The sequence below is a fragment of the Topomyia yanbarensis genome, unplaced genomic scaffold, assembly GCF_030247195.1.
Source record: "Topomyia yanbarensis strain Yona2022 unplaced genomic scaffold, ASM3024719v1 HiC_scaffold_90, whole genome shotgun sequence".
NCBI lineage: Eukaryota > Metazoa > Arthropoda > Insecta > Diptera > Culicidae > Topomyia > Topomyia yanbarensis.
The window spans coordinates 43,708-115,796 of NW_026684158.1; positions in this window are offsets into that span (position 1 = coordinate 43,708).

The window sequence follows — 72,089 nt, forward strand, 5'->3', positions numbered from 1 at the left end:
CACCTTTGCATACAAGGGCAGTTCAGTAATGTGATTAATCGGTAATTAGTTGCAAAAATTCCGCTTAACACAATTTTTATAGATGGGGCATACTACTCCCTACATCCTATACTTCGGTAAAATCTCCTCCTTCCAGATCTTCAAAAGCACCCAGTGGAGTGCTCTAGTCAATTCTTGTACTCTGTGTTTGAGTAGCTCACTTGACAGTTGATCATTGCCAGCGGTTCAACCGTCCTATTTTTTCATGAATCATAGGTAGATCCGGAATCTGTCGTCGACTGCGCGCGTGTACAAGCTGATTCTTGTCGTCTACTGCTTCGCTATTTAGGTGTTCGTCATAATATACTTATCAATTGTGAGATTTCTGCACAAATAATGTATACACCTCATAAGGTGTGCACACTATCCTGTGCGATAACCGGTTTATACAATGCCCCCGGCCTATCAGGATGATTATGTCACCGATGACGAGTTTAACATTCCGCCATAGGCAGCTATCATAGACATGCTTCAGCTGCGCATAAAATGCATCTTTCTCGGCTTCGTGAGGTCAATGCACATTGATAATGCTCTAGTCGAAGAAATGGCCTTTGATCCACACTACACATATCCTTTCGCTGATCGTCTGCCACTTGATCACGCGTTGGCGCATTTTGCCCAGCTCTTGTGCCGTCGCTCGATCCCCGCATATCCACACCTTCTGCCTTATCTATCAAAGCACCTCCAATGCTACGGTTTCGAAGTTGCGAGTTTTCAGCTCATGCTTTTGTTAGTAAAGTGGTGTTTTTTGAGCCACTAGTTGAACTTGACCTAACCTGTCTCGTAGTCCGCCACCCAACATAACTGACACCTGCGACAGGTATTTAGTTCTGCTACGGTAGGGTTATAGCGCCCATGCCCGCTCACACCATCCCATTTCGCTATTACTGCAGAACACAGTAGTACCCAGTCGATCGCGGCCTACAGATTAAATGTCATCAATAGACCCGCCAACATTTTTGAAAAATCTAAGATTTTCGTCAAAACCCCCTCCAAACCAAATTTCTGGCTACGCCACTGGCAAATGCCATAGTTCTCAATGACGGATCTACAACATTCATACGTGGAATACATAGAACATGCATCGACATAACAATAGTTTCAGCCGAAATCGCAAATAAACTTCGATGGAAGGTAGAGAAGGACACGCACGGGAGCGACCATTTTCCAATTATAATCACAGAAAATGATGGACCACTTGTGACAACTAGGAGACGGAGGTGGAAATTCGGCGAAGCTGACTGGCAAGCATATACTGATTACGTTGAAAAGAACATATGTCCAGAAGCAACCCTATCGATGGAACAATTAGGTGACATTATGGTGGCGGTAGCAATGATAAGTATACCAAAAACTTCGATGAAACCAGGTAAAAAAGTCGTTCACTGGTGGAGTAGCACGGTTAGCGACTCCGTCAAAAAGAGAAGAAAGGCCCTGAGAAAACTCAGAAAAACCTCACCAACCGACCCCCACATAGAAGAACGGACACAAAACTTCCGTGATGCCCGTAACGAATGTCGCCAAGTCATCCGCGAACCTAAACGAACTAGCTAGGAGAAGTTTCTTGACGGGATCGATAGTAGAACATCAGTACCAGAAATGTGGAGGAGGGTCGAAGAACTGGCTGGCAAAAGACGCCACAACGGTTTTACTCTACAACATAACAACGGATTAAGAACCGACGATCCTTTCGAAACAGCGAATATCCTCGGCGAATACTTCGCGCAATTATCGGATACGGGAGGTTACACGGATAAGTTCAAACGGATCAAAGCAATCGATGAAAATCAACCTATTCAGTTCAATGACGAACCCCTAGACCAACTAGCGGACTACAACACGGACTTCTCAATGGCCGAGCTTCTATATGCTATTGCCAAATCAAACGGAAAATCGGTGGGCCCGACGAAATCGGATATCCAATGATAAGAAATCTCCCAGTATCAGGAAAAGAGGCACTGTTGAAATTAATTAACAAAATATGGGCAGAAGGAGTATACCCAGATCAATGGATAAAGAGCATTGTCGTACCCATTCCCAAGCCGGGAAAAAGTGGGGACACACCAATGGGATACAGGCCAATCAGCCTAACCAGCTGTTTGGGAAAAGTTGTCGAAAAAATGGTTAATCGAAGGCTCACCGCAATACTGGAAGAAAATGACCTACTTGATCAGAGGCAATTCGCCTTCAGAAAAGGACGAGGAACTGGCTCCTACCTAACGGCCCTTGGGGATATCATCGACCGTGCTCTAGAAGCAGGAGAACATACAGACCTAGCAGTAATGGACATTTCCAAGGCATACAATAAAGTTTGGCGGTATAACATCATGAGGCAGCTGAAGATATGGGGATTGAGTGGAAGGCTTTGCAAATTTGTCCAAGGTTTTCTAAATGAAAGATCGTTCCAAGTGGCAGTCGGGGGGTCACTTTCGTCAATTTATAAAGAAGAAAACGGAGTACCTCAGGGGTCAGTACTTGCAGTCACACTTTTCCTCATCGGTATCAACGACGTATTTCGACAGCTTCCTAAAGGAATATACATTCTAGTGTATGCAGACGATATCGTCCTGTTGGCCACAGGCTCGAGCGCCCACAGGACCAAAATAAAATTACAAACAGTAATGAGGAGGGTAACGGAATGGGCAGACAAAATCGGCTTTAGTATGGCTCCAGAGAAAAATATCACAACCCATATATGCAAACATCGACACCAACCATGGCGGCAAAAAATTACAGTAGAGGGCGTGGAGGTACCGTTCAAAAGACGGCGAAAATCATCGGTGCTACCATCGACCGTGAACACTCTTTCCGACTTCACTTTGCAAAGGTGAAAGCTGAGGTGCAATCCAGAAGCCGTCTTATCAAAGTCATCAGTAGCAGGCACACAAACGGAAATAGTCACTCACTTTTACAAATAGGAAACAGCGTGGTGAGCAGTAAGCTGCTATATGGTATAGAAATCACGGCAAGAGGCTTTGACAATATGATCGCAACCCTTGGACCCACGTACAACAAAATGGTGAGAAATTGTTCCGGCCTTTTGCCCAGTACTCCTGCACTTAGCAGTTGCATTGAAGCGGGGGTTTTACCTTTCGACGCTCTCGTAGCCCTAACAACAATCCGTAAAACGGTAAGTTTCTTAGAAAAACAGAAGGTAACTACGATCCTACGACGACAGCCACCGAAAAAATTATCCAAGCTTTCCCATCAATCACCCATCCTTCTGTTACCCCACTCCACACCATTTGGGATCGGCGATGGAATCGCGAAGGACCATTAACCGATTGGTCAATTAAAAAGACGATTAAAGCAGGTGATCCGTCTCATAAAGTTAGTGCGATCTTCAACGAAGCTCTGAACACAAAATATAAAAATCATATGGTGATCTACACCGACGGGTCAAAATGTGATAGTTCAGTGGGATTTTCAGTTCAAACGAAGAAACATTCTACAAACTACCCAGTATCTGTTCCATTTTTTCAGCTGAAGCATTAGCTATCCACACGGCTATAACGCGACAAACGACAAACCCGAACAAACCGACAGTGATCTTCACTGACTCCGCCAGTGTGCTCTCTGCCTTGGAAAAGGGGTCCTCAAAACACCCATGTATCCAGGCGATAGAAAACGCAAGCAATAACAATATAAAGTTCTGTTGGGTTCCAGGTCATTGTGGGATTAAAGGTAACCAAGAAGCCGTAGAAGTATAATGCTTACCAATGACGTTCCGGGAGCGGACATCAAGCACAACATCGCGAAACAACTGCGAAACGAAATAGAGAACAATGGACGACCGAACGAACTTTATTCTTCGGAAGATAAAGGGAAACTTAAAGCAATGGCGTGATCGCAAATCGAGAAGAGAACAACAAGTTTTATCACGACTCAGAACTGGGCACACGATGCTGACTCACAAAGGGTTATATCAGGGAAGTAACCGGACCGACTGTCAAACCTGCAACGAACCGCTCACAGCAGAACACTTCATTATCAGCTGCCCCGACTACAACGACTTAAGAGAGACATACCAAATAGGTAGATCAATTCGAGATGCACTGAGCAACGACCCCGTGAATGAAGAGCAGCTAATATGCTTCCTGAAGGACGCAGGACTGTTCAAACAAATTTGATAAAAATAAGTAACAATTTGAAATGTAAATCAAAATCCAGGAGTGATGAATGAATTCACTATTTAAAATCACTCCTTAATAAACCAAACAATCAATCAATCAAGAGGAACACATCTCGGCTGAACAGCACGTTCAGGCTGATGGCTATGCGGGTGTCTAGCGCGTACCGAACTATCTCGTCAGAGGCAGCCTACGCGATAGCTGGAACGATTCCCATAAACCTTCTACTCAAAGAAGATAGCAAGTGTTATGGGAATCGAGGCACGAGAGGAATCCGTAAACGAGCCCGATCTGACATCTTAATCAAGTGGCAGCATCAGTGGGACGTTAACATGACCAATATTGCCGAAAGAATGTGTGCGGACAAAGAAAAATGGGACGCGGTGAACAGAACTGTCGTTCAGATCATGTCAGCGTTGCAGCGAAACTGGCGAGAGGAGCTAATTGGCTCACGAAACAAACACCAGCACCAAAAGAAATTTCGTTACCGGGGAATTCTCAGTCGGCGTGGGATAATATCCAAGTTGATCTCGATAAAGCTGGGAGCCAAATGGCTCAAATAAAAAGGTATTGGTGTCGGGAGAAATTCCTCCGTCGGGGAACTATCGGTCGGAGTACGGTGAGTTCACCATCGGGAACTATCCAAGTAGATTGTGATTAGGCCAGGAGCTGAATGACTCACGGAAACATGAGCTAAATGGCACAAGGAATCAACAACTAAACGGCTCACGGGAACGAGGGCTAATGGCGACGAAATAGATGGAGACAAGAAGTAAGAGAAGAATTGAGAGTTAAATCAAAGCTCATAGGTCGAGCCATTCCATGAACCAAGTGAGGCTCCGAGATAGAGCAGAAGAAAGACGATCGACGAAAGCACAACGAACCCCCCCCCCCCCCTACGAAGTAATTCTTTGACGTAGTTCCGTGGGGAAGAAGGGCGTAAAAAAGTAAGGAGTGTTTTTAATGGTTACAGTGCCAATACACTACATGTCAGCTTTTTAAACCTTGCTATAAAAAAGGATACGCATACATTTGCAAAACTCGTCGAACTGAGTCGGATGGTACAAGAGTTGAAAAGTCGATTTTCAGAGTGATTGCATAGCCAATACGGAAATTCAAAACTTTTTTGAAGAAAGACGACACTAGCGTACAATTTCGTTTATTTAAATATTAATCAAGGATGATTTTTGCTCATCCTGTAATATATCCTATCCGTAAAAAAACCTGAGTGTACAGCTGCTCTGACCAAAACGTCGTACATAGCGTAAATTATGTACTGCAGTTCTAAAACTGCACAGCACAACGCAATAATACAGTCAGTCATATAATTCAGATAATAATATGTTGACAGTTTTGTCAACAATTAATTACGGCTATTCCAACGTTCCAAAAGCACCGTAGGCATATTTAGTCATTAGATCAATAGCGAAGTCGTAAACCGATCTCACCAACATCACATATTGGAACTGTAAACCTCGTGGAACTATGTATACATTCGTATAAGACCATAAAACCATAACACAAACAATTCAGCGAAATAGCAAATCTCTGATTCAGTGACACTTCAATCCGCTGCAACGAAACGAGCGTGAAAACATCAACACAAACCGAATGGTCATGCGTTATGCTGTGAAGGCAAGCATAAATAACTTGATTTTCGCTACGCTGGCACGAAACCAGTCACCTCTGGCTAACTGTGTCGGATTCCGTACAGTTATAGTTCTGAAACTGAAGTGTACCAATTTATGTTTGATTCGATTCTGCATCTCGACCGCGTCATTCCCGCGTCCCTGTGCCTTCGGTTTGGTGATGGATTCGGAGGCTTTTTGACAGAGGACACGATTGGATGGGGGGAGAAGGTCCGTTTTATTTACGAATGGACTGGTTCGTTTTTCGAAGCGTTCGAATTTTTCGTACTGACTCTGAATGTTTGCTGAATCATGCACGCGTTCCGCGAAGGACCTTTTTTCGGTGGGTGTAAACTCGCATGTAGGACTAATTTGTAATTCGGCCTGTACACCAATTTGTGCCAGGAATAAATTAAACTGCCTGCCGAAATGACGGGCAGTGCGATTTGAGCCTAAGTGGGGGGTCTATGTTAGCCCATGTGGGGCCGAGATTAGTTAAATGAATATCACATTAGGCTAATTGCTACTCCCGCGAGGAGCAGTGATAATCAAGCTCAATTAGTGGATGGCATTTGTGGGGAATATCATATTTGCGAAGTTTTTCATGAAGATCAATAATTGATATGTTATGCCTCGAAAGCATTGCACAAAATACTCAATAAAATGTTTAGGCACAGTTAATCCGCTAAATAGTTCATTGCCGAAGTTTGCAACCGTTTCCTTAACGACAATCCAGTTAGTGAAACTCTATCCGCTGCGCTGCTATGGAATGTAAGACGTCTAACTTTAGCATTGGCACAGAGCTAATTAATCGCAGATAAATCGCCAGAATGAATCCTCGGTATTGCGACTGGGCTATTACATTGTGTATCGTACTGTTCCCGTCTCCTGCGCAATTTTCCTTGTTTTGTTCGATTGTCGTTCTTCTCTATATTGATTCCGTCGAACGATTCGGTCCACGGTATTGAATCGTCACTATCCATGATTTCCCCGCCGAAACTCGCCCTACACTGGATCGCAATCAATATGAATCTCCGGAATGTCTTAATTGAAAAAGTTGTCGCTTTGTTATAATTCTTTTCCTCGTTTTCAATTTTCTCTTCCTTCCGCATTGTCGTCACTTCCTGTCTTACCACCACCCACACCCCGGTAGGATATCACTTGCTCTGATTGTGCCTTGTTTGCGCTAACATTTCTCCCACCGAGAGGAATTCAGCCCTCGATCGTATAGGAGGAAGAGAAAAAACTCAGCCCAACAAAGTTATCCACTAGAGCAAGCTCCTTTCCTTGTTCGGTGCCAAACCATCATTGCCACAGTTTTACACGTAACCGACACAATTTATCCCCGGAGAAAGTTGTGGGTGGTTCGATGGTTGGCGGAAACTGACGCGGGGCGGCGGACGAGTATTTTTCGCCTTGTCACTTGCCGGGTTGTTTTTCATCCGAAACAAGCGTGTCATTATCAAATCGAACGTCAATGCGTAGTGGTGTGATGTGTGGTGGAGAAATGCTGCGTGGAAAGAATTGGAGGGAAGTTTGATGAACGTGGTAGTTCTGAGTATCGAATCTTATATGCGACTTGGAAGTTTTTAAGTAGATTAATGAACTTTCTCACTAAAAGAAAGAACCTAAATTTATGTTTGTGTTGAATGTGTAGAGACGTTGAACTGGCGAATTCGTCAAAGTTGTTGCAAATTCTATAGCAAGTAACTTTGCTAAGGGCACTTATGAAGTGACTAAGCGATTTTCATGCTGAAGGATCTCTGTCCGATTTCCACGATTGATATTTGAGCGACTGAAAATAAAAGTCGGAAGGACAGAACATGCTTCGTAAAACCCGCTTCAAATATGTTATTTTATTTAAACCGGATTTAAACTTCTAGCATAAAAATCGGACTGAGACATTTCTCTCGAAGAGTCGGAGCCAAAATCCTTCAGTATAAAAAATATATCCGAATCTTGCAAAGTAATTTTTGTTAGCCGACTTTTAATCTTGAACATCACTATTAACGGATGCTCCAGTGAACGATTTATTTATTTTTAACCGTTTTTAAGCTGGAGGTTCATTCTTGCCGAATTTTACGGGTGAATATTTTTAAGCAATTCTTATGCTGAAGAATCTTCGTTCGATTTTTACACTTGAAGTTTATTATGAATGTCTTCTTGACTGTCGAGCTTCTATTACGAGAAGTTTTTCGGCTAATCAATCATAAATTAGACAGCGGAAACAACAATATTGCTTTTACTTCCAACGTTTCAATGGATTTATTCCACATTTATCAAGGATTAAAAGAAAACATAAAGTTTTTAATCCTTGATAAAGGTGGAATAAATCCATTGAAACGTTGGAAGTAAATGCAATATTGTTGTTTCCGCTGTCTAATTTATGACTGATTAGCCGAAAAACTCCTCATAACTTGAAATTTATTTCCGATTTTTATATTTTAATATATTTGAAATGGGTTATACGAAGCATATTCTATCCTTGCGACTTTTATTTTCGGTCGCTCACTTATAATCGATATTTGGATTTTTTACCTTCGGTTACCTTCGGTCGCACAAATTAAAATTCAAGATTCTTTAAAAAATACATGTTTCGGCCGAGTTAAAATAATCTATCGTACCCACAAAATGGAAACTCGCAGCACCATCGATGTCTCATTTTATAATTTTCACAATTACGGCTTGAATTGCACGATTGTTCTAATAGTTCAATAAACTGTACTGCCATTATTACTCCAATAAAATATGTAAACAAAATTCCATTCTTGAAGGATGTCTTCAACTAATTTATTTGTAACTCAAGCGATTCCTTCGAATTTAAGAAATTCTGGACAGCTCTAAAATTTCAAAGAGATCTTACGAAATATAAAAAAGTACCCAAAAAAGTTCTAATAAATTAAGAGAAATGCTACTAAATCCGGAGAATGTATCCGAAATTCACAGATATCCTACAATATTCAGGGAAGTCTTGTTGTTTTAATTTTTTTTCTCAAATTTGAGATATTTCCTATGAACTACGACTGGACTCTTCTTAGCACCGCAATGAACTTCATCAGCAGATATCTACACTAGTATCCTTTTACTCCATCTCTCGTTACAGATATTTTATCTGTGACGGGAACTAGGATCTTCTCCCTCGGCACGATAGCTATATTACAGTGATTATACCACAGAAACTTGAGATTCGATTATTTTCTTTTTAGTGAAGCTACATTGTGATCAAATTTAGTACTTAAACTGACGACCTTTAGGGCCAAGTTCTCCCTGGAGGTTCCCACACTGGGCTTCGGTGAAGAGCGAGTGCTGGTTCTTTGATCTCTGAGTCTCATGACTATTAATCATTAGATCGAGTGTTTTGGCGGACAGCTGATATGGATATTTCTACTTTCGAATGGGAATGCTGGTTTAGCTGGTCGAGGACTCATTTGATCTTAGGCATAATGATCGATTCATTCGATTCGGCTCAATGGACTGTGATCTATGAGAGATGATCAAACTGAAGACGCGTTTTTTTAATTCTTAACTCACTCGAACTGTTGCTCTGGCTCGTCAAGATGGCGAGTAACACTAGCGTGCCATCGGGTACAACACGTTCGTGCCATTTGCCGTTACTTGAACGAAGCATAATTTCCTTGCCATCGCCAAGACCACATCTACAAACTCACGCTGCGCTGCCGGGACGCCCGTTATACAGTACTACGGAAGCCCCCGAGCGCTCCGACGCAGTCGCGCTGCCAACCAGGGACCCGCTTAGTCGTCTCAGTGCTGCGGTCGGAGGTCGTGAGGGGGTCTTCCGAACTCCTTTCTCAGGCGAGTATTTTGCTTTACATGATAGTTCGCTTTCTGAAAACCTCTTGGTTCATAGCATGCCGTTGCAAACAACACTTGATTTCCTGTCCGTCTACTACCAGACCGTTCGTGGAATGAGAACAAAAACACAGGCTTTCTTGCTTGCGCTCACTTCCTGCGACTACGACATTATCGTTCTCACCGAAACCTGGTTACGTGATGATATAGTAAACACCGAGCTAACGACGAACTACGCAATCTACCGATGCGATCGCAACTCTTCTACCAGTCATCTACGTCGCGGAGGTGGTGTTCTCATAGCGATAAAGAAACATCTAACTGGGACTATACTAAAAATGCCTGGATGTGAATGTTTGGAGCAAATTGTCGTACGCGTTTCACTGCCAGGTCGATCGTTTTATATTTGTTGCATTTATCTAAGGCCGAACAGTGATCCTGACTTGTACAACGTTCACTCTTCTGCTGTCCAAAGCATCCTGGACGAATGTAATAGGCGCGACAATGTACTTGTTGTAGGTGATTACAATCTTCCTAATCTTCGGTGGATTTTTGATGACGATTATAAGTGCTACCTTCCTAAAAATGCAACCAAGGAACAAGAGACGGCCATCACAGAAACTTTGGTCGCTGGTGGCTTGTATCAAATCTGCTCTGTTAGCAACGTGAATGGACGGACCCTCGATTTAGCTTTCGTTAATGACATGGACGTGTTCGAACTGATTGAGCCTCCAACATCTATACTGAAGATTGACCCTGACCATAAACCCTTCGTTTTAAGATTTGATATGCGTTCTGATGACGGTGAAGCTTTTGATGCAATTAACGACGACTTCAACTTTGAGTTTACTCGATTCAACTTCGATTAAGTCTCAATGGCCATTGGTGCACTCAATTGGCGTAAGATGCTGGTTGGAAATGACTTAGATCAGGCAGTTGTGGCGTTCTATGATGCCATATATGAGATTCTTCGCCGTAATGTTCCTAAAAACGTGTCAGCAGAAAAGCAGAATATAAATTGCCGTGGTGGAACGCTGAGCTTGGTCGCCTACGCAACGTACTCCGGAAACAACGAAAGCGATATTTACATCATATGACCGACGATAACGAAACTTTTCTTCGTCAAACTGAACTGCAATATGAAACAGCCCGGAACAGTGCATTCGGTGAATATCTGCACCAAGTTCAGCGCAGCCTTCGAAATAATTCTTCGACATTCTGGACATTTATAAACAGCAGAAAACGTTCCGTGGGTGTACCAGAAAATGTCTATCTTCGATACAAAAATTCACAGTCCGCTGCCGAGTCGGCGAAGCTTTTTGCAGATCACTTCCGAGATGCATTTACCAGCCCTCCTGTCTATCCATCGCAACAGTACCTTGAAACATTGCCAACGCATAATATCAACCTCTTCCTAACGTAAATGATTCTGATGTAGCGAGCGCTCTGTCCAGCGTTGGTCCTTTGAAAGGACCTGGTCCGGATTGCCTGCCTCCTGTGTTTATAAAGCATTGTGTCCGAGCACTTTCTGCACCAATAAGTATTATTTTTCAGCGTTCAATCTCGGAAAATATTTTCCCAATGGCATGGAAAGAAGCTGCTATAGTTCCTATTCATAAGGCTGGAGATAGGCACAATGTTGAAAACTACAGAGAAATCTCGCTGCTGAACTGCCTAGCTAAAATTCTGGAAAAGTTTGTGTACAATGCGATGTACGCTGCTTCTTCCAACATAATCGACGCTTCTTCGAACTTGATGACGTACACGAGCTTTCTAGTTCCAGCTGTAGAGAAGCGTCAACAAGTGGACGCTATATATTTTGATTTCGCAAAAGCATTCGACAAGGTGCCCCACAACATTGCTGTTTTGAAGCTGGAGCGACTAGGCTTTCCTGAGTGGGTAACCAGACAGGCACGTAGCCAGAGGGGGGGCTAAAGCCCCCCCCCGAAAATTTTCAAAAATAAATTTAAGAAACAACATGTTTTTCGGCGACTCTTAAAAAAATTGTATCTTGTTTGGTTTCAACAAATTAATGCGAGAATTGTAAGGAAGATTGCTATTTCGAACCACCGAAGACAGCGGTCAGGATATCTACTCAGTATGCTGAGTGTGATAAAACAGTTCCCTTCATATTGTGTGACTCGTCGGAAGACAAACGAAACTGTTACTTTAATTCTTGCTGTGGGGATCTGTCGAATGATTGAGTCGCAGAAGCAAGAAGTAGTGCTCCAGCCAAATACGGAGGCTATTGACTTCAGGTCTTTTCGCATAAGATCGATCTTATGCGAAAAGACCTGAAGTCAATAGCCTCCGTATTTGGCTGGAGCAACATTAATGATGTGAAATATTTGCTGAAGGTGATTATGGAGGTTATGCTTACGAACATCGCCTTTAACGAGTTTAACCATGTCAGGCGTTCAGTGCTGATGTCATTTAACAAATTAGCCCAGGCGAAACCAGTCATTTTGCATAACAACTTGTAACATGTGGTTGATCCTCATATATATGGACGATGTGAAAATCAATGCTCGGCTACAAGATCTGATACCACTTACTTGTACCGTGGCTATTAAAAGATTCCTGCCACATTTGGAAAAAATGGTATTCATTATAAAGGACACATCTAGGAAGTATATTAAATGGTGTTTTTGTGGTGAAAATCTAGGTGAACAGACATATTTCCTCCAACCTGACCCTGCACGTAAAAACTGAATGCGATAGTATTATTTTACACATTATATCTTTGCATATACATAGTCTCCAAAACCATTTCCTGAAAAACAAACATTTGCCAAATTTTGGCTGCTGTTCGGATAATATTGACGGCAAAAACTGCGTCTAGTATCTCAAAATCAACGGTCGGCACCATCATTGAGGAAGTCGACACTCGTGACCCGTCAGAAATTCGCGAACATGGACATGGCAGTAACCACTATGATGATAAGGAAGTGTACGAGATAGAAATGAACACCACCGCGACACTGTTGGTTAGGAAAAATATTTCTCAGCCTAGTAAATAGTTCTCCACATGCAATCGCTAGTTGTTCGCACGAGATCTGTAGGACAACCATTTACGTTTTATCACTTTCATTGTTCACATCATGGAAATATATTGAAGACACAAGGCTTCATTTAGCTAATGCATTGAAACGAATAAAATAAACGAAATATATAATAAAATTGCAGAAGTTTTATAGAAAAGTGATCTCAAAAACTGTCCCAAAATGAGAACTTTATCGCTAGTGGTTGTGTCTAACAAAACTCAGATATTATGTTATATATTAGCCAGAATAAAGTTAGTTAAAGCATAAGCAGATTGAATTTCTGTAATAGGTTAGTGCACTGTACGCTTAGTAGAAACATCAGGCATCTCACTCAAGCGTGCTAGACAAAAACATTTCCGTTAGTTGATGACAATATAGTCGAGAAGACAGTTTTTGTTTTCGCGTCATTTTAATGCAATAGTATTTCTGTTGACACTCAATTTAATTTAATGCTGAGAATGCGGTCCGTATTTAAACATTATTAGTCCGCAAAGTAGTGATATTTTAAACAATCGAACAATAAGCAAGAAAAATGCCAAAAAATAAACAAGCCAAAAAGTGGTAAAACAGCGGTTTTTCTGAGGTGTTCATCAACCCAAGAATTGTATACCGTCGTATATTACTAATGTTGTTCACATACAGAAACGTACATAGTAGCGGTAAGACTATCTGTTGTGATTTTATCCTTACTTTTCAACGGATGTCAATAGATGCTAAACCACATATTAGTCAATCAATCATAATAAACTTAATGTTGTAAGCAGCAGCATTTCTGTCTCTTTCGATGGTTTCCAATTAATGTCCATGTAAGTCTAAAAACGACGTGACGATACAGTGAACAAACATCAGTAGCCTATCACGGAGAGCGACTAAAATGTTGTAACTAGTTGAGTCTACAGTCAATAAATTGGGATTAATGTTTCGATTTCATGTTTTCGTTTTATTTGTGTTCGTTATGGAATAAAATGAGAGAGATGAGCAGAGATCACGAAGAAAAAGAGAGAAAAAATAATAAATAAATTGAAATCGACCCAAGAGCAGCTGTTCTATATTTTCTGGGCACTCAACTACAGAACAACAGAAATCATCAAAGAAAGTTGGCCTTACACCTACGTTACTCTTCGACAGAGGTGAAGTAAGTGCGATGTATACCCGTCCATATGTCGGAATAAAGAGATGCTGAAATTATTGAGCTTGTTCATATTTATAATATTTCTTTTTTTTCAATCTAAAATTTTATTTGAAACGGCTCAATGCGTTAGCACAACTGATCCGTGGGTCTTTTAATTTTTTTTACAATAAGTAAAAATAAAAAAATTCTAAGAATGTCGGTCTGCCAGATCTTGTTGACGCAGTTTGCTGCTGCGTGTTGAGATCTTTTTCTTTGGCGGTGAGGCCGCTTGGTGGTCATTCAGTCTGCCTTCTCTCGCGTTATCGTTCCCGTCCATGTCGTCATCGGTACTGCTTTCTTCGTGTTCACGATCAGAGGTTCTTATTTGTTTCTTGTTCTTATGGGTCGCTGTTGTATATCCGTCTTCATCGGTATTTGCTTCTTTATTGGCGATGCTAGTTGTTGGTTTGGGAGCGGTTGTCGTGGTCGTTGTACCTGCATTATTGGGTAATTGGATCGTTGTTTTAGGTTTATCTGAAGGTATCGGTGGCTGCTTGTTAGAGTTGGCTGTAGTAGATGAGTTTTGACTAGTTGCTTCGGCGCATGTTTTTCCGTAGTAGGCTGTATAGTTACAGAATTGGCATGTTGGGGTCTGCCCGGGATATGTAATTAGCGTTGTTTGCTTATAGGTCACGCCATCCTTCGGTGATTTGCATTCGATAGTCATGTAAGAAGGTATTGGTTTAGTCACTCGCATTCTCACAATACGAACGCCATTGGGAATGCCGGAGAAAAAATTTCTCCAGGTGTCATTCGTAATAGATTCTACTTCTCCATATTGCGACATGATTTGTTTGATGAAATCCTCCTTCGTGCGCGGGGCCAAATCATGGATACGCACGTCCACCATGTCGTTTTCCATATGCACGGGGATCTTGATTCTGGTGTTATTAAATTCGACCTCGTGTTGCATGTTGTTCTTTGCAATAAAGTTTTCGGCCTGTGCTAAGCTTCTAAACGTGATCAAAACACAGTTTTTACGTGATGTAGCTGAATGTAGATAACTTCAGCGAGATTAAGCTCCATTTTCACTTTAACTAATTGTTCCACTTCCTTAACTGTTCGTGTTATCCCGTAGCACAGGCACTTTTGCTTCATTTGGCAAACTCATTTTACTCCGCAGCCGGGGGCAACGATACAATTTGTATGTGCACTGATATAGAACAATAGCTAGCTTGATTCACTGGTGCCTGTAGCCTGCTATAGCGTAGCAATTTTTTTTGCTTCTGCTTTTTGCGACATCAGAAGGTAGACCTTCTAGTTCTTTTGGTATTACATTTAACAAATTTCACGTACCGTGAAGTCCCCAGTTACCGTGCGTTTAGGTGGATTTGACGTGACTTAAAATTCTGTTTTTTTTATCAAAATGAAAACCGCCCTCATAGTCACCGTAAAAATACCTATCTAAATACGTCACAATTTAGAAATAATATAAAACTATTACCAACAAAACGAGAATAAGTAGTTGAGGACATCTGTTTGGCACCAGTGCACGTTATATGATCAACTTACGGTGTATTTAAAATTTTGATTCAACTTTAGTTGGAATGTTTCAATAAAACGATGAAACGAAAGGATTTGGGATCTGGATCTCTCCGATGGATTTAGGGAGCTAGTTCTTTAAATTTCGTGATTTTGAAACTGCACGGTGAACGACACATGCACGGCGACTGGCGATTTGAAGGAAAATTAGAAGATATTAGTAATCAGTGTTTTCATTCGATTTGTAGACAATTTTCTTTAATCAATTAAATTGTGGGCAGTTTCCTTCAGTTGATTTAATCATTTAAATTTATATTTTGATCCTATTGATTACCAAAAATCCTTCCTAACTGGGGTTCTAATCTATCCGACCAAGGCTAGTCTTGAAAATAGTTTTATTTAAATAGAATATATCAAAAAATTGTGATAGCATGATGCCTTGGAACTGGTAATACTCGCAGAACACCAGACAAAGAAAATAGAAGTTGAACCGTCTCTGCGCATCTACAAATCGCTTGCTAAATCAGAAGATTTTGTACGAATTTCGACATTCTCTTCGTTCGAACATTTTATGGATATTTTTCTACTCATTTCGGTTTAGCATCTTCTACGCCTTTTAAAGGTGTAGCTTGGAACACCTAGTGTTTTCCAGCACCGTCAAGCATTGTCATATTCGGTTAGCGCATAAATACTGTGAACTCTAGAATATACTTTGTTGTAACGAGAGTAAGTACTATAACCTTTCTTGTGACAATGAACATATTTTTAGGATTGTCTTTGATTTGGAATTGATTTCATTATGAACTTTTCAAAATTTAATTTAGTTTCTAGTGACTATATCAAATTGTCAGAATTAAAAGCTTTATGCAAATTTTTTAAGCCCCTCCCGAAACAAAATCCTGGCTACGGGCCTGTAACCAGATGGCTGCATTCTTACCTCTCACAACGATCTGCCTTCGTTAGAATTGGCACTACATGCTCAAGCGCATTCGTAACGCCATCCGGTGTGCCTCAAGGAAGTCACCTAGGGCCACTAATCACTGATGTGCTCCAAGACGATATAGCCAATATAGAAGAATGGTGTTTGCTGAACGGTATGCAGATCAACATTGATAAATGGTCGGTGTTAAGTCAGACCGGACTAAGTAACAAAATATTGATTTCGAGAGAAACGAGCTTAAAGTTTGAATCGCAGCATCCTTTACATTATGATTGGAAATTAATTTTTGCCGTAATTCTTGTTTATTGTTACATATTTCAAATCTGGCAAAAGTCGAATGTAGCTGACGAAATTCTGTATCCATTGCTATAATTATCTCATTTTTTATGTTTTGCGACTTAGTCCGGTCTGACTTAACACCGACCAAATGTAAGATGATGTTTCGGACGCTCGGCAAATATAAGGCGTTGCGAATATACTCTTCAAGCCTGTGTCATCGAACGGGTGGATTCTATCCGTGACCTGGGAGTGTTATTCGACAGAAAACTTCGTTTCGCCGACCACATCACTGCAACAACGGCGAAGGCTTTTGCAACATTGGGTTTACTAAAACGGAACGCTGTCGATTTTGTGGATTCCTACGCACTGAAATCTTTATACTGCGCACTGGTCCGAAGCACCTTGGAGTATGCTGTACAAGTATGGACGCCATACAACGCCGTGCAAAGTATCCGACTGGAGCGCGTTCAGAGAAGTTTTGTACGATTTGCTTTCAGAAAATTGCCCTTATCCATCTCCGCCGTATAATAATAGATGCATTTTGCTAGATTTGCCAACGCTGGAGTCTCGCCGCACGTTCTTGCAAAGAATGTTCATTTTCGATATGTTATCGAACAATATTGACTGTCCCGACATTCTTTCAAGGATTCATTTATTTGTTCCCCCTCGTGATATAAGGAATCGTCCGCTTCTGTGGATTCCCAGGCACGACACAGCATATGGCCAGAACAATCCGCTAAACAGATGTTGTAGCAGATTCAACGAAACTGTTTTAGTTTATGACTTCCATACCACTAAATCTAATTATAAGTTAGCAATTAGAAATTTTTAACATTGACACTAGCAATGGCATTAGGTGTAATCTGTACGATATATATCGAAGATGTAATAAATAATAAATAAATATATTTGTGTTCTTCTTCCATCAATCTTTGTTTGACATATTTTTCCTTTTATTGCTATATCTTAAATCAGATTCATACTAACACTACACAATAAATTGCATATTCTCTCATATACACTCTCAATCTCTTCCATTCTAAACATACAAACTCTCGTGGCCTTCGCAATAACACAAGTCTGATTACAAACGCGTACATGTAATAGTAATCATACATATATACATACGCTCGCAATCTTGACAACATTAAAACTCCCCAGAAATTAAGTGAATTTTTTAGCACTAAGCATTAACCCACCGCTCACGCGATTATGAATAAGTCCCGTCCGGAAGTCTCCACCCTCGATCCTAGGAGTCTAGCCTCATGTCTTTGGTTGGACCAATAAAAAATGACGCTCATATACATTAGACAATACGTTCCATAGCGACATGACCGGGAAGTCTAGTGATATGGGAAATTCACCTCTTTTTTAGCATCTGTACCATACACTAAAAATTAAGCATCAGATTTACAGTCTGCGCACGATCATTCAAGAATACACGCGAATATGCGAATGGCAGCATGATTATAAAATTGAATTTATACACGCAAAGTCACATGCACGCGACAAACAGGTTAACATACAAATGTTTGAGCTCTTCGCGATCATCCACGTAACCTGCACCCGCGATCTCAGCACTTATAAGTTTCCAAACGCGGGCTTAAATCTAAAAATTTCCGCACACTCGTGATCCTAAAAATTTCCGTACTCGAACCTAAAAAATCATGAATCGGTCACCTCCGGAAGTCTCTATCCTCAGTAACTGCAGTCTAGGTTCATGCCTTAAATCGATTAAATTAAAAAAAGGATCTCTCATCTCATCTCTCATATCTACTGAACAATATGACCGGGAACTCTAGCGATATGGGGTAACTCACTCCCTGTCAGAATGTGAACTGTACGCTTACAACTAAATATCAGAATGACGGTCCGCGTGATTATCCAAGAACGCACGCGAATATGTGAATTGCCACATGGTTAAAATCGAATTTATGCACGCGAATTCACACGAGCACAGGCGACAAACACGTTAACATACAAACGCTTAAGCCCTTAGCGATCAACCACGCACATCTACGCCCGCGATCACGCAAACTGGATAACACCCCGATAATAAGGTGAACGTTTTAGTACTTACGAAGTTTCAAACGCGGTCTCAAACGCGAACCTACAAATGTTCGTGTTTGCGCGATCATGAATCGGTTACGTCCCGAAACCATTATTCCGTGGTGACATGTTTATGTTTATGTTTATTACCTTCATCAACAGACCCCTTGGTCCCAATGGTGGTTGCTTAAACTAATTACAGTTTAAAATTGCCAATATTTTTGCTTTTATCGCATTCCGCGTCTGGTTGAAGTCAAAGGCTGTCGCCACACTGTTAAAAATTCGCTGGAGTCCGGTAATAGCGCTCTGGCAACCATAGTTGGTTTTCCTGAACGGCGCACAGTGGCCGGAGGCTGGCCAAAACCTCATAAATTTATTTTTGAAAAATTGATATTTTATATTTTTCCTAAATTTCTTATGCATTGAATAGTAATTTTATGATCATTGGATAAGAACACGATTTTTAACACGAGTTTAAACGTACCAAAGTCTGGATTTTTTAATGGTTTTCATTTCCGAAACCACCAATGCTCTGTTCACTTCAAATGCATGTTGTTCTTTTGATTTTGGTCCGATTTTAGCACAACTAGTTTCATTGTGTAGAGGAACGAAAGAACTTGGTTAGTGAGTAAAATTCATTTGGTAAATTTGCTTGGAACTATAACTTTTTAGTTTAAATATGTTTAAGGTGGTCAGATCAAAAATACTTTGTTCACTAATGTATTCTGTACAAATTTCGGAATCAGTTCGGAACGGTCACACAGTATACATTCTATGTGAAATTACCTCTACTATTCGAATATCATGGTCTCGATCTGCGCCTAGGTGCGCAAAAAGTTTTAAGCAGATTTTGAAGCTTTGTTGCTGATATGGAGACGCATGGTGTTTTGTGTAAAATAGTTAGACAATCTACAGTAAACCAACACGTTCAACAATGGTTTTTAAGTAGTGTTCTTCATTTTTTATGATATTGTTGACATTGGTGAACAGTAACGGAAAATCTATCATGAAAACGGGATCATAGTTATAAGAAAGGTTCAATGACACTGTATGGAAAAATGCATTTAATATTTTACGACTTTTGACATCAAAAATGAGCTCAGCACCTCAAAATTAACTTAAATTGTGATTTTCAGCCAAATTAGGTAACATTTGAGGTTTTGTCCGACTTTGGTTTGAAGAGCTGCCTCTGTGCGGCGCACAGTGGGGCGAAACTGAAAAAGGACGGTCAAAAGTCTTTCCTGAGATTCACAGATGTTTTCATACTTTGATTTCTTCAGGAAAGTTTCCTAGGACTATATTCTACATCTTTTAGGATAAGCACCTTAATTTTTCTTAAGGTGAGGGCCTCAATTAAAAAAAAAAATTTGGCTCGAAAACCAAAACATTTTTTTTAGCCCGGAATCTTGTAGAGCAATTTATTTTGAACAACTTTGATGAACATATCTGCCATCTATATATTTTTCCTTAAGAGATATGTACGTTGCACCTTAAAATCAGTTTTTCAACTTTCCCTTCTACAACTTAATTTTTTCTACATTCGTATATTCTAGAAAGTTTTAGATATCGTCGAAATACATAACTTTTCTGAAGACTCCAATGATGTATGACATGTGTATCGGGATATAAATCCATTTTTCTTTAAAAAATTCTCTTTTTCATAATAAAATTTTTCAAAATTGTGAAACTTTGCGAACCAAAACTTAGCATGATTAGATTCGCCATGTTGTGTAGTATATGTAAGCGAAGTATAAGAATCCGGACTTTTAGAGTTTTTTAGTTTTCCTAAATTTTTATACTGTATAATGTATGGATATTTCGCAGTATCTATAGAACGGGCGTTAGTAAATCAACACGTCATAATACAGAATACTAAACTCGATGCAAAATATATCTTCTATTATCAACAATCAACATGTTAAAGCAATGAAAGTGTTTGAAGCACTAATTATACATTAGAAGAACGCCCAAATTGCTTTTTACGCGAGTACATTACACGCTTAACAGCAATCCAATTATTGATGGCATTAGTAATATGAATATTTTATTGTGAATTATTGAAAATAAAAGAAAACACACGTTGAAGTAAATATCATTCTGAATCACTCTCAGAGCTTGCGTTTTGTGGATTTTTGAGTAACTGGATTTTCTGGAACGAAGAATGAGAGTGATAATACCAAAATTATATAATCTTTCCAAAATTAATAGTTTTAGTCATCTTCTTCTATATATATAAAAGTCAATGTTTGTATGTATGTGATTTATGGACTCCCAAAAATCTTAACAGATTTCCCAAAAAATTTATACGTAGTAGACATTTGTTATGGAGCGTGTTTATGTGCTATTGGTTGAGGATTATCTGCCTGCCACATGGCGCTTCGGAACAAATTGTGTTTTACTTCTATTTCGTTGAAAGTCGCAGCAACGCGCGGTGGGTATTGGCTAGTTCAATATAAAATACTTCTAATATATAATTAGTGCTTCATACACTTTCATTGCTTTTACATGTTGATTGTTGTCAATAGAAGATACATTTTGCATTGAGTTTAGTATTCTGTGTTATGACGTGTTGATTTATTAACGCCCGTTCTATAGATATTGCGAAATATTCATACATTATACATTATAAACATGTAGGAAAACTAAAAACCCGAAAAGTCCGGATTCTTATACTTCGCTTTCATATACTACATAACATGGCGAATCTATTCGTGCTGAGTTTTGGTTCACAAAGTTTCACAATTTTGAAAAATTTTGTTATGAAAAAGAGAATATTTTAAAGAAAAATTGATTTATATCCCGATACAGATGTCATACATCATTGGAGTCTTCAGAAAAGTTATGTATTTCGACGATATCTAAAACTTTCTAGAATATACGAATGTAGAAAAAATTAAGTTGTAGAAGGGAAAGTTGAAAAACTGATTTTAAGGTGCAACGTACATATCTCTTAAGGAAAAATATATAGATGGCAGATATGTTCATCAAAGTTGTTCAAAATAAATTGCTCTACAAGATTCCGCGCAAAAAAAAAATTGGTTGTCGAGCCAAAAAAATTTTTTTAAGTGACACTTGCACCTTATGAAAAATTAAGGAGCTTATCCTAGAAGATGTAGAATGTAGTCCTAGGAAACTTTCCTGAAGACATCAATGTACGAAAACATCTGTGAAACTCAGGAAAGACTTTTGACCGTCTTTTTTCAGTTTCGCCCCATTGTGCGGCGTTGCGTTGCGTTGTGACCATGATTTTGGCGGATTGCACACTGACTTGATCATGTTTGACTGCTGATTATCTAATAAGAGTTGCTTAGGAAGTGGTAAGTAGGAATTCATACCAATCCGATCCATATTAAAACCTCAACAGCATGATAGCCATCATTGCCGGCCGCCCCCATCTTCATCATTCACGGGGAAGGATAAAGGATAAGGTAGACAGGAAGCATTTATGCTCCACCTACTTAACGGAAGGTAGACGACTCATCAGACTCAGTTGGTCGTTTGGAAGGATATAAGGTCTAGGATTCGCTCCAAGCAAGCGATGCGTTCAGTTGGTTTTCGAGTACACTATCACTCGAAAAAGAAAAGATCTTATTTAGTTTTTGATTGTTTTTAAACTCTGGGTAGCCGGCTACCGAGAGTTTCCTGTTTTCTAACAAAAGCAATTTGAACTCCACACAGCCTACCGTGTCAGTATTGCCTAGGAAAGCTAATCTTATCGGCGTAATGGGCCGGATCACTATTTATTGCGACAGCATTCAAAAAAAAAATCGCTATTCTTTTTCTAACCGAAACTACGGAGTGACACGTTGTAGAGAAAAAGTTATGAGAGATGTTATAAATCAAAAAAAGTGCTTCATATTTTCCAAATTGTTTGCGAAATACACGTATACGAACGATAATATCAAACATTGACGGGAAATACAAAGGGTCGTTAACCTGACGCACGGGCTTGTTAGCAATAACGGAACTCGAAATTAGATTCATAAAAACAGAAACCGCGCATTTTCAGTACGTAATGACCCTTGATCATCGATACTAGTCAGATTGAAGTCTTATTGGGGCTGATTTCCGAACAACTATTTATTGAGAAAAAATATTAATCGAAGGTTGTATACAAACCGAACTTACAAAAGAAAACCAAGAAATAATTTTGAGCTGCCCAAAATAACCATTAGCTGTTCCGAAAGATTCACTCTGTAAAACGGATACACTAGCAGTTTCACGCGCACGTTGTTTGTCCCCCTTCCTTGTCAGCATACAACCACAGATCCTAGACGATCTTCACTAATGCCACTCCCGCTCGAAACCAACCAGGCTCCAATCCGTGATTGTAAGGCAATCCACTCTGGCGGAGATTAAGTCTGAGACGAACAGGGCTCGAGAGTAGTCCCTCCGAATGCTGAGTGTATCGAGGTGTGTTAGCTGGCAACGGTTTTCATAGCTCGGTAGCTGAAACCTGTTTCGCCATGGGAGATGCCGAAGGGTGAAGCGCATGAACGGGCGTTGGACAGCCTCGATTCTCTCAATCCCGTTCTGGTAGTACGGATTCTACCGGATCTGGTAGTAAGCGATTTAAGACAGTATACGTCTCTGAAGTTTTTCGCTATTCGGAAGATGAACCCAAGCTGTCGTGATGCCTTATCCACGATGTATCAAGTATGTGGTTTGAACGTTAGTGTCGAATCCATGATGACTCCGAGATCCTCGATGTGAGAGTGTATTGGAATGCTCGAGCCTAAGAAATGGTAGTTAAACTGAGTCGGATGGCGTTTCCGCGTGAACGTAACGATTGATCATTTGCTCGGGTTTGAATCCATTCTGTTTAGATCACACCACGTACTAAAGCTGTCCAGTTCACTCTGAAGAAGCTCGGCATCGGTTGTATTCCGTATTTGTCGAAACATTTTCATGTCGTCGGCGAAGAAAAGCCGGGATCCTTGTAATGTGATATTGACGTCATTAAAGTAGAGGAAGAATGTTACTGGACCGAGATGGCTTCCTTGTGGTATACCGGATGTAGCGAAGAATGATGCAGATAGACAGTCCTTAATGCTGATTTGGAGTTGCCTTCCATCGAGGTAGGAACGAAACCAGCGCAGAAGTTGTTCATGAATATCGAGTTTGTCCAGCTTCGTTATTGCGATATCATGGTTGATTTTGTCGAAGGCCGCAGATAGATCCATATAAATAGCATCGGTTTGCAATGCGTCAACGAATCCATCCTTTACATATGTTGTGAACGAGAGCAGGTTTGTCGTTGTCGATCGTTTAGGCATAAACCATGTTGGTCATCTGCAATGTAAAGAAAATAGGGTCTAAAACAACCAGCTCGAATAGTTTTGATACGGCATTTAATCACGAGATTCCCCGATAATTGTCAATGTTCGATTTGTTTCCTTTTTTATGAACTGGAAGCATGTGCGCTGCTTTCCAACAGGAAGGGAATGTTCCAGTAATGAGTGATAGCTCGAAGTTTCGCTGAAATGGTTCAAGAAGCCCGCTGATGCACTTTTTGACAAAAATCGAGGGAACGCCATCTGGACCCGGGGAACAAGATGCTTTCAGTTTGGCATTTGCGGCAAGAATGGCAGCATTATCGACACAAATTCGGTTGATGGTTCGTCCTAGAGAAGGAGTTAAATTGGCGGCGGCTGTGACTTGTTGTGGTGGAAGGTGCTCGTTGGAAAAAACGCTTGAAAATTTGTCGGAGAACAATTGGCAATTTTCCTTAGTGTCGGTGCCCAAAACTTCATTAAATAACATACAAGATGGTAAACCGGATTCTTTTCGCTGCTCGTTAACATACTTCCAGAACGACTTGGGCTTGGATTTCAGTTGACGCTCGTCGTTTCGCTGGTGTCTAAAAAAGGCGCGTCTGCTTTGCTGTTTGTATTCGTGGTTGAGTTGAAAGTAGTGATTTCGTAATGCAAGTGTCTTATGCTTCGAGAATTTTTCAAATGCAGCTCTTTTGGCAGATTTTAATCGTCTAAGGACGGTTGATTGCCAGTGAGGGTGTTGATTGGTACTAATTGTTCGTTTTCGCACATAGCGGTCGATAAGGTAGTTAAGACTACTAGAAAACGACATCGCTGCTTCGTACGCGTCGTCTTTGTTAAGATTTTCGTCCCAGCTTAAATCCAACAGCGTGCTAACGATGATGTCGTAGTCAGCGTTTTAAAAATCGTAGACGATAGAGCTTGAGACGTCTTCAAAATTCACTCCTAGGTTTCCAGCGAATGCAAGATGTAGTGGGGGATGATGACGCACCTGCTTGACTAACGGTGTCGGTGCAGTGCAGCAGTACGGAGCGTAGTCCCGGGCACTTACAAAGCAGAGGTCCAATGCACGTCCCTTTTTGGTTGGTGACATTATTAAATTGCCGAAGAGTTGCGTTGTTGTAGTTGTCCAAAATACAACTGGCATTGTTAATAAGAACCAGAAAGCCATTACTTGTCTGGCGCCAAGACAAGCCAGGTAAGTTGAAGTCGCCCAGTATAACAATATCATCAGACGGGGCGGCGATCGAGGCGATAAAAGAAACGAAGGAAAGAAGTACATCGATCAGGCTGGAATCACGAATACTGTCAGGTGGAAAATACACAACACACAGGAACAGATTGCGATCGGCAAGTTTCACTGATATCCTTGCTCGGAGCTCGCCCACCGGTCATCACTTGATCACTCGAGCTTTTATAGCATGGCGAACCATGACATAACCGAGTTCTCCGATGATATGGCAGAACTCACTTTCTGTCTAGATATTTCCTGCTGTATTTCTTTTGCAGAACGTAGGACTTTTGGAATAAATTGAAGAATCTTTTTTCCAGGATTCCCAAATCCCGGGATTGAGAAAACTAATATCCCGGAATTTCGGCAGTTCCGGAAAACCGAAAATCTCGGGATTCCCGGAATGGAAGCTCTACCCACTACTGCCATTATTGGTACACCACAACACTAGGTACTTGCTACTTGTGTCCGCCGTGTTAACAAACGACAAGCCAAAAATTCATCTCGTTTGACAGGCTGTCAGTTAAAACAGTGTACATGAAACTCGATTCACCAACGAGTCTCTCAACAAGCGCTCACATAACTCATTCTCTTAACGACTCTTGAAAGCTGCACAACAGTTGCCCGGCAACCGACGAGATCCTCAATGGTACGAAACAGAATCAAAACAAAAGCATAAATCTACACTTCGTGTAAGGCCGAACATAATTATGCTACACACAGTTTGAAAAGAGAATTGAAAAATGCTATTCTCAGCAGAAACAAGAGAGCTTCTCCGAGCGTGGATACCGTGCATCGCGTCTCATTTTGATATGCTATGTTATGCCATGTTCGCGTCGGCGTTTTGTGGCCAGACATAAGCATAACAACAAACAACAAAACCCATTCTCCCATTCTGTAAGAAGCATGGTGGTGACAACGCTACTTTTGCTAGGCGACAAATTTGCTGATCTGATACGCTTTCCACCAGCACCGAATTCGACTGAGAGAGTGCTTTCGGGTTTAGCTGGCAGTTGGAGAATAGGAGAGACCGCGCTCTCGTTGCATTGCTCAGCGCATAGTTTCAGCATACTTTCATAGAATTCCACGCGGTCGCATGGTTTTCCCCGTTGGTATGAGGTTCGGTTTCGCTGCTGAAACACAACGAGCGGCAGGGCGCGCGAGATGTGTAATACGATGAGCTTCCTTTCCCGTGTCAGCTGCTCTCCCTGCCCGGCGGCGGCAGCGACTCGGCGACCACGGTTTCTTTCGCCGACGTCGAACCACTCCAGTTTGTGTGGTTCCTCCCAAGTTTCGTCTGGTTATAGCTTTCCTCTGCCGCTGAGACTGACGAGGGGCTAGAATATTTCCCGCACGGCTGGCATGGTTCAGTCTCGTATCGGTTCTAGTGCGCGACGGAAGTGGGACTTGTGTCCGCGTCGGTTTCAAACGGTTGAGGGCTCGTGTTGCTCTCGTGCGCGTAAGCTCCCGGTCGTAAATATTATTGTTCATGGACTAACTCGCTGGTAGCTGGTTCGTTGGGTGAAGTGGAACGATTTTATGGCTGGCTGTCGAATCAATCGAAAACAGTGGAACGCTGTGCGTCTTTGCCAAGGATTAAATAACTTGATGTGCTATTCATAGAGCGGAGCAGTGCTGATTGAGTGGAAGGTTTCGAACTGTATTGACCCATATTATGTACATGTTGCTATAGTTAGGTGAACGAGCGAAGCCAGTGACGACATCGGTAATAATAGCGAATGGTGATGCATTTGTTAGCTTCCAGTGAGTTGAACCTGTGCAAACCTTTTTCAATGAAGTAGGTAAGCATCGGTCGGTAGTAGGGGAGTGGAGTGAGATAGAGAATGAGCGTGTTTAGAATGGTTGTTGTGCGGTTTGCAAACATAATACAATCTGAAGGGCGTAAATGGGAAAATGATACCGTATCGGCGATGGTATCTTTAAATGCGAACGGACAGTAAACAAATCGGAAAAGCGTAAACGAATTGAATTGGAACAGCCTCGTGCTACGATTATCGGCTATTGTTGATACAGTGGTTTACCGCACATGGAATGGTTCTAAGAGTATCGTTAGCATCGGTGATATAATTCATTTTAGCAAGGTATTCTAATTAAATAAATGTGAACGTGATTTGGAATGATTTGTTTGGATTCAACTTATCATTTCTGGTAATCATCATACATTCATATATTCATTGTTATGTGTGAATTTAGAACCATTAAAAATCTATTTATAACTATTTATTGTCGTAAAACTTCCACGAAATGAGAACTCATACCGAAATAAAACTGTGTTAAAGCAATGTTGATTTATAGGTATCGGTTGAACCCATTATAGAGTTACTAATATTATTTAATGATGAGGATGCAAATAAATTTTAAATAATATTCGCTATATTTATTTTTTATATACTTTACTATTTTTAAATTAAATGGAACAAATCTATTCAAAATAACTTTGAAAATTGAATAAAATAGGTTAAGCGATAATTTTCGTTTGGATCATGTTTCCCAAATTAAATTTAACAATACATTTTTTGAGCATAAACCTCCAGTTTGAACACCAATAAATAAGATTAAACACCAATAATTAATCAATCTTTCTTGGTTTTAACATGTTTTTGCCTTTCTCATATAGAAAGGTTATGCAATCACTCTGAAAAACGTCAACCTAATCCCGGCCCGGAGGGCCGGGTGTCATATCCCATTCGACTCAGTTCGTCGAGATCGGAAAAAGTCTGTATGTGTGTATGTATGTGTGTGTGTATGTGTGTGTATGTGTGTGTGTGTGTATGTGTGTGTGTATGTATGTGCGTATGTGTCAAATAATGTCACTCATTTTTCTCAGAGATGGCTGGACCGATTTGCCCAAACTTAGTCTCAAATGAAAGGTGCAACCTTCCCATCGGCTGCTATTGAATTTTGGATCGATCGGAATTCTGGTTCCGGAATTACGGGTTTCAGAGTACGGCCACACAGAAATTTCTCATATAAACTATAGGAAAAATTAAAAATAGAATTTTTATTTTTGATGTTAAATGTGTTCAAGGTGCATGAAACGTCGAGATTTGATGCAAACTCGAAAAAAAAATTTGACTACGATTCACTTTTTTGGATTTTGGCACATTTTTGCCTTTCTCGTATAGAAAGGTTATGCAATCACTCTGAAAAACGTCAACCTAATCCCGGCCCGGAGGGCCGGGTGTCATATCCCATTCGAATCAGTTCGTCGAGATCGGAAAAAGTCTGTATGTGTGTGTATGTATGTATGTGTGTGTATGTGTGTGTGTATGTGTGTGTATGTGTGTGTGTGTATGTATGTGCGTATGTGTCAAATAATGTCACTCATTTTTCTCAGAGATGGCTGGACCGATTTGCCCAAACTTAGTCTCAAATGAAAGGTGCAACCTTCCCATCGGCTGCTATTGAATTTTGGATCGATCGGAATTCTGGTTCCGGAATTACGGGTTTCAGAGTACGGCCACACAGAAATTTCTCATATAAACTATAGGAAAAATTAAAAATAGAATTTTTATTTTTGATGCTAAATGTGTTCAAGGTGCATGAAACGTCGAGATTTGATGCAAACTCGAAAAAAAAATTTGACTACGATTCACTTTTTTGGATTTTGGCACATTTTTGCCTTTCTCATATAGAAAGGTTATGCAATCACTCTGAAAAACGTCAACCTAATCCCGGCCTAATTTTTTTTTCGACTCGTTTAGGGTTTCTGGATTTTAACAGAGGCGTAGTTGATGGTTTACGGAGAGGGGTTACACCCCCCCCCCCTCTACTGTTCGCGCCCCTCCTTTAAAAATCTCCTTAAATCACCCCTCAGACCACCACCCCATCCAGCCCTCATACCCCTCCCTTTCAACCCCGTCATCTTTAAACCACCACTGTATCACAAAGCATAATAATTTAAGCTGGGGAGTCGTTCGTTCATGGGACTTTCGCCCTCTTCACATACCCAGCCCCGCATGACAAAATGAGTTAGCAAGCAGATAACATTGATCTAATGCTGATTAGGCTAATGGAGTATGATATTTTTTTGTTTCAAGTGTTTCACCGTCGACACGTAGCTCATCAAGTTCGTGGCTGGCATGCCATTGTGTATAAGTGCAAAGTGTACTAAGAATGTAATGGACATTTCCACAATTATGTTGAACATAAAAAGCCTCCGTGCCATAGTTTAGAGAAATGAGAAAGGCACAATTGCACCGCTAGGTGGATTAAAACAGGTTTTTTATTGTTGGATCAAATTATAAATTATGCATAATTCGAAAATTGTGAATAATTCAAAGCATGAGCATAAGGATGGCCGCGATGACCGTACAATTCCTAGTTGATACTGCGCGATTGGCAAGAACGAACAAAATTGCGAAAATTCGGAAGAAGCGGGATGTTAGTTTAACCCTTCCATGCCCAACTTTTTTCTCGTGCATGTAGGATTTCAAAACTATTTTTCTTAAAAGCAAGTGGGTATGGTCAAGAAACATGAAAAGACTTTTTTCATGAAGATATGTGCTTCCCTCGCAGTGCTAGAAGCTGCTCAATTTTTACATTCCATTGCTCAATACAATTCTCCAAGAATATTAACAATAGTCTAATTGTGTAGATATATTATATTATCATTATATCGTTATATTACAATATAACGAAGATACATGAAAAATTCATATTCCGTCGTCAACGTGAACTGCTCTTGGCAGCACTGTTGCATCCAAATCCAATCAGACTGATTGCAATAACTTCAGTTCTAGAGCTGATCATTGGAACTGTTAGTACTCAAATGAAAGGCAATAGTCACATTTATTATCCTTACTTGTTTTTGTTAGCAAATCTTGCCTCAATCAAAATTATAGCTGTTTAAAAACGTTGTTGTCCACAATCAACATGGACATAAATAGGTTAACAAATGCCTTTATGAAAACCATGTATACCTCTGCATCACTACATTTGTCACGGGAAGGAGTTTTTGTTAGTGAGATGGGTTAGTGAGAGTTACACAAATCTGGATTTACCTTGATAAGTGATACGATTTATGCAACTTTCAAAAGTGTTATCTTGTGTTTCTTGCTTCTTGCTGGGCAGCCGGCTACCGAAATTTTGTGATAGATGTATCGTTTGGTTAATTAATTCAATAATACTCGATTTGTAAAAAATGCAACTTTAACTCCAGGCAGCCGACTGCCGACAGTATTACATAAATCTACTTGCATCGACTTGAATGAACGAGTGTTTTATTCCTTGTTTCTTTGTTCCAGCGAAACACGACATTACAAGAACAATACAATATAATGAAAAGCGATTATCTTTACTGACTCGAAACATGTGTCGAAATATGTGTAATATGGACCCGGGGTTATTAAACCGTAGTGGTAATTCAGTCTACCTCCATTTCTCAGAAAATCGCAAGACTGTCGCTATTTTAGAACATTAATTTTGACAGCTGAATCTAATTCTTTGGGTTTTTAGAAAGGAGATACACAGTAGACTGGTTCAATTTTTGACTTTTAGCTCCACCAGGCTCTACTGATTCCTTTCATGGCCCTTAGTAATTGTGCCAATTTTGGTACCGATCGGTTGTGTCTACGGATCCTCCAAAAATTTAAAAGTTTATATGGAAATTAGTATGAAAAATCGGTGAAAATTGAAAATAAATTTTTAAAAAAATCACCGCATCAATCAATTCGTGAGAACACTATATATTTATAAAGGTATTCTACTACTGAGTACATTCGTGGAATATTGTAAGTTTGTGAAAATTCGCTGAGAAAAGTTATTAACCCATTATTGCCCAACCTACTATATATAGTAGGTGCTAAGAATAACTCCTATTACTCAATCAATAACGCAGAACAGGCATTATCAATGAGTTAATATTGTTCATATACTCTTGCAGAATACGTTTAAAGAAGTTAGAGTGGTTAAACCGGTGTTTATGTTTTGTTTTTATTAAATTTTCCCTTAAGGGGTTACACATTTTTGTCAGGATTAAAAAAATCGAATTTTTGAAAATTAGATATTCTGAAGCTATATACGCTGAGGAAAATTTTCTCAAAATTTCATGAAGATCGGAATACTACAACTTGAGTTACATCTATTCATAGATCGCTACCCATTGTCCACTCGTAGGCGGTGCGTAGTGTTTGATACGCTAGACTGTTGACTCGCTGCACCGACAGTAAAACCCGATTATCTCGGAGTTGTATTTTATTGAAAAGTTCATTCGCGGCGATCACGATATCTCAGAAACCAATTAATCGATCAATCTGAAATTTTCACTGGTTGTTCCTTATTATATCAGCTACTTTGAGTACAAAAATAATTTCACTGGGATAACCACATTATTTTTTTTCGACCGGAAAACACATTTTATGATGCGCGTGAAAAATAAGTTGGGTAATAATGGGTTAACTAAAGAAGCTTCATGACTTCAAAACAAGTGAATTTTATTATTAATCATAGCAACCCTGTTTGAATAGGAGCCATCCTTATACAAGTGTAAACTAGGCTTACCACACACCGCTCCCGTATGGCAGATGTAGCTATTCAAACAGGGTTGCTATGATTAATAATAAAATCCATTTATTTTGAAGTCATGCTGCTTCTTTAGTTAATAACTTTTCTCAGCGAGTTTTCACAAACTTACAATGTTCCACGAATGTGTTCAGTAGATGAATATCTTTAGAAATATATAGTGTTCTCAGAATTGATTGAGGAGGTGATTTTTTAAGAATTTATTTTTTATTTTAACCGATTTCCCATACAAATTTCCATATAAACTTTTAAATTTTTGAAGGGACACAACCAATCGGTATCAAAATTTGCACAACTGCTAAGGGCCATAAAAGGAATCAGTAGAGCCTGGTGGAGCTAAAAGTCAAAAATTGAACCAGTCTAATACACAATGCATCATTTTTTATGCCATCCTCAAAATAAAACTCATTACAACGCTCAGTGGTTTTTATCGCCAAAAACGCGCGAAAAATTATTAACGGGAAAACGGTAAAGCGTACAGCAATGATGTCTTCTATAATGTTTATGTCGATCCAAGACCTTCATTTTGATGATATATTTATACTGATTAAGTCCCCTTGGAGTGAGATATTTGCCATAATTTTTTTCAAAGTAGGAAAAATAGAATGAAGTCTTCCGAAATTTTAAAGAGCTTGTTTTTGTGAACATCTTTATTGAAGACTAAAAATCTCTATTTATAGTACACTTGAATTTATTGGCCGCTGCTTTTGAATGACTCCTTAAAACTTTTTTTTCTACAGAATTTCTTAATTCTCGTAGATAAAGCTTCCAGAAAGTTGTTCGTCTTGTCATGATACATATCTTTTTAGAAGAGATCATCGGTCTATCTCTTGCGACTTAAAGTTATTGGGTAATTTTTGGTAAAGTTTGCAATAGTTTTAAAAATAATAACTTTTAAACAGGCAAAAACGTGCAGCCAACTCCAGTTGGAATTAGAAATGCTACATCGACACTATAAAACTCAATAGAGTTCACTTGTCTCTCGTTGTCTCCACTAGAGTTACAGACCATTTGAAAAAACTACTGTTTTTAAAAAAAACTCCAATATCTTCTCGAGTATCTACTCGAGATATGAAAAGTTCTGCGTAAATAATAATTGTGTATTTTGACGATTGAAATAACTTCGTGAAATGTATGTAACCCACAGGAATGACAATTAAAAAAATATTTAAAAAATATGTTTTGGGGTCATTTAAATATAACGAGCTATCCCTTCTTAAGCATTACAAGAAGAGACTTCATGTATAAAGAAAAAAATATTCATGAAAGCAATCTCCACAACCGTTCTAAAGACGTCAGCTCATTGTGCATTTTTCACCAAAAAAATAAAAATTGAGTTGAAAAATCTTACTTATAGGAGGATTAACTATGAAAATCATAGTTGCGAATGACAGACCTAGCATTTCAAACAATTTATATTTCAAAAATTACAATATAATTTAGAAAATACACGAGATAAGCCGTTGTCGTAATATAAAAAGTTTACCATTTCGATAATTCAAACCTTTTTACAGAACGTACCGAACTTGTCAAAATTATATTTAAAAGTTATAGTAATGAAATTTCTTTAAGTAGTTATATACAAAGTTGTGGCGAAAAATCGAAATGAGCTCGGCCTTTTTTTAAAGCGTTTTGCGCAAATTTTATATGAAAAAGCGAAAGACATATCGCTGGTAGCACTATTGAAGATAGAAATAAGCAAGTGTAATTAAAAAAAATATTCAAGGTTGACGGAGTTATGGTCGATCCCCCAAAAAGTATTTTTTGGCTGAGGGTTACGGTGAACGCTCTCCAAGCCGAACCACTCAACTGAAATCGAAAAACTAAAAAGATTATTGAAGGAAAATGTATTGTGGTGTACTTGAATGGATCGATTTCCCAATTTTTTTTTCTTGCGAATAAAACATGTTGACCAAAAAATTGAGTTTCGTAGTGTTCAAAATTTTAAACAAAAATTCAATTTAAAACAAAGCTTAAGCAATTCGGATGAATAGTTCTTGAGATATCACGTTCACCGCAACGGTACTTTTCAAAATACTTCGTCCCGAGATAATTGCTTTTAAAGTTTTGTGTTAATTTAATTCGTGGAAGAGCCGGCGCGCTGAAAACGGCTGTAATTTAAAATCCGATCCGGATGAAATTTTGCACAGATATTATCCAAAGTATGTAGTTTTAGAATATTCAATAAAAAATTTCGATTTTTTGAGTTCCAACTTTGTAAATAACCCCTTAAAGAGTTCGTCCATAAACAACCAGGAATAATGTTGAAGATACTAAAAATGAAGACTTTGTATCTTCAACAAAGTTGTTGGCAAAAGCAACTTTGCCAAAGACTTAATTTTAATACATGCACTTGCAACAAAGTTGGTATATATATCTCACTTTTAAAGCATAATACGAAAGGGCTTTTAATGGTCACAAATTCCTCCGAAGACATCATTGACCCAAATCTAACTATTCAGGCGTAATTAATAGATCACACGATTTTGGCGAAAAAAAATCAACAAAAACGAAAAAAAAAGTGCAACAGTAAAACCGTGATTAAAGCAACAAAAAAAAAATTGAAAAAATAACAGGTAAGATTTTTAGAAAACTTGAGGCTCCTATTTGATGGAATGAGTTTAATTTGGGTGAAGACACAAATATTTTCTAGAAACACACCACTTTTGTAAGAAATCAGCGTTCGGGGCTATTCGGACCCCCCATTCCATCAACCACCGTTCAGCGGTTTGCGGCTGCGCACACGATTGCAAACGCCACAGCCCAGAAAATACATGATGCGCCAATCGACAGCTATTGACTAACCAGGTTAATAATGATTTTATAGGTGAATATAATTCCATAGCCATTTTTTTTTAAATTGACAGTCTAAATTATCTCTAAATTGTAAAAGGATGGAAAAACGTGGCGTTTTGCAAATCGTTGCCTAGTGCTGCCATGGAGTGGTGCAAATGAACTTTTATGGGATCAAAATATAACTGAGGTTTCAAGCTAACAATTAGTACCTTTGACCGATCAATTTTCTCACATCTATCCACCTAAAAGGGCGATTTGTTTTGTTAGGTTCGAATAGCCCGGATTCCCCTACTAATAACTACATGATTGAAGATTTCGTAATATAAGTAATACTTATCATAAAAATTACCCCTTAATTTCTTTCACTACGAATGTAGAGTTGTTATACTCTACGAACGTTGCGCTGCTGTACTAAATCATTTTGAATGGTATAAATAAAGCACAAATTGGAAACTGACTTTCGATCCTTCTCGCGAACTGTTAATTCCCCACGCACAATAAGTGCCTTATGGTTAAGTTCCCTAGTCAGTCAAATAAAAATCTATCAAACAATGAAATTAGTTTGCTGAGTCCAAAGAAATGTCAGCTCGATTGATTGAAGTCAACCTACAGAGAAGTGTTCCCTTACAGTGCTTTCAAATAAACGAACATTTGAAATTACTTTAAAAAATAATAAAACGAAGATACTTGCAAGAAAATAAGAACTGAAAAAAGTTGCATAACCAAAGTGGTCATTTTAAAAGCGGATGGTAATGGACGCAGATAGCTGACAACAGCCAATTCAAACACTGTGGATAATTTAATATATAGAAACAAACAGATGAACGATTTATCAGATAGAATTAAAGTACAGAAAATTGTTTTTGCTTTTCTTTTGTAAGATAGATTTTACATTTCAGTATGACTGGTAGTGAATAGTCGTGAGCCTGCTTTGCCTGCTTTCAGCAAGCTAAACAAACTGTGTTTGGGCGACTGAAATTCAGTGACACACTAAAGTTTTCATTCCAGTTCGGTAAAGAGCTTTAGGCTTTCTCGCAGACGATTTGAACTACTTGTGAGTTTAAATTGCCTGCTGTTTGTTTTTATGCAGCTTTTTCCCACCTTTCCCACTCGTCTTTCTCTTTTTCCTTCGATTATGAAATAAAGATTAATATATTAGAAGAAATTGATGAAAAATAACGCGAGTATAAGGGAAAAAATAAATAAATTAATGAAATGTGCAGAAAGAATCATATAAATCAAACCGAAAAAATCAATAAAGTGAATAAAAAATGAGTGAAATGGGAGCAAAACTACTTAAATTATTGAAATAAAAAATGAGTAGAAGTAGAAAAGACATAAAATTATTAAAAGAAAACCTCCACAATTGAAATGTAAAAAATAATAAAAAATAATAAATGCAATGAATGAAGTAAATAAAATAAATAAAGTTAATGAAATTATTAAAATGAATAAAATGAATTACATTGAAAATATGAGTAAATCGAATGAAAAGAACAGTAAGCAATAAGAAAATAAATGAATTATGAATAAATTTAATTAAATGAATAAGATGGATCAAAGGAACAAAATTAATAAAATGAAATAAATTAATAAAATTAATGAAATGGTTAAAGTGCATAAAATAAATAAAATGAACAACATTAATAAAAGTAATAAAATCAATTAGATGAGAATTTGAATCGAATGGATAAAAGATATATAATGAAATAAATAAATAGTGGAACCTGAGGTATTTAGGGGTTCCTCTTATATAATTGTGCAAAAGTACCTAATCAGGGTTGTTAATGCGGTAAATTCAACGTTATCGTTTCAACGCGATGTCGTTGAATCGATAATTTTTCCGTTGAAATCAACGGCGATAATTTTGGCGTTAATTTCATCGTTCATCGTCAACGCACTTCGATGAATATAACGTTAACGCTATCGAAAATTTTGCGTTGATTTCTGTTTTGAACGCTTATTGATCGGTGCCAATCATTAATAGATGTATATTTACGGTATTTTCGTCCATGGAGTAAAAATTATTTAACATGATAAACCGAGCAAACCTAATTTGGTAGCCGAAATCTTTATCAATGGTTTTGGCGTTATATTAGTAACTCCAGTAAAAACCAGATTGAATTCAGAATTCACGGGTCAAATAAATTTCGAAATTTGTGAGACTTTTGTTCATACCCATCTGAATTACTTGAGATATGTATATTTTTAGTAAAGATGCGAAAACGTTCCTCTTTACAATAATGCAGCTAATGCAGGGCACCTCAAGATATTACCATCTGAGATGCTTTACTGAAGAAAATATAGCTAGATTACTCAACATCTGGTATATTCGATTGTTATTTTTAGAATGAATGGAACATCAGGGTTGATGACTTGAAATTGGGCCTCCACATTGAAACTTTAGAAAATTCCCAAATGTTTATGAGCATATTTGAGTTATGACAAATTTACCATGAACAACGTTCCACTATAACACTAGTTGAATATTCAAATTTTTTTATTTCATTTTTCATGCACGATTGACCTTGAAATCAAATCTACCGTTTATATTTATAGATTCGCAAAATATTCATGTTTCACTTTGAAACCAACTTCAACTCAACTTTACCAAACGAATGCATTAGATATTTTTCTGGCGATTTATGAAATATAGAATAGTTATACATGGATATTACTTTTTGAGGTGTACACATTTCTTAAAAAATTAACCCTCTGCTTCCTAAATGTTTGTTTTGCTTAAAACCTATCGTAGATCGTTTTTCTAACAAGAAAGCCGAGAAATATATTGCCAGCTCACGAAAGCTACGGATTTATCATTAAACCCTCAAAAATGTCCAACATGGCCATTTTACGAGTCAAGATTTTATTATTAATAACTTTTATTTCCGCAACCTGATTTCACAGCTACAAGGGAGTACTACAAGTTAGCAACGTAAAAATATTTTCCTCCAAAAATTTAGAATAGCGTAAACATTGTTTGACCAAATTACATTGCCATTCACAAAAAAGTTTTTTTCTCATTTTCCTCGAATTTTAAACTTTCAACGTTGAATGTATTTAACATAGTGATTTCAAAATGCAAACAATGTATGATTAATGTGAATGTTCTTAAGAGGTTTTCATAGGGGTGACAACATACAATCGTGTTTTAAATATTCTATAGCGATTTTCCCGTATTCCACTAAAACGGGGTTGGGTAGCAGAGGGTTAATGTTAATTACATTATGCAGCTACAGATAAGCGAAATTCACACAGATATTTCTAGCCTTCAAATGTTTTGTGAGCTTCTCAATTTCCATTATAATATGCTTCGTGTTAGAAATCGTGAGTTAAGTTGAGTTAAGAGTTTAAGACAGCTCATGTACGATGTACGAAGTTTGCATGATCAATTTCCATCGCATGTGGATTTCCATCTACCTCAGAATCTGTAATTTTAATAAAATTTAAAATATACCTTCTTACAAAAATATTACTAAATATAAAATTTAATTTCATTAAACATGTGATTATACAATTTCTCTCACGAAAAAAGCGCTTCAAACAGAATTCAACGCGAAAATTTCCGATAACGCTAACGTTTAATTCAACGTAGTGCGATGACGATGACAATGATATTAACGTGAAATTTTACGCCGATAATGGCGCTAAATTCATCGTTATCGGCGGTAAAGTTGAATTCAACGTTAACAACCCTGTACCTAATATCTGATAATTTTTTTTGAAGAAGTAAAATGACTTAGACATGTGCGCTATTCTGCAAAATTAAGGTTTCATCTATAAAGTAAAATTTTTCGAGTGCAAGGTATCAAAAATAGCGTCCAAAATGGCGGCTCCAGCAATGTTTTAAAAAACATGAAAAAAATTCGATATAGAAACAAAATGGTGGCCATTTGAAAATAAAGTACCGTTTTTTTGCATGACTTTTCCACTTTGGCCAGCTGTAAAAAATCGTTAAAAGTCAAAATATTGTGATTTCGTAATTTACAGCGCCCAAGAATGTTGTCTTCTTTTAGGCGGACAAAACCCGAAGTTGATTGGTTAAATGGTTCAAAAACGAGAATTCCCCCAGATTCGAAAAATCTTCTCCCGAGAAAGCCACCATTTTCGACGCCATTTTTGATACCTTACACTCGAAAATTTTTATTTTATAGATGAAACCTTTATTAACATTTTGCAGAATAGCGCACATGTCTAAGTCATTTTACAGCTTCAAAAAAATTATTAAACATTAGGTACTTTTTGCCACAATTATATAAGCGACCATTATAGCTGGAAAATAAGAACTATGTTTTTAGTACGTTCCACTGGGTGTGGTGAAGCGCATGGGGTACAATTAAGTAACTCATAAAATGTATTACTTTCTTCCCTTATTCAGTTTCAACATATCCAAAATTTGGTAACTTGAATCTATCACTAAAATATAACAGTAAATTTCTCAGACGTAATTTAAACATATTACATATTGCATAGATTAACATTAGCGCAATAAAATTTCGGTTTTCCACGGCAAATGCATAATGAAGATGTCGACAGTAGGTGTTGGAACTCAAAACAATCTTAACAATCGAAAGAACATAAAATAAGGGTGCACCCCGAATAATTTATACTTGTTCACAAAATCGAAGCTTTCAAGCTGTACATTAGAGTGACAAGAAAAAAATGACCTCTATCGACCCACTTCTGAGTCGATTCCTAGTCCCACCAGGAGTACTTGCTCCAAATTTGAAGCAAATCGGACAAGTCTAGCTACCGGACCAACGTGCTCGAAGTTTGTATGGGATTTTTCGACAATTTACGTGGAGAAAACCCATTAGCGTGCATTTTCACCGCTAGGTGGCACTGTATACATCGCATTATCACTGTAAGTGAAAATAAGAAAGATAATTTAATTGTCTCCAACTTTGTCGAAGACTGCTAGTAAATCCGGCTTTGTTAAAAAAGTTATTAAACTTTTAACGAAGTGATGTCTGAGTCAGTTTTGCATGGGGCCTAGCAGTGCATGGTTATGTATCGGTACTCGATTCCCACCAACTATTAATTTTTGTGAGCTAATGGTTAGATTTAGCTGAATAGTATGTTCAGAAGAATTGTAGTATGTGATACGAGTTATGTTTTGGTTAGAAAATTTTAGTTCCACCTGTGACCGCATAGAGGGCGCCAACACTAACTTTTCAACGGAGAGAGATAGGGGTTAGGTGTCTTCTACAAAATTGTAGATCAGACATTTTTCACTAATACTTCCGAACATTTCGATATTCTATCTCTCTTCGTTGACAAGTTAGTGTTGGCGCCCTCTATGCGGTAACAGATGGAACTAAAATTTTCTAACCAAAATATAACTCATATTATGTACTACAATTCTTCTGAACATACTATTCAGCTAAATCTAACCGTTAGCTCACAAAAATTAATAGTTGGTGGGAAGCGAGTACCGATACACAACCATGCACTGCTAGGCCCCATGCAAAACTGACTCAGACATCACTTCGTTAAAAGTTTAATAACTTTTTTAACAAAGCCGAACTTACTAACAGTCTTCTACAAAGTTGGAGACAATTAAATTATCTTCCTTGTTTTCACTTACAGTGATAATGCGATGCATACAGTGCCACCTAGCGCGAAAATTCGCGCTAGTGGGGTTTCTCCATGTAAATTGTCGAAAACTCCCATACAGACTTCGAGCACGTTGGTCCGGTAGCTAGAATTGTTCGATTTGCTTCAAATTTGGAGCAAGTACTCCTGGTGGGACTAGGAATCGACTAAGGGGTGGGCCGATTGAGTTTTCAAAAATTCATTATTTTCTAGGGCACTCTACTGTACATCTAATGAAAGACCAGAATAGCACAACTGTCAGCAGTATAAAATCCAATATCTGTCCGCTATTCCGTTCTATAACCAGTGTACCATAATTACCTATCGTTCTGGCATCAAATACTGTCTCGAAATATCTAAAACAGATGCTCAATCGTTTCCCTCGCCAATCGTGGGAATAAGAAAAGCGTCCCCTCGTGGCCCGGTATAAGCTTTCGCCTAATTCCCCTTTCCTGTCGGTATGCAATCAAAGATTCCATCGGAGTTAATAACACTTCACTGAGGTTTCTCGTACCCCAGTATCGCTGGTGGTAAGATTCCAATTTCCCAAATAAGGATAAATTGAATCAAACCTGCTCTTGTGGTTTTCTGTTGATAACGAAATATTGTTTTGGCAGCACTGCAATAACTCAATCCCGTACACATTGTACGAATGAGTCATTACGAAACAAACCGCGCAATAGCTCCGCGAATAATTTACAAACACGATCTGTTCTGGCAAAGCAGAAGGTATTATTTATTGGAAGATGTCACTTGTTTTCACTTTGCCAGTTTCTCCGGAAAGAACATGCTTATCGAAGCAGAAGCCAAAATGCAACAAGCACTAGCCGCGCTGCAACACTGTGCATGCCAAATTGAACTTAGTGTCGCATGTGGTTCCACTTTACATGTTGCTACTTCCAACTGACTGTAGGTACTAGGAATCATCCACCCAATAAACATTTTTTTAAAGTGGGGCGCTTTGGATGACCAGACAGAAAGACAGACAGACAGACTGACAAACAGACAGGCATACTAACAAACAGCTAGAACCTGACGCCTTCGGATTCCAGAATGGAAGATAGCTTGTTTGTATTTTCCATTTATTGCGAGGCCTGCTTTCGAGTTCGTTTAAGCGATGAAATTCGTAGGAAGTAAACAATAACAGGATTTGAAAAGTGATCCGTCCGGGAAGCAGGAAAAAACTTGACTAAGAAAACGTAACTCGATATTATCGGAAGTAGATTGGAAAAAAATATTAACGTAATAAGGGTATAGAACCGGTAGCCAACAAAGAATGGTTGCATCACTCTGCTGTAATGTAAAACGTGAAGGTTTCGCTGTGCTGGGGGCTACATGGTGGTTTGGGATAATTGCACTGATTTTCCTGCGACAGAACGATCAGTGAAACGCAATGGAAACTCTTTCCGTTGCTTCGAAACCGTAGGTGTTTCCTAGGTTACAGCATTCGCTACGTTCTCGAACAGAAAAATCATATTCTAAAGGCGATGCTGTTTGGAAAATGAACGAGTTACGTGCTTCATAGACCAGACGGAATAACTTGATTGTTGCAATTTGGTCAGTAGCTGTTGACATAAATGATTTTGATAAATTATTTTCCTTTCGTCTTTAGTCTTTCGTCTTTAGTCTTTAGTCTTTAGTCTTTCGTCTTTCGTCTTTAGTCTTTAGTCTTTAGTCTTTAGTCTTTATTCTTTAGTCTTTCGTCTTTCGTCTTTCGTCTTTCGTCTTTCGTCTTTCGTCTTTCGTCTTTCGTCATTCGTCTTTCGTCTTTTGTCTTTCGTCTTTCGTCTTTCGTCTTTCGTCTTTCGTCTTTCGTCTTTCGTCTTTTGTCTTTTGTCTTTTGACTTTTGTCTTTTGTCTTTTGTCTTTTGTCTTTTGTCTTTTGTCTTTCGTCTTTCGTCTTTCGTCTTTCGTCTTTCGTCTTTCGTCTTTAGTCTTTAGTCTTTATTCTTTATTCTTTAGTCTTTCGTCTTTCGTCTTTCGTCTTTCGTCTTTCGTCTTTCGTCTTTCGTCATTCGTCTTTCGTCTTTTGTCTTTCGTCTTTCGTCTTTCGTCTTTCGTCTTTCGTCTTTCGTCTTTTGTCTTTTGTCTTTTGACTTTTGTCTTTTGTCTTTTGTCTTTTGTCTTTTGTCTTTTGTCTTTTGTCTTTCGTCTTTCGTCTTTCGTCTTTCGTCTTTCGTCTTTCGTCTTTCGTCTTTCGTCTTTCGTCTTTCGTCTTTCGTCTTTCGTCTTTCGTCTTTCGTCTTTCGTCTTTCGTATTTCGTCTTTCGTCTTTCGTCTTTCGTCTTTCGTCTTTCGTCTTTCGTCTTTCGTCTTTCGTCTTTCGTCTTTCGTCTTTCGTCTTTCGTCTTTCGTCTTTCGTCTTTCGTCTTTCGTCTTTCGTCTTTCGTCTTTCGTCTTTCGTCTTTCGTCTTTCGTCTTTCGTCTTTCGTCTTTCGTCTTTCGTCTTTCGTCTTTCGTCTTTCGTCTTTCGTCTATCGTCTTTCGTCTTTCGTCTTTCGTCTTTCGTCTTTCGTCTTTCGTCTTTCGTCTTTCGTCTTTCGTCTTTCGTCTTTCGTCTTTCGTCTTTCGTCTTTCGTCTTTCGTCTTTCGTCTTTCGTCTTTCGTCTTTCGTCTTTCGTCTTTCGTCTTTCGTCTTTCGTCTTTCGTCTTTCGTCTTTCGTCTTTCGTCTTTCGTCTTTCGTCTTTCGTCTTTCGTCTTTCGTCTTTCGTCTTTCGTCTTTCGTCTTTCGTCTTTCGTCTTTCGTCTTTCGTCTTTCGTCTTTCGTCTTTCGTCTTTCGTCTTTCGTCTTTCGTCTTTAGTCTTTAGTCTTTCGTCTTTCGTCTTTAGTCTTTAGTCTTTAGTCTTTAGTCTTTATTCTTTAGTCTTTCGTCTTTCGTCTTTCGTCTTTCGTCATTCGTCTTTCGTCTTTTGTCTTTCGTCTTTCGTCTTTCGTCTTTCGTCTTTCGTCTTTCGTCTTTTGTCTTTTGTCTTTTGACTTTTGTCTTTTGTCTTTTGTCTTTTGTCTTTTGTCTTTTGTCTTTTGTCTTTTGTCTTTTGTCTTTTGTCTTTTGTCTTTTGTCTTTCGTCTTTCGTCTTTCGTCTTTCGTCTTTCGTCTTTCGTCTTTCGTCTTTCGTCTTTCGTCTTTCGTCTTTCGTCTTTCGTCTTTCGTCTTTCGTCTTTCGTCTTTCGTCTTTCGTCTTTCGTCTTTCGTCTTTCGTCTTTCGTCTTTCGTCTTTCGTCTTTCGTCTTTCGTCTTTCGTCTTTCGTCTTTCGTCTTTCGTCTTTCGTCTTTCGTCTTTCGTCTTTCGTCTTTCGTCTTTCGTCTTTCGTCTTTCGTCTTTCGTCTTTCGTCTTTCGTCTTTCGTCTTTCGTCTTTCGTCTTTCGTCTTTCGTCTTTCGTCTTTCGTCTTTCGTCTTTCGTCTTTCGTCTTTCGTCTTTCGTCTTTCGTCTTTCGTCTTTCGTCTTTCGTCTTTCGTCTTTCGTCTTTCGTCTTTCGTCTTTCGTCTTTCGTCTTTCGTCTTTCGTCTTTCGTCTTTCGTCTTTCGTCTTTCGTCTTTCGTCTTTCGTCTTTCGTCTTTCGTCTTTCGTCTTTCGTCTTTCGTCTTTCGTCTTTCGTCTTTCGTCTTTCGTCTTTCGTCTTTCGTCTTTCGTCTTTCGTCTTTCGTCTTTCGTCTTTCGTCTTTCGTCTTTCGTCTTTCGTCTTTCGTCTTTCGTCTTTCGTCTTTCGTCTTTCGTCTTTCGTCTTTCGTCTTTCGTCTTTCGTCTTTCGTCTTTCGTCTTTCGTCTTTCGTCTTTCGTCTTTCGTCTTTCGTCTTTCGTCTTTCGTCTTTCGTCTTTCGTCTTTCGTCTTTCGTCTTTCGTCTTTCGTCTTTCGTCTTTCGTCTTTCGTCTTTCGTCTTTCGTCTTTCGTCTTTCGTCTTTCGTCTTTCGTCTTTCGTCTTTCGTCTTTCGTCTTTCGTCTTTCGTCTTTCGTCTTTCGTCTTTCGTCTTTCGTCTTTCGTCTTTCGTCTTTCGTCTTTCGTCTTTCGTCTTTCGTCTTTCGTCTTTCGTCTTTCGTCTTTCGTCTTTCGTCTTTCGTCTTTCGTCTTTCGTCTTTCGTCTTTCGTCTTTCGTCTTTCGTCTTTCGTCTTTCGTCTTTCGTCTTTCGTCTTTCGTCTTTCGTCTTTCGTCTTTCGTCTTTCGTCTTTCGTCTTTCGTCTTTCGTCTTTCGTCTTTCGTCTTTCGTCTTTCGTCTTTCGTCTTTCGTCTTTCGTCTTTCGTCTTTCGTCTTTCGTCTTTCGTCTTTCGTCTTTCGTCTTTCGTCTTTCGTCTTTCGTCTTTCGTCTTTCGTCTTTCGTCTTTCGTCTTTCGTCTTTCGTCTTTCGTCTTTCGTCTTTCGTCTTTCGTCTTTCGTCTTTCGTCTTTCGTCTTTCGTCTTTCGTCTTTCGTCTTTCGTCTTTCGTCTTTCGTCTTTCGTCTTTCGTCTTTCGTCTTTCGTCTTTCGTCTTTCGTCTTTCGTCTTTCGTCTTTCGTCTTTCGTCTTTCGTCTTTCGTCTTTCGTCTTTCGTCTTTCGTCTTTCGTCTTTCGTCTTTCGTCTTTCGTCTTTCGTCTTTCGTCTTTCGTCTTTCGTCTTTCGTCTTTCGTCTTTCGTCTTTCGTCTTTCGTCTTTCGTCTTTCGTCTTTCGTCTTTCGTCTTTCGTCTTTCGTCTTTCGTCTTTCGTCTTTCGTCTTTCGTCTTTCGTCTTTCGTCTTTCGTCTTTCGTCTTTCGTCTTTCGTCTTTCGTCTTTCGTCTTTCGTCTTTCGTCTTTCATCTTTCGTCTTTCGTCTTTCGTCTTTCGTCTTTCGTCTTTCGTCTTTCGTCTTTCGTCTTTCGTCTTTCGTCTTTCGTCTTTTTGTCTTTTTGTCTTTCATCTTTCGTCTTTCGTCTTTCGTCTTCTGTCTTTCGTCTTTCGTCTTTCGTCATTCGACTTTAGTCTTTCGTACTAGGGGTTTATTTTGAATTATAAAAGAGTAGTCATACCAACAGATGAAATATTTTTTATCCGAAAAATTCTACAAACAAATCTTTCATCACAACAGTTTCCCGCCCCGGGGTCATCCGAAGACTCTCCAGCCGGCACATTTGCTGTTCCACTGAAACAAAGTTTCAAATCCACCCATGTAACAAAATACATTTCAGTCGAAATCAAATCGCTAACAAATCTCTTTTCTAACAAAACTTTTTCCTACACCATTTTTCCCGCCATTTCAGCTGGAGTGCAACTTTTGCAGCAACCATCGACAACGACAACAACGACGACGACGATCACTTCAGACCATCTGCCGGAACAACGGAGAAAAGACCAACATAGGGGGAAGGGGAGAAACCCGGGGGCAAACCCTTTCGCACGCTCGCGATTCTACACTTGCTGGTGGAACTGAAAAGTAACACTTTTCATTTAGTGCACCCATTCCGCGCGGGTGAAGTGGAAAACTGAACTGAACTGAACTGAACAGGGAAAAAAGTGCAACCAGGAAGACAACCCATTGAAGCTGCGTGGTGCGGAAACCCGCGTGAGATTCTGTGAAAATACATACCGAACCCCGTCGCATTGTTGGGATAGGGAGGAAAAATTCAACAAACATTCGGTTCCAAGCTACCACACCTACCGACAACCGAGTTATCAGATCGCTGAAGTGTTCACATGTAACGATTTCTAGAGCTTCTAAAACGAAACGACAATTGCATCCTTGCACTCGGTAGGCGGTGAAAGTTTTGAATTCCGGTAGTGCTGCGAAACGAGTCCTCATCCGTGGCTAAATGGTTGCTGGTAGCTACAAGTAAGTTCAGAACGCAACGACTACGGGAAGTCAGCAGCCAGTCAGTTTTGTGCAATGTAATGTGGGTAGAATAGTTTTGTAAGAAGATAAAGAGGGAAAACCATTGCCGACTCGTTGAAGAAACCGGCAATCATCAACTCGCAGTGAAAAGGATTTGAAATGTATGTGCAGATGAAAGTTTAAGTGAAAAAGTTTTTTTTTCCCTCCAGTGCTGCACCGGCGGTGCTTCCTGTTGAATCGGTGAATGTTTTTGTGTAGTGTGAATGTTAATCACTCCGGCCCATTCTGGGGCGATACGAATGCAGAGCTTCTTTCCGTTGGGCAGCCTCGTGCATTTTTAATCTCCTGAGTAAACATCATAAATATAGACAGCATCTCCATCCCTGAAGCTATTGGACGAGTGGGAAGTCTGTTCGCGTGCAGCACAGCAAGCGGATTCCGGTAGTGTTCGGTCTTTAGCTCAACTCATCGCATTCAGACTGAGCTGCCCGTTTGTGTGAGTGTAACCGACCATCGAGTTAAATACTAGAAAGACTCCGGGTAGGTGCTTTCAGCATGAATGTGTGCTGATTTGCGGATGGAACTGAAATAACTCATTAAATAAAGAACGAGGTAAGTTGTTGATAAGAGCATCAAAAAGTTTTTTTTTCATAGTTTCACGGTATGCTTTGAACATGGACGTAGGTGGGTCGTTTTGGTTGGGGTTCTCTACCAATTTTCTAGTTATATCTTGTTCCATTTTATTCTCTTGGTAATCTTTTCACGAAAAAGTGGGATTAAAAAAGTAGAACATTTAAAAACTCAGACCAATAATAAATTGAAATTTCTCAGTTTCACAGACAAGTTGCATAACTCTACCGCCTCTCACCATGGACGCAAGTTACGGCAGCGTGCAGTGGCTTGCGGATGAACAAAACTACCCGGATGGGGGTGGGTGGAAATATTATGCAAGCTGTTCCCGATGCTAGCCCAGTTTTCCGAGCAGATTTACTACGATGATAAATCTATTTTCCGAAGCGCCCGTTGCGAAAAGTTAGATATTTGGAACGTTCTAGTTAGAAGATTAAAGCTATTAAAACTTGCCCGGAATGAGCGAACGTTTCTAATGGTCGGCAATAAACATCGGTTTAACGTTCGGTGAATTTCTCAGCTGGGTCAGTAATCGGATCAATAGGTAGGTTCTATACCGATGTTATTGGAAATGAACATACAGTAACGATTGAATACGAAATTCAGACATGAGTTAGGGAATATTAATCTCATTATTAGATGACACGGTGAGACATTGCATGGAAAAATGGTTTCCAAAAATCGTGAATATTGTGCCATAAATAAATTCTGGAACAATCATTTTTTTACGTTACGAAAACAGGATCATGAACAAATATCATGTGTTTTATAATTATGCTTAGCTTCGTTAACGCCCGCATTACTACGTTACGCTTGTATTAGATATTCGTGCACATGAAATAGTTCACCAAATTCTAAAATATTGTTAATGTATTCTTGAACTTGTTCACGATTGCTATTATAATGGTAATCATTGATCATGCCTGTCCATGAAATAAATTATTCGTGTATTCGTGAACTGGTTCATGATTCCAAGTTCACGATCTACCTTGCATGTTTGTGATATTTAGAAGATATCCCTGCTTATTTTCATGTGAACTCTTTCGCAAAATTTGGAATATTGTTCAAGGAATCATTTTTGCTCTACGATTTTTGTTCCTGAAATATCATACAGTTATATCCAGCCACTAGTAACCAGTAATAGGTACAAGCAATAATTATACGAAAACAATTTGGATTTCGAACATTGTTATTCATTCGATAAGGTTCAGTGTGATCTCCGGATAGAAAACGAAGCGCACCAAAAATATATTACAGAACCACAAATCGTGTTCTTGATATAGTTCACAAAACTGGATACCGCCAATCAGTCACATTTTGATAACCCAGTTCCTATCGTCACGTTATTCTGAGTACAAAGTCCGATAGTAACCTCAAAATAATATATCTCGATAACGCGAAAAGAAATTACGAATATCACGAATATGAACCACACTATTCCACGTGTCAAATTCAAAAATAAGACATATCACGATAACGTAAATAGGAATTTCGAAAATCATGGCTAATGTTCTGAAACCATGCACATAAATCACGCAACTCTCTCAGAAAAATCCGATAGTGAACTCAAGAATAAAGTATCAAGGTGACATGATGAGAGATTACGAGAATCTTGACTAAGCTCTTGAAATCAGGAACATCGTTTAACTGTCGGCTCTTTTAGTTAATATTATTTATACCGACCAGTGTGTACCCGAAATTATGAACAAGAACCGCAAGTCCAGGGAACAACCACTGTAACCCAACCAAACATTCGATTATAATACCATATATATTTTTGGTACGAACTTGTTTGTTTGCAACGCAAAGAGTTTCATGAATACAATATTCAAAGGAATTCCACGAAGATCCGTTCGAAAACATTTAAAATCGGGACCGACCATCTTTGATTCCCATGACTTTACACTTTTACGGCATGGAAGACTAAATATTTTTCAGAGTCAATAAGATTATTTTGGCTCCAGAGCATTTTTTTAAAAGGGCGTGCAAGTTTCTATATGTAGCATTTTTGAAACAAAAAAGCTAGATTACCGTACTTTATACGACAAAGCTTTCTGAGAACGAGTCACAGCGAATATTTACATCTGCACAAAAAAATACATTCTGAAAAAAATTGTGTCATTTTTCACAAAAACAAAAATTTATGTTAAAAATTTGAATTACAAAATAGTCAATTTTTTTAGATTTTTTTATTCTGTCAAATAAAACTTAACGAGAGAAGAAATATTCTGAATTTAACTGGAGAATTTATCGGTAAAAAAGTTTTTCCAACACTGACTATGCATGTTTTTTTAATTTCATAATAAATGACATTTAAACTGTGATTTTATTGCAGAATATGATTTTAATTATCATTTCAAATCAAAATTCATTTAACGCAAATCTTCCGAAATGCGATAGTTGTCGAGATATTTGGAGTTTTGCTCCAACAAAAACAATTCGTGTGATTAGGCCCTTTTTAACAGTTATTCGCGTTTCCCCATTAAAATTTTTAACATTCTAATGTTTATCGTTTTAAAAACACAAGAGAAAGTTTCATGGAGAAGCTTTCAACAACTGTTGAGATATTTTGTTTAATTTATGCTATTTGCAGTCAAAAAATACAATTTTCTTTTTGAATATTATTTTAAATTCCATTTCAAATCAAAATGCTCATGACATTTTTTTTCTAAAATGTAGTAGTTCTCGTGATATTTTGAATTTTGTTCTAATAACACAATTGTTTTATTTTATTACGACCTTTTCATAAGTTACTCGCATTTCCCCATCCACAAGAATAGTTTTTTTCAAACGGTCCATAAAATGTCAATCAGGTGATATTGTAAACCATTTGAAAGCTACACGAAAACATCAAAATATTATTCAAACATTGGGTCTGATGAATAAACTACATAGTCAAATCATATTTTTTTTATTTATCTAGTATATATGGTCAAGGCTTCTGTCTGTCACGTTAGGGTAAGGTGGGGCAAATCCGACCTAGTAAATGGTTTTGGCTGTAAAATGCTCATTTTACAGCGGATCAAGTCGTTTTATATACCAAATTAAAGGTTAGACTCCTAAGCAACTTTCTATATACATCATTTTATTTGGATCATGAAGATATCTTGTGATACAAGCGTTTTACAAAAATGTTCATTTTCGCTGTTTTCAAAAATGGTGGGGTAAACCCGACCCCCTATGTTTTTGGTTGATTTAGTGCAGCTATTATCCAAATTTTATGGTTTTTCAATGATAAATCAATGAATGTTTCGTTATTAAATTGTAACATGAAGAAAATGGAGTTCAATGTCAATCTTGGAATGCTTAATTCACGAGCAGTAGCACGTAATGATATTCCCATTTGCGTCGGAGCAATTGCTCGTGGAATACTATAATCATCATGTTTTTGTGTCTTTCGTTTGTAATTATGAACCATTTTGCATAAAAATAATAAATAATAACAAGAAACATATATTCCAATCTGAAAAATAAAAATTTTCTTAGCAAAAAAGCGGTCGGATTTACCCCACCGTGTCATTTTTCATTACGATGCAATTAAAAAAATATGAAAAAGGTTGAACTAAATTCTTCTATGCACTTTGTAAGATTTTAATCAAAGAATTTAAATCCACTTACATTTATTATGCAATCACTTTAACAATCAGAAATATCCTGTAGTCAATGATGCACAAAAGTCAAATCAAAAATTCTAAAAACACACCTTTTGTCGTTTGAGCATCTCAATGTAGACTGATGAAATGCTGTCATACCACCATTATGATTATTTTCGATGCTCTACACGACAACATTGATATTAGTTCGCGTAGTGCTTCTGATTTTCGGTAACAGAGGGGGGTCGGGTTTACCCAACGGTCGGATTTGCCCCACCTTACCCTACATTTTTTCGCATATTTCATAAGATAAGTCAACAAAAACAATAAAACCAGATTCTATCACAACTGTACATTATTAAGGTCACTAAACCGCACATTTTTTCTACAGAAAGTTTTTTTCAATCATGAACCGTTTTCACATTATTGTCATTTTGATACGTCTGTCACGTTACATAATTTTCCAGGTAAGTTTGGAGGTCGCCCGACTAAATAGAAAAAGTCTGTTCCGTCAGCCCCCAAATTTGCATGAAATCAGTTTTAAGTAGAAGCTTGGAAAATAAGGAAGAGTTTGAAATATAGTTTTCCTGATGAAAAAATTTGTTTTCGATTACTCCATTCTCAATGATCTGTCACGTTACAACCAGAATCTGTCACGTTACAGTTCTGCATTTTCATTGAAGCAAGGATATCAAGACAATCGTACACAAATCATCCTTAATCTGGGAACTGAGTACTAACGGGAAATTTCATGTTTATTTTGAAAAACATATTGGTTTTGATGAACAAACGTGAAAAACTTTTGAAAAGGTCGTAATTTCACGAAGTAACATTATGTCGAAAGAAAATCTAAAATAACTTAAATACATCTGCATTATGAAGGATAATTTTTCATGAGCATGGTTGCATGAGCAACCCCTTTTTGAAATACATTCACTAACTAAATTATTTAAAGAAAAAAAATTTAAATCAGCATTCAAAATTAAAAGAATGATTGTAATATGTTAAAACTTTTTATTGTTAGTTTCTCTACGATGCAATTATATTTTAAAGTTTTTTATTTGCAATTAAATTTTTAACGTGTTATGTTTTTTGCGTTTGGTATTTGTGAGTAATTTATTAAAAGGGCGCGTTTTTACTACTAGATATTTTTGTTGAAAAAAAAATCAAAATATTTCGGAAATTTTTTCTTAAGAGCATTTTGCTTCGAAATGATATTTAGTATTGATATTGCATAACAATGTATTTGTATTTTTAACATTTTTATTGTAGTTTTTAACATTTTTTTGGTTCTTTTTTTTGAAAAATTTCTCCAAAAAATATTCACACAGAAGAATTAATTCCCTAGAACTCGCTATCATATAGTTTTGCTGTACGAATGGCGATTTTCGAACAATATATATTGAAAGTAGTGCATTCAAGATCTCATACGCCCTTTTTAAATATTAGTCTTGAATAAAAAATGTTTGTTTATTATTGCAAAATACTTAGTTTCCCATATAGATGAAACATAAAAGGTTTCATCAGAATCAAAGATGGTCATAAATATTTACGTAATTGAATCAGACTTGATGGAATTGCTTTACAGCAGAAAACATCTGTCATTTTGCATAAGATCAACTGTGTTTTCTTAGAAATTAATAAAACTTTAAAGTTTTCACAATACAGTTTCAAATAGTAGACGCAAAGTAGTAAGAAAAAAATACAGGTTAGACATTGTATGCATGCTGTTGGTGTGGTTTACAAAACTTTTTCGAATTTTTAATTTGTCAAGTTACAAGTTATTTGGTTCCATTACTTCATAACTGAAAATAAGCTGTAATCCATATTCATCTAAATTTTTCAAGCAGCATCATCAAATTTAAATTAGACTGCGATAGAAAAATGTGGTAGCAAGCAAAAAATAAAAAATAAAAAAATGATAAAAAAAATTCGCCTGTGGTTGCCATTTTCGGAGCCTTGACCATATGTATAAAATTATTGTCAGAAAAACAAGTTTCTAAAATACTGTGAAATGGTTTTTGTCATGAAAAAAAAATCATCAAGAGACATGCCGCGTGTGCAGGTGAGACGCCGCACCGTGGTCACAAATAGAAAAATGGCGAACAAAAGTATTTCTAAGCTCTCGTTGATGTTTTTATGTGATTAGGTGTCCAGCTGAGTTTTTTGAAGTTTGATTATACCTATAAATTGAACTAATAATTAATTTTTTTGGTTTTGACTTAAGTGCCAATACCATATTTACTACTGGTGGTATCCAACGGTGAAAAACGATCGAAAATGGTTAATGAAGCTAAGCAATCATGTGAAAAAAATCCCCCAGAGGCGAAATTCGAACTCGCAACCTTTGAGACTCCGGCCCAATGCACTCCAACACATTTGATCTATTTAATTTCCCCGCTAGATACCATTGCCCGAGTTTTTATTATCGTCTGATGTTTAATTTTACTTCATTAAAATCGGTGCCAATTTCATTTTTGTGTACATTTTAAATACACACTAAAAATTAATACTTCAGATAACATGAACAACACCGCACCACAATTTTCTGGCTGATCATAGAATTTTACATACTTTAACCTGTAAAACTACGAACTTGTGATAGATAGCGCTCAGGTGAAGCCCGTGTATGGAATTTTACGACCAAGCAACTGCTTGTCGATATGGCCTAGTTGGTAAAGAAGCGTGCTCGGTGAGCAAAACGGTTCCGGTTGTCGGGTCGAGTCTCGGTTCTGCCGCCAACCTTTTCTTTCGTGTAAATTTACGTGTCCTGTCCCTGACATATACGAGCATCAAAAATTACTTAGTTTTACGTTTGATTTTGATTTTGACACTGACACTGAATTTCGTAAATCGTGTAATTTGACTCCACATATGGCGTTAGTTCTGAATGCAGTAAGTGTAGTTTCATGTCATTGCGCATGTAAAGTATATGTTGCATCATTTCGTGAAGTAAAGAAAGGATATGCAATCACCCTGAAAACCGATTTTGTAACCGAGGCCCGGAGGGCCGAGTCTCATATACCATTCGACTCAGTTCGTCGAAATTGATAAATGTCTGTATGTGTGTGTGTCTGTGTGTATGTGTGTGTGTTTTCAAAACTCACTCACTTTTCTCAGAGATGGCTGAACCGAATCGCTCAAACTTGATTTCAAATGAAAGGTATAACGCTCCCATAAGCTGCTATGGAATTTTTTTGTCGATCGGACTTCCGGCTCCGGAGTTACGGGTTGAAGATTGCGGTCACTCAGCAAATTCCCATATAAAATGGTAACACCATGATGTCCAAATTGTGTAATACATATTAAAAAGGATGCAACATAACTCGAATTTGCGGGTCTAGATCACTAATGATCATTCTAAGCAGCATTGACCACATTGGCCACCTATGACGGTTCTTGATACCCCGGGTACTTTCCAACTTCGTAAGTTAATCTCACACCTTTTTCTCAGGGAATTCTTGACCGATTTTCATAAACTTGGTTTCAAATGAAAGATACAATACTCCCATGGACTGTTATTGAATTTCATTCGTATCTGACATTTGGTTCCGGAGGTTGTTTATTGCGACCACATAGGAATTTCTCATATATACCGGTAAAATCGTAATACTTCAAAGGATAAAAATCCATTTCTATTTGCAAGTCTAGATTACTGATGGCCAATCAACGATTCTTTGAATTTAATGTCCACTATTGCCAGTTCCGGAATTTTCGGGTTCTGGACATATTCCACATTCCATAGTCACATCGATTACTCGGTGATGACTGAACCGATTTTTATAAACCAAATCTCAAATGGAGGGTATAATATGCTGTTGGGTGTTGCATACTCCATCAGCCCTCTCTCAACTTCCCCTCACGCCATCTCTTTCTACATAAACGCCCCCGCCCTCCCTTTTGACCTATATTCTCTTTATCCGCCATATTCATTTTTAGAGAATTTCGTTCCATAGCCATATATTATGAGTGAATTTGGAGTCGCTCAGCTCAAAAATCGATATCGAAAAGGTCAAATCAATTCATCTTATAGTGATAAATTGATTTTGTCACACATTTTATGATATAAGTTTTGCCAATAGTTGGTAATGAATACTAAAGAGAACATAAATAAACAATCCGATTTCATTATCGCCAATTCGTTCCTTGCGAATAAGATTTCAACATACTTTAGTGAACTGTAACTTTTTTTACCACAAATTTTATATTAGATGATAGAGTCTATCGACATTCTTACTATGACTTTCAGCTATCAACTCGGTATCGTTTGTTGGTTTTATTCGACGATTTTATTAATTGTATGTTTAGGCTAGCCTCAATTCGCTTGATTTCTTAGCTGAATTTTCTATTTAGGTATAACACTTTTTTACATTTTAACGACATTTAATTAGTTTAAGATTACTGGGTTGGGTAGGGAAAGTTATGACAATTTAGAGCCATAGTGCTCAAATGAGAGCAAGGATGTGCAGTATACAGTTTGGAAAACTTGAAGTAAGAAAAAGCGCTTCTGTTATAATTTAGCCAAATATTAAAAGGCGCTTTTCTACTACTTATGCGCAAATTAATAAGTATTGATGCCTGGTTAGCTCAGTGTCGACTATCAGAGATAGTACTTCATCAGCCTTTAACTTCGCAAATTCTGTAGCATAAGCACTCAAGTTAACTAGCAGAATTTTCATAATAACTTGCTTCAATTTTAGACAATTCTAATACAGTGAAGATCCGTTTGGTGAGTTTTAGGCTGTTGAAACGGGGATATTGACAAAATCGGGATATATTTTTCTTTCTTTTTAACAACCGAAGTCCTTAAAATATTCTTCTTTAGTCCCTTAATAACCCTTTCCAATTATTTAGTTTGAATTTCGCTTAACCCTTGTGAAGGCAAGCTAAAATCCTAACATTAAAGGGCAAGCCGGGCCTCTCAGGCCCGTCTAAATTCAAGCTCCTTTTTGCCGTTCTCATATAGAAAGGTTATGCAATCGGTCGAAATTTCGACTTTTTAACCGAGACCCGCAGGGCCAAATCTCTTATACCATTCGACTCAGTTCGTCGAGATCGTAAAATGTCTGTATGTGTGTGTATGTATGGATGTGGCAAACAATCTCACCGATTTTTCTCTGAGGAGGCTGGACCGATTTGTATAAATTTAGTCTCAAATGAAAGGTGCAGCCTTCCCATCGGTCGCTATTGATTTTTTTTATTGATCCGACTTTCGGTTCTGGAGTTACGTGTTGAAGAGTACAATCACACAGCAAATTTCCATAGAAATGATACCACCATGATGTCCAAATGATGCAATATGTATTAAAATATGTGCAACATTACTTGGCTTTGCATATCTAGATCATTAATGACCCACCGAAGGCACTTCGACCACATTGGCCAGCTATGGCGGTTCTTGATGCCCCCGGGGAACTTAAGATAATGTCATACCTATTTCTCAGCGAATTCTTTACCGATTTTTACAAACTTATCTTCAAATGAAAGGTACAGCATTCCCATTGGTTGCTGTTGAATTTCTAATCGATCCGACTTCCGGTTCCGGAATTACAGGATGATGAGTACGAACACGCAGCAAATCCCGATTTCAGCGTATAAGGCGATGGTAAAAGGTCAATTTTTGCCAAAATGTGAGTACTCGGAAGATCACGTCGACTGTCGATTGGTTTTGAGCTTCATTTCGTTTGAACACGACCAATAAATGTTTCTGGGTTGCTATTAACTTCTTCTGATGCATAACCGGAGTACATATTCATATTTTTCTGCATCAGATTCATCGTCGGAAGCAATATCATTCACATCTTCTTCCTCACTTTGCAAATCAGTTTCGGAATCGTCTGCTGTTGAATTTACTCGAATTTCTTCCATTATTTCAGATTCTTTGGGACGATTGAAAACATGGGCATATCGTCTTATAGCCATTTCAATTTTTTGTTGATTTTAGATCCCACAATTTGAATAATTACGACAACTATAAAACAAAGAATAGACAACAAAAATAGACAATAACGACAGAGTTAGGTTATGTTGTATCCAAATAATTGTCAAGTAGACCACAGTGGGCGAAATAAAAGTATTTACCCAAAAAAATATGACACACGTCATTATCGTATGCTATTTTTACATTTCTTATAAAAGAAATGTATAGAATTCGCTCAAACGTTCAAGATTTTTTTCTTATAAACAAAGGTAAAAAGACAAAATCAATCAAAACATGAAAAAAAAATTCCTGCTAATATGAAGATGAACTCATCAAAATGTTTTTTCAGATAAATATTAATGTATAAAACCCGTGATATTCCTAGTAAATATTGCATGCACACCGGGCCTGCCAGGCCCGGCTTGCCTTTTTGTGCATGTAAAAAATTCAAACATAGCTGCGCATCACTCCATAGATGAAAATTTCACAATTCTTTATTTTTGTTATAGATTTCAAAGCTACTTATAAAAATTTCCATGCCCAAGCTTATACTGCATACACATTTTTTTGTAACTAAAAATTGTAACGTGCCAAGCCTCTGAGACCCGGTTGCCTTTTTGAGGGTTAATAGGGTCAGACAGTGCAGAATTGAAAATAAAATTAAAATTTTGATTTTTTCATATTAAGGATCTCTAAGATAGGAAAAATATGCTCAAGAAAAAATTTACTCGAATTCGACTTGGTTCGTCTGCTAGAGTTCATCAAACTACCAACTATCAATTTTCATATGAGGCTGACAAAATCGTGGGCTGATAAAATCGGGTCTTCACTATAATTTATCATTCGTACAATGCAATGGTACAACAACATGACAACAATGTTCCATAAATACCTTCTCGTCTCATTGCGACTGTACTCTCCGCAAAATAGATATTTGCCACACACGTCCATAGCGAACTAGTCATTGTTCTTTCAATTTATGTTCTTTGGGTGTTTCAAACAACTCGAATAATTAAAAATCATATTAGATTTTGTTCTGTTTGCTTCCGTCCATTTCTGGACAGCCAGTTTATAAAAGGAGCAAATGAGTTATTTTAAATCTGCAATCTTTTCCTAATACACTAGTTATAACGCTATTTGTAACTTGTATGGACTTATCAGCTTCAGATTCATCCAAATCTGAAAAAATCGGATCCGTCCAGATTTCGAAAATATATATTTTAGCTATTTGTCAGCTAAGAGGTCATGCACAAATAACGTAGCTTTTTGCCTTTCTCATATAGAAAGGATATGTAATCACTCTAAAAATCGTCAACCTGATCCCGGCATGGACATAAGGTATCTGGGTTTTAACAGGAGAGATTTACACCCCCCTCTCCCTCACCGGTCACCACCAATTTAAATTCTCCTTAGATCACCCCTCACTGCACCCCCCCCCCTCCCAGGCCACCACCCCATCCATCACTCATACCCCTCCCCCTCTCAACTCCATCATCTTTATACCACCGCTATAGCACAAGACATTCCAAATTAAGCTGGGGAGTGGTTCGTTCGTAGTTAGCAGGAAGACAACATTGAACTAATGCTGATTAGGCTAATAAAGTATGATATTTTTTTGTTTCAAGTGTTTCACCGTCGACATATAGCTCATCAGGTTCGTGGCTGGCAAACTATTGTGTGTAGGTGTAAAGTGTACTAAGAATGTAGTAGATGTTTCCATAATTGAAACGAACATAATCAGCCATAGACTCATAGTTTATAGAAATGAGAAAGGCACAATTGCACCACTAGGTGCATTAAAACAGGTTTTTTGGCGTGTAATTTTCATATCGAACGTAATATTCTTTTTATTTGATGAATGTTTTTTGTTACATCTGATTCACTGGAAATATACAGGTTTCTTTCAAACTGTGTAGCTTAAAAATAGGAGAAAAACAAAAAAAAACATAGAAAATGGCGAACAGGAAAAGAAATGCCAAGGTGGGTTCAAAGTAAAACTAAAGAAATCGAAAGGAAATTCCAAATAAAACTGAAAAACTAAAACAAACGAGGGGAGCGGGCATAGAGTAGTTGATAAATCTATTGTCTTGTATGCGGCTCACCTGGGTTCGATTCCCATCCCCGCACATAGGATTAGAGATTTTTCTAAAGAGATTTCTCTAACCCGAAAATGAGGCGAATGACCCTAAGTGTAAAACCTCTAATAAAAAAAATAGAAAAACAAATAAATCAAACGACGGAAAACGGAAAAGAAAACCTTCGAAACTAATTAACAGGACGAAAAATTGCGACAGAATGAAAAATATGTGATGATTATAAAAAACAAGAAAACTTGTATTCATGCATAAATGAAAAGTATGAGGCGAAATAAAAATATGAAAAGGGTACGTTTGGAATAAATGGATAAAATAGGCGAATAGAAAAATTGTGGAATGTTACAATATGAATCAGTAAATGAGATGGAATGAAGGCAAAATAAGGATATAAAATCTGTCACTGCGAAAAATAATAATTTATAGGATAATGTATTGAGGTAGCCAAATAGCAATTGTGAAAGGGAAATTCCAGCTAATTCTATTCTATTCCATTAAACCCTTACACAGCCAGTATTCAAAAGCATCCTGGAAAACACTACAGTTATTCTGAAATATTTTTCTTGCCTACATTAATATTTGAAAGATATTTTCATTAAAAAAAATATTAAAACGGCCAGGCCTACTGTGCAGAGTTGGGTTTGAATTTGTTTCAAAATTAAACAGCAATTAAATTATGCATTTAATAAATAATTTAATTAACGAATTGTTTCAAGGAGGAAGAAACGAGGACAACCGTACCGACCTTTTCAATTTAAAGGGGATATAATAAATCGTTGGGAGTGACTTGGCTAAGAAGGTTAATGTCACTCCTTTGGTCCTTTGGGATGATATAGAGGTATAGGTGAGTTAAAGCGCCTTTACTCGCTCTAATTTGTTTTTTATTTCAGTGCGCTTTCAATACTTTTGTCAATACTTTCTAGTATTGACGAAAACAGTGAACGCGTAATGTCCGCTAAAGTTGGTAGTGCAAAGTAGCTCAATGCAAGTGGGTGGTTCGTTGAAAAATTGTAAAAGAGTTAAATAGGCACGCATTGAAGTGGACTTAAGGAAGCATCAGTGGATGAAAGAATTCTCCAGCACTGGAAGTTGTAATTTTTTCAATTTGTCAGGATCGACATAGTCACTACAAAAAAATCCAAGTGTATGATGACGAGCATTTAACAAAAAATGTACAAATGTGTACAAATCACTAACACGTCAATCGGGAACCAATTTCGATAGCACAATTACTTTGAAACATTTCATATAATTTCATTCTGGAGATGACATGACAATTACACAAACATAGTTGCACAAGTTAGTTGCTAGAACTATATAATTGACAGATGAAAAAGAAAAATGAATTGGATTGGTCTCACCTGATAATTGATTTTGGAGCACATTAAAACTCCTTTACTCCCCAACATCTACGTTTAATGATCAGCATCAGTGTTTATTCTTGAAAACAGCACACATATTTTCACTTTTACGTTTCATGTGAGACTCATCTGCAGCAAAATACTATATGTGAGCACATATAGTTCGTATCGCTCGTTATTTTATATTTACTTGAACTTATTATTGGAAGTAGAAGGACGTTCTCGACCACTAATCGTAAAACTTTTGCTTCGTTTTAAAATTTTGGACAATCATGGTCGATGGAAAACTTCAAGTTGCCTATCGCTGGAACTGATGTTTTTCATCGCGCTTAACATGTACCGGTTTTCATTTGTTTCAGAAATTCACAACACCTTATCATCTTATCATAACAAAAACAAACTTTAATCTTCAAATCTTTTTAAATCTCTCTTGTATATAGAATCTTATTTCTAGTCTTAAGATAGCTGTAAAATTTTTCTCTTTAAAAAAAAAAAATATTTCAACATTGTAACCTCCTAGTTTTAAAATATCCAAAATGTAAAAACAAAAGAATTTGGCACCGCCAAGCTAACGCATTTGTGCCTATCAAATAAACGAAATGAATAAAAAAAAAATCTTTTTAAATACAGATCAACGACGTATAATTGAAGTCTTAAAATACTAGCTATAATCCTGGAACCTTTCGAATTTTTGTGAAACGAAAATTTCGGCTTATAATGAAAATGCCAAAAATGAATAAGTATACAGATAATTTAAATAAGCATATGATGATGGTAAAAATCGATAGGAAAGGAAAGATGCATAAAAATGTAAAGGAAACGTAGGAAACAGACAACAAATTATAATAATTGAACAAATAAAAAGCTGAAAGCAAAAAATGGAAAAATAGACAAATTTCAAAAAGGTTGATCCGTGCGACATGCTGGTTCCAAAAGCATAGATTTTGTGTTGGTCGTGTTCATTTTGGAAGGTATTATACAAAAGTTGCAACTTTGGAACAAGAAATCGTCAAGTACAGGCAGGAAACTTTTTAAGGTTCAAAATGTCATGCTTCTGTAGGTGCAAACAATTTGTAACTGGTAATTTTTTTATTTCGCCTTTAATTTTTTGATCAATTTTAGACTACTAAACCTAAATATCATGGCTATTTGTGATTTGAGGTTTTAGATTTTTTACACGTTTTTGTGTTTATTTTTTGCACGGGCTCGAGAGTTTTCTTCAACATGGATGGATACTTTCGAGATTCCCCTGGTAAAACCCGATTTTTTATGAAACTTACAGGTACAAGAAAGGTCGATCGCACGCACTGTCTCCTCAATATAGTTTTCACAAGTCAATGAGACGAATGATCAGGCGGTGGACATCAAGCGATGGAGAAATGAAAATACTTGTTTGTACCTTATATGTGAAACAGGTAGAAATAGATCGAGAGGCCTTTGAGCGCAAAGATGATCGGAATTGCCTGTAAAAAGGTTACCACTGAGAAACAGATATTTTAATTGTCCTTCTCAGAGATTTCAATACCCGCACTATTCAAGTGTAATGCGGTCCTGTATAATGAGCATAGGGCTTTAGCACCAGGGTCGCTAAGAATGGTTCAAATCCCAGCCAGTAGAGCGGATAATCGGGTGTTTGAATTTCCGCTATACTACTGGGTCATTTTTGTTTAGCAGCATTAGTAAACGGCTTAGCGCCGAAGTCGGAAATTACAAAAATCACTAGCAAACAAGGATAGGAAGAATCATTCGTTGTTCGACTTGCGCTCGGATAAGACGTGTGCTAGTGCTTTTGCAGTTGCCTTCCCCGGCTCAGTTTTTATTGTGTCCAGTGCTCAGTGCAGTGTCAAAGCCAGTTGTGATTGCTAGGCCTTTGTTTCGAAAACAAAGTGTGTCGTGCTGGTATTGTCAGCCAGTCCCAGCAAAGGTCATCGGCATCGAAAAGATAAGTACCTGTTTCCCTTCTACTATTATTTTCTGTTTTGCCCTTGATACATTCCGTTACTGCTCTTTTTATCGTTCTTTGCGCGAAGTGCTGATCTCGCGCTAAAATGTCCCTCGACGGTCAGCCCACCGATGATAATATGGATGATGAAACATCCCCTGATAAGCCTCCTACCAAACCCCCTCGCCTAAAAGCATACCCAGAGAACTCGACTGGGCCATTTGTGGTTTACTTCCGGACCACCAATAAATCATTTGATATTTTGAAAATATCACGTGATCTGACAGAGCATTACTCGGCCGTGACCCAGATTACAAAGGTTCGCGCGAATAAGTTAAAAATTGTTGTTAGCGACCTCGCACAGGCAAACGGGATTGCTTCCTGTACCCGCTTTACGCAGCATTATAGGGTGTATGTACCGTGTGTAGATGTAGAGGTCGACGGGGTCATAACCGAGGCGAGTTTGACATGCGAGGACGTGCTGAAGTATGGGGCTGGCTGTTTTAAAACCCCCCTACTAAAGCCGGTGAAAATATTAGACTGCAAGAAATTGCACACGCTCGCTGGAGATAAAGAATCCTATATACCATCAGCCTCGCTTCGGGTGACTTTCGCCGGATCGTCTCTTCCAAATTATGTCCTTCTGGATAGGGTTCGCCTGCCTGTACGCCTGTTTGTACCGCGGGTAATGAACTGCAGCAACTGCAAACAGTTGGGCCACACAGCCACCTTTTGTGGCAATAAAAAACGATGTGGCAAGTGCGGTGGAGAGCATGAGGATGACTCTTGTGACAAAGACACTGAAAAGTGTGTTTACTGCGGGGGCCCTCCGCATGCTCTTAAATCATGCCCTGCGTACAAACAGCGCGGGGATAAAATTAAGCGCTCCCTCAAGGAACGCTCGAAGCGCTCTTATGCAGAAATGTTAAAGAATGCTTCGCCATCTGTCCTTTCCGAAAACTCCTTTGCTCTTTTGGCTCCTGTTGAGCAAGAATCTGATAATCCACAAGAGGGAACATCTTTTGTTAACCCGGGGGAGTCCAGGAAGCGGAGAAATCCTGCCTCCCCTAGACTGCCCCGTAAGGGTCCCAAGGTGTCCTCCTCTGAGAGTGCGCCAACCACATCTAATAAATCCAACGGAAGTGCTGCACTAATGCCGAAGCAATCTGCTCCTGGATTTGGAAATTTTAATTCAAACAAGGAGTACCCACCACTTCCAGGGACACCAGAAACCCCAAGTGTCCCTCTTTTTCAAACAGACACTCAGTCCAGTAATGGACTAATGAAATTTTCTGACATCGTGGACTTAATTTTCACAGCTTTCAATGTTACCGATCCTCTTAAAAGCCTTCTGATACGTTTTCTCCCTATAGTGCAAACATTTTTGAAGCAGTTGACTACTAAATGGCCCCTCCTTGCAGCGATCGTATCCTTCGATGGCTAAGTCATCGAACGAGGTCACTGATTCGATCACTGTTCTACAGTGGAACAGCAGAAGTATCCTCCCGAAAATTGATTCCTTTAAATTTTTACTAAATAGTTTAAAATGTGATGTTTTCGCATTATGTGAAACTTGGTTAACTTCCGATATAAATCTCAACTTCCACGACTTTAATATAATTCGTCTGGATCGAGAAAACCCCTATGGAGGAGTACTTTTGGGGATTAAAAAGTGCTATTCTTTCAACCGAATTAACCTCCCTTCGACACCAGGCATTGAAGTTGTCGCTTGTGAAATAAGGATCAAAAGCAAATACCTTAGCATTGCTTCCATCTACATTCCCCCTAGAGCGTCGGTAGGGAACCGAACGCTTTGTAATATCACGGAATTCCTACCGGCACCGCGGCTAGTTCTAGGAGACTTTAACTCGCACGGTACGGTATGGGGTGGTCTTCACGATGATAACAGATCAACATTAATCCAAGATCTTTGCGACAATTTCAACATGACCATCTTAAACACGGGAGAAATGACACGGATTCCTACACCACCAACACGCGCAAGCGCGTTGGATTTATCTCTATGCTCGACTTCGCTACAGTTAGATTGCACGTGGAAGGTGATCCCTGATCCCCACGGTAGCAACCATTTGCCTATCGTAATTTCAATTGCCAACGGTTCAAGACCATCAGAAACAATCAATGTCTCATATGACCTCACACGGAACATTGATTGGAAGAGTTACGCGACCGCGATATCCGCTAAAATCGAATCCATTCAAGAACTTCCTCCGGAGGAAGAGTACAGGTTTTTGGCTGGCTTAATTCTCGACAGTGCGAATCAAGCTCAGACTAAACCAGTACCGGGCGCGAACACCCACGGACGATCTCCCACCCTGTGGTGGGACAAAGAGTGCTCAGAACTGTACGCGGAAAAGTCCACTGCGTATAAAACCTTTCGGGACGACGGGTTACCCGATAGCTATCGACAGTACGCGTCGCTAGAAAAGCGAATGAAGTGTTTGATGAAAGCCAAGAAACGCAGTTATTGGCGCCGGTTCGTCGACGGGTTAACGAGAGAAACAGCGATGAGCACTCTTTGGGGTACGGCTCGACGTATGCGTAACCGAAATAGTATTAACGAGAACGTGGAATATTCAAACCGCTGGATATTCGCCTTCGCCAAGAAGATCTGTCCGGACTCTGTCCCGGTACAGAAAACATACCACGCCGCGTCTCCTCACGATACCGCGAACGAAACACCGTTTTCGATGGTGGAGTTCTCACTTGCCCTCTTATCGTGCAACAATAACGCCCCGGGGTTAGACAGAATCAAATTCAACTTGTTGAAGAATCTGCCTGATTCTGCTAAAAGGCGTTTGCTGAATTTATTTAACAAGTTCCTTGAGGGTAACATTGTTCCTCACGACTGGAGGCAAGTGAAGGTCATCACCATCGCAAAACCGGGAAAACCAGCCTCCGACCACAACTCGTACCGACCGATTGCAATGCTTTCCTGTATCCGGAAGTTGTTCGAGAAAATGATCTTGTTTCGCCTCGACAATTGGGTCGAAGCAAATGGCTTACTGTCAGATACACAATTTGGCTTCCGCAAAGGCAAAGGGACGAACGATTGCCTTGCGTTGCTTTCTACAGAAATCCAAATGGCCTATGCTAACAAAGAGCAGATGGCATCAGTCTTCTTGGATATTAAGGGGGCTTTTGACTCAGTTTCTATCAATGTTCTTTCAGAGAAGCTGCATCAGCATGGTCTTTCGCCGATTTTAAATAACTTTTTGCTAAACCTGTTGTCTGAGAAGCATATGCATTTTTCGCATGGCGACTTAACAACATCGCGATTTAGCTACATGGGTCTTCCCCAGGGCTCATGTCTAAGTCCCCTACTCTACAATTTTTACGTGAATGACATTGACGATTGTCTTGCCAATTCATGCACGCCAAGGCAACTTGCAGACGACGGGGTGGTCTCTGTTACAGGGCCCAAAGCTGCCGATTTGCAAGAACCATTACAAGATACTTTGGACAATTTGTCTGCTTGGGCTCTTCAGCTGGGTATCGAGTTCTCCACGGAGAAAACTGAGCTGGTCGTCTTTTCTAGGAAGCGTGAGCCGGCGCAACTCCAGCTTCTACTCATGGGTGTAACGATCAATCAGGTCTTCACATTTAAATATCTCGGGGTCTGGTTCGACTCGAAAGGTACCTGGGGATGTCACATTAGGTATCTGAAACAAAAATGCCAACAAAGGATCAATTTTCTCCGGACAATAACTGGAACATGGTGGGGTGCCCACCCAGGAGACCTAATTAGGTTGTATCAAACAACGATACTGTCGGTAATGGAATACGGATGCTTCTGCTTTCGCTCCGCGGCGAACATACATTTCATCAAACTCGAAAGAATTCAGTATCGTTGTTTGCGTATCGCCTTAGGGTGCATGCAGTCGACCCATACGATGAGTCTCGAAGTGCTGTCGGGCGTTCTCCCGTTGAAAAATCGATTTTGGGAACTCTCATATCGATTGCTCATTCGATGTGATATCTTGAACCCGTTGGTGATTGAAAACTTCGAAAGACTCGTCGAGCTTAATTCTCAAACCCGTTTTATGTCCTTGTACTTCGACTACATGGCACAGAGCATCAATCCTTCTTCGTATAATCCCAACCATGCCCGTTTTCTAGATACTTCTGATTCTACTGTATTCTTCGACACATCCATGAAGGAAGAGATTCGTGGAATACCGGACCATATACTCCCACAAGTGATCCCCAATATATTTTATAATAAATTCCGTGAAGTCGACTGTGACAAAATGTTCTACACTGACGGATCGAATCTCGATGGGTCCACTGGCTTCGGTATCTTCAATAATACTATCACCGCTTCATTCAAGCTCAATGATCCCGCTTCAGTTTACGTCGCAGAATTAGCTGCTATTCAGTACACCCTTGGGATCATCGACACTCTGCCCACAGATCACTACTTCATCATCTCGGACAGCCTCAGCTCTATCGAGGCTCTTCGTGCGATGAAGCCCAAAAAACAATTCCCGTATTTTCTGGGGAAGATACGGGAGTCCTTGTATACGTTATCTGAAAAATCTTACCAGATTACCTTTGTTTGGGTCCCCTCTCATTGCTCTATCCCGGGCAATGAAAAGGCCGACTCATTAGCAAAGGTGGGCGCATTAAATGGTGACATATACGAAAGACCAATCTGCTTCAACGAATTTTTTAGTATTTGTCGTCAGAGGACACTCAACAGTTGGCAAACCTCATGGAGCAATGGTGAACTTGGACGATGGCTACATTCCATTATCCCGAAGGTATCAACGAAGCCTTGGTTCAGGGGGATGGATGTGGGTCGGGATTTTATTCGTGTAATGTCCCGGCTCATGTCTAACCACTACACGTTGCATGCACATTTGCGGCGTATTGGGCTTGCGGAGAGTAGTCTGTGCGCTTGTGACGAGGGTTATCACGACATCGACCACGTTGTCTGGGTTTGTGCCGAGTATTGTGACGCCAGGTCTCTGTTAAAGGATTCCCTTCGGGCCCGAGGTAGACCACCCAATGTCCCAGTCCGGGATATGCTAGCAAATCGCGATCTCCCCTATATGTCCCTTATTTACAATTTCATTAAAACGATAAATATCCCAATTTAGCCCCTCTCTTTTATTTCTTGTTTTTAGAAATTTCCTCTTGCTTGTGGAACCGATCAGCTGCAGAGTGCCACTATGTAACCGCCGTCGCCTTTACCACTACGCCTGCATAGAAGGAAACTGAAGCGAGAGCGACTTGATGTCCGATGACTTTTTAAGGATTCCCCGCGGGTCCGAATAATACCATCCGCCAACCCGGTACTCGACGACTTACTAGACTGAGGCGCAAATTTGTTTCGCTGATCTCCCGTTTACGCGATAGTTGCAAGTTTTGCTCTTCTTTCCCTGTCACCATATACGTCTTCTCTCCCCTGTCCTCGATACACCTGCTGCTACACTGATGTGGAAATAGGCCCCCCTCTGAAATATCTTGACCAAGCATAAGTCTTCGTTAAAAAATCAAATTTGATTTCTGTATTCCTAGTTTTAAGATAGCTGTAATTTTTACTCTTTATTGAAACTCTTGTCCTCCATCTTGTAAATAGAATTGTATCCCTAGTTTTAAGATATCTGTGAAATTTCTCATGAATATTTGTTCCACCTTTTGTTAGTTTTAAGATAACTGTAAAATATTTCGTAAAATACTATTACTCCCCCTCTTGTATATCAAACTGAATCCCTTGTTTTAAAATTTTTCATAAAAAAATCTTTTGGCCCTCTCTTGTATATTGAATCTTATTTCTAGTCTTAAGATAGCTGTAAACTTTTTTTTCTTGTATAAAAAAAATATTTCAACATTGTAACCTCCTAGTTTTAAGATATCCAAAATGTAAAAACAAAAGAATTTGGCACCGCCAAGCTAACGCATTTGTGCCTATCAAATAAACGAATTGAATAAAAAAAAAAAAAAAGGATAGGAAGAATCGCATCGTTTTACGCTCACTCAAGGCTCATGCGCACTCACCTACCTCCGATGCTCTATTCTGTTTTTCTTGTTTATGAGTGTGCATCTGTTGAGCGCCCGATTGGCCAAAGCCAAGTGAATATGGTATCTCACATGTTCGTATTTTTTCTCGTTCGGGAATGCGATTCTCCTCAAAAATTTGGATCGCGATCTATGTTCGCCTAAATCGAAAATCGATTCAATTCCCACCGCATGCGAGCGGGAGCGGTGCTTGCGATTGCTTGCATTGATGCTGCCGCGGTGTTTTGTATCGATGGAGTGGTGTAGTGTCAGTCGAGTGCATGTGCGTGTTTGTAATTTGCAAAGCGAGCAGATTGTCACTTTGTATATCGTTGATATTCCACATAGGTATAAATGAATAGCGGACTTTACGCGTTCAATATTTTTGATGCACATCTTCAATCCAACTTCATTATACCACAATGGATTATTGAACGCTTAAGAGCCGCTAATCATTAACAGACTTTGGAGTTTTTGTTTACAAGACAGTTTGATGTTTTGCATAATTTGTAGTATGATAGTACAGTAAGTTGACTTTGTGGCCAAGCCGGGGTGCGTGGAATCGGTTTCTTTCACTAGACTGTTCACAGTGATGTCATGTAGATCTAATTCGGAATGATGAGCGGTCAAGAATGGATCTGGAACGTGATGTTCCGGGTACGACGATTTATCCATCTGATCTAAATATTGGTGCTTTTTGTTTTTCCTGCTGTCAACCATCATATATACTAGTGAAGAATGTTTGATTCAGCATCTTGTTTGTGTTCCATATTAGCGGTCCTTACACGTTCAGTTGTTTTGTCAATACTGGAGCATATTGACAAGGTTATTCAACGTGTAATGGAATGGAGGAAATATTGACGATATGTGTTTTTTATGTTAGTACAGTAAGTAGTGCCCCAGTTATCGCAATGAACACCATTCTCAGCAGATAGCTAAGCTTTTACAGGATTGTCATCACCGAGGGTCTGCCCCAAATGGAAGAAGAGCGTGTCAGGATAAGAATAAGAAGAGTGGCAGATTTGACAAACGCAAAACAGATTCAAGATAATTTGCATAAGGTGTATGCATGTGTGTACAATAATCTTATTGGTGGCAAACGCCTTGAGAACCTCATAAAGGCTGAAAGCATTAATTTCTATATTCAAAACATTGTTTTAATTGAGTTCGATTTTAATAACCTCTTTTTTATGGGAAGTAAACTGCCCATAAAAGCATAAGAGTCCCATAATGAAAAACAGCAAGCCGAGAAAAACGCTGTTCAAGATTTAACTTTGCATTGAGCCTTATGGGATGGGACAACCATGTTTTGGTATTTTTTCAATATTTTCTAAACAAAATTGGTAATCCTATATGTGCATTGTGGTTCAGTGGTGATACAGAATACAATCCAATAGATAACTCATTTTCGACAAAAATCCATATGGGACTGTTATGCTTTTATGGGCAGTAAAGCAGTATTTACCCAATGTAGATGTTGCCAATTGTAAAACCAAAACTCTCGCTTTACGTATGCCTATACCTTATCTGGTATCATCTTGGGTTTTAACGTCATTTGCATTTTGACAAGACCAAAATTTGACAAGACCATAATTTGATGTTGGAACGGTCTATCCCTGAGAATCATCATAGGAAGGGCAATCCCTCGGCCATCACTTCTTCCATCTGACACCACATAAGAACATTATTAAACATACATTTTTTTAAATTAACTCAAAGACGTAATTCGGTTTGAGACTCCAAGTTTTCCTAACAACTTTTCTGTGCTGCCTGAAGGCTTTTCACATTTTTTTGGGTTTGAACTTAATGAGAACAGTTTAGTTTAAATTCTAATATAATTCACACAATACTCACAATCATAGGATTGCAACCTGGATTAAAATTCACATCTTCGTAAAATTAACCATGTAACATTTTTTCAAATTTGAATCTTAGGAAAGTATCTTTATACCGTGAGATTTAACCAAGTTTCTCTGAAAGTATTATATAACAAGGGGTCTACTGTTAATATTAGATTCAAACTCAACCGATCTTGTCCGATTCAGAAATTCCAATCGATTTGAAAATACTGTGATTTTAAACAATTTGAGGTGGATCGAAATGTTGTTGGCCAGTTATTATGATAGGAAAAATATATGGCTACGAAAGTTGCACACGTTTTCCATCCCCAGTTTTTGAATGATATAAACAAATTCATTCACACCGATCACTCGAAACCTTTCATGCTAAACTTTTTTTTTGATTTGTTTGTATCAAGAAACACTAAAAACCTCTGATTATCAAGAGTGATGCTTCTATCATAGTGCTATGGCCTGCCCAATTGTTCAATAGCCCATAGCACAGAAAAGATAGACAAAGATAGTCTACATTTATGTGTTTTTATCAGTTTTCAATAATAATGCAATATAACGAAAATATCTACAAATTTCATTTTCACTGCTAACTGAAAATGTCCCTGGCAGCACTGCTCCAGCGGAATCGTTTCAGACTAATATCAATAACTGCAGTGCTATAGATAATACAACTGTAAGCGCATAAATGAATGGTTATAGTCCTAGTTACTAGCCATATCTATTTTTGTGAACAAATCTTGCCTGAAACAAACACCAATAGTTACTCCGCTAGAACGGTGATCCTTGTTACTAAATTTCACGCAATCCACATTCCAATTATTAGTTCCAAGAAACTTAATAAACTTAACAGCATTCCAGTGAAAATTTCGTTTAATAAACTCTTTTCAAAATTTCGATTTATCTATTGTATTGTATTATATTGTTATTAGTTGGTACATATGATTCCCTTACTATCTGTTTATTCACACCTAATTTCATGCACACAAAAAGGTATGAACTTTATGCGCCGGACTCGTAAGCCCTAGCACGAATGCGTTTTTGTTTGATCCCGAAACTGAGTCAGGTTTCAACCGAAACTGTTATCACTTAATTCATTTTGACATCAATTTGAGTTATAACCTGGGCCAGCTTCATCTCAAGCCAAAACCACCTAAACGTGGATAATCATATGATTGAAGCAAAAGATATTATCATTACAGTTCAAAACTAGAAAATTGATCAGCGACAATCGATATTTTGTCAATTCTATGCAAATGCATATCACCGAAAGTAGTGAGTTATATTCGCGCAATGATAAAACGCACAACTTTCGAGATTATTTATTGGCATAGAAAAGCAGACAAATCTAAGTTTCCTCTCGAATGTAGCGCATGGAACGAGCCGAACGCGCCTGAACATTGAAAATTAAACTAAATCCAAACAAATCTAAACCAATGTACATTACCACACATCTTGTCTACATCGCAAGTACGGCATTTGTACATACAATGGTAGAGTTCAACTCGAGCGATAACATGTATAGCGCATGATAAAATTAACACGCAGCAAGGAAATGACTGCGAGTTTAACCTACACAGCAGAAATTACCACTCCGTGTGGTGTCCAGGCGGACATTGACTCCTACCGATATTTTCAGGCCAGCCATATATTTTAATCGTTCAGTTTCAGGATTGCGCACGAAGATTTAGATCATTTTTCCGAACGAACATGTTCGCTGCCGAATATGTTCGATGGCACTCATTACTTCACTGCATCGGCAATGCGGAACGCGTTAAAAATTTTTGCGATTTCCGATTCTCTCTCTCTCTTCGTAATCGCATACGGTGCGATGCGGAACGAGTTGTGTGGGTCTGTATCTTTTTAACGAGAGCGTAAACCCCCGACGATGTATAAGGAAACAAATTCATGTACGCTCATGGCGGTGAGCGAGTTTTCCGCACCTTGGTAAATAAGTTAGAGTTCAATGTTAGAGCCAACAAATTGCATTAGTTATTAATTTTTTTCGGTATCTTCTCATATGTAAATTTGATTTTCCTAATATACTTTGTCCCAATGAACACGAAATCATTAATTTTCAGTTTCTTTTTATTTGCAGAGTCATTCAGGATTTGACAGTTTTCGTCTTTTTCCAATTAGTAATTTTATGACCTCAATTGGGTTGTTCAATAAGCAGAAAGATCAATTTTTTACTGGCGAAAATCGAAGACAAAAAAATCACCAACTAATAGGAAATCAAATAAGGTCCAGTGGTAATTGTTTTGAAATTGATTATATTATACTTTCTGTTATTGTCGGGACGTTTTTGATACAGAATTTCGCTGTAAACAGCTGTTCGATTTGTCGAAATTTAGTTCCTCAGTAGTACCGAATAGATCTTCAAGGTATCTATTACAAAGTCGCAATTTTTGTCATTTGAAATGTTTTTCCTTGCATTGAATATTTTACGAGTTATCAGCAACTGAAAAATGTTTAACTTGTAAACTTTATATTTTATACGATCAAAAATCTAATTTAAATATCGTATTAAACCAAATTTACGAGGATATTTTTGCGTAGAAATACAAAATTGTTGCAATTCAAAATATTCAGAGAGACAAGTTATCGTTAATAACAAGACATTGAAATTTTTGTTTTATTTTAGAAATTTTTTTTTGTCGAAATAATATATGTCGGAATTACAGATTCTGTTCAAAATCAGGGCCCACTCTAGAACTCGAGGCACTGGGGAAAACACCACGTTTAACCCCGCCCTCCTCGGCGAGCCTGTTTATAGTATACCGGTAAAATGCAAAGTCAAAAACGAAAATGAAATTATCTCACATGACTTCTGCAGTTCGATTTTCTTTACTTGATAACATTTTAAAAATGATTAAA